This window comes from Heterocephalus glaber, unplaced genomic scaffold (genome assembly GCF_053883595.1).
Source record: "Heterocephalus glaber isolate CG9 unplaced genomic scaffold, H.glaber_assembly_v1.0 deba00001481, whole genome shotgun sequence".
In the NCBI taxonomy this organism is placed as follows: domain Eukaryota; kingdom Metazoa; phylum Chordata; class Mammalia; order Rodentia; family Bathyergidae; genus Heterocephalus; species Heterocephalus glaber.
Window position 1 is genome coordinate 8,087,355 of NW_028258317.1, and position 72,089 is coordinate 8,159,443.

General features: G+C 33.5%; 2 pseudogenes; one reads left to right on the top strand and one right to left on the bottom strand.

The window, feature by feature from the left end:
• The first annotated feature begins 21,594 nt into the window (after positions 1–21,594).
• Positions 21,595–23,603, top strand: LOC101709006 (stress-70 protein, mitochondrial pseudogene; annotated as a pseudogene).
• Positions 23,604–24,202: 599 nt separating this feature from the next.
• LOC147825804 (interferon-induced, double-stranded RNA-activated protein kinase pseudogene) lies at positions 24,203–25,333 on the bottom strand (annotated as a pseudogene).
• Positions 25,334–72,089: the final 46,756 nt, after the last annotated feature.

Here is a 72,089-nt window from a genome sequence, read left to right on the forward strand (position 1 = left end):
TCTTGCAATACCAGGAGCTGGAAACAAGACTACATTTCCCAGATTCCCTTGTCAGCTATTTTTGAATCCACTATTTAGAGATGCTCTTGTGAGATTTGGAAGGTAGAAGAGAAACAGGTCACTATTGGTCCTTTCACATTGGTGGGTAGGAGACAGGCAGGAGGTTTTGCAATACCTTCCCTCCATCTTCCTGTGAGTTATCCATCCAATTCATGTTTCTGGTAGTTGAGATTATTGGCGATGAGGATTTTTTTGGTAATTTCTATAACTTCTTAATTTCCTGAAACCATCCAGAGTTTTTATTGACTTTTTATCTTCTACTCCTTTCAAATATTTCATTTTTTTTATTAGTCTCTTTAGCAGTCATATTTACTTTGGCCCCAACTTTACACAAGATTCTTTATGGGTCAAAATTTGTTTTTTCAATTTTTTTTCTGTTGGGCTTTTGCCTCTGATTCTCATTATAAAACTGGCTAAGAGCAGCCAACACTATCAATCCCACAGCTTGAATCTTGGATTGTCTTGGTATTTCCTATGACTAATTAGTACATCACATTTAAGTCTGAGGACATGGGCAAAATGTAAACAAGTTTGCTCCCAGAGTGTAACATATGGCCTGTAGTCCATATGCCAATGCAGTCCTTGTTCCCATCTGAATCCTTTCCTGGCTTTTACTGTTCAACTACCTATCAGCATTCTGGCATTCTGAGTGTTGACCAAAACCACACATCAGCCTTTGCTTACTGTATGATAAGGCTTCTCTTGCTAGTATCTCCAAACTTTTCCAAAATCCTCCAAAAAAGTATTTCCAAAAGCTCCTAAATCATATAGTCAGGAATAGTAAAGGCAATGGTCCCACTTCCAGTTCCAACTTTCTGTAATCGTCAGCTTTCTTGTTGATGAACACAAAACCTGACAGCCCCAATTTAAAGAAAAGATTAACTTTGGCTCATATTTCAAGGAGATTTAGTCCATTGTCAGCTGGCTCAAAGGTAGAAGCATCATTGAGGAAAATGTCATGCAGCATAGCTGCTTAGTTCATGGTGACCAGAACGCAGAGCAGTGACAGCAAGGGATTGGACCATGTATTATATCAAAGGCCACACTTTAGTGACCCTCCTGGATACACCCAGGAACATGTTTTACTAGTTTGTTAGGTATTTCTTAATTCAGTGAAGCTGATTAATAGTCTCAATGTGGAATCTAAAAAGTTAAACTAATAGAAGTAGACAGCAAAATAATGGTTATTCGGGGCTGTGTTGTGACCTAGTATAGGGGTGAGTTTTGTTTTTGAAGCATAAAATGTTTTAGTGTAGATAGGAGGAATATATTTTGAGATCTATTGAACAACATAGTGACCATAGAAAGCAATAATGTGTTGTTTATTTCAAAATAACTCAGAGTGTAAATGTCAGGTGTCTCATAATAAAAATGTATTAGGGAGTGATCAATGTGTTAATTAGCATGGTTTAAATCATTCTACAATGGATACATATATAAATTATCATATTGTGGCCCCTTAAGTATATAAAATTATGAATTTCTCATTAAAATAATATTAAATGATTAAACATTATTGAAATAATAAAAAGATTAAAACGATGTTCTAAGACTCAGCTCAAAACAGCCTGATTTAACAATAGGATAAGATTGTGAGGATCAACTCTGAGTATTAACTTTAAAATACTTTTCCACACTTTGAATACACTTATCTTATCACTATTGCCACTTTCTGAAGCATTTCTGTAAGCTTCTCATGTGCTGTTCTTTGCTGCCTTGATATCTTGAATCCATTTGAAACATTTATACCAATTTCTGTCAGATGAAAACATTGTGGTTAGATGCAAGATATCTTATAGGGCCAAATTCCCTACATGAATATTATTTTTATGTATATCTAAAATGCACCAATAAATGTTTTGCTTACAAAATTTCAAGGTTCACAGAATACAGGGCTATTCAAAGATTCTAGAAGTAGAATTTGGATCTCTTATATATGACTCATATGACCATATGTTAAATCAATTAGAGTATATATTCTTGCTTCTATTTGTGTGAGATATAAAAATAATCAGCCAAAAATTTCATATGTTATACCATTTGAATTTCTTTAAAAATTCTACAAAGTGCTAACTTAAAAATAAAATAATTCTTCACAGGAATTTTTTAAAAAAGAAAACATTGTGGTTCCTCTTCATCCACCTGATTTATTGGATCTGGCACTATGTGACTACTGGCTTTTCCCAAAATCAAAACAACCGTGAAAGTTAGATGTTTTGAAAGGATCCAGGACATCAGGGTAGCCATGGTAGTACAACTACAGAAAGACATTCATGAAAGAGGACTTCTAGAACTGCTTCAGAAAGAGACAAGAGTGATGGAATAAGTGTGTTTTAAGTTTATTGGGAATACTTTGAAGGGGATTAATGACAATGGGTCTGTTATTGTATTTTTTTCAAACTTAAATATGCACCGTATTTTTGGATCACACCTTATATATGTGAGAGTAATAAATTTTGGGGTACCAGAAGATAGATTGTGGTGGGTAATCTTGGAAGATAGTCTATGGCTTATAATAACCAATTGAATACAGTAGAGCATTTTACCAGCTCCAATTTTTGCCTTTAAGAATACTGGCAGCTTCTGTTTTCTTATGACACATTTGCTTCTGGGGACTCAGACACTCCATGTATAAAGTCTAGTTAATGTCCTTTGATTATGATAATAGGAAGAGAGAAAATCATTCTAGCATCTTAGTTGAGCCTTAAAATGACTGCAAAATGAACTAGAGCCCTTTATTCTGCTGTATAAGACTGTAAATAAGACCACCAAAAGAACTTCCAAGCTGTCTCTATTAATTCAGAGAATCCTGGTAAATAATAAAGTGAGCAATATATTAATTCACTATGTTTAAGGGCAGTGTAGACAGCAACTGGTAATAAAATTATCTCATTTTACTTCTTAACTCTTTGTGTTTAAATTTTATTTTGAACGATCATCAATACTATTCCCTTGATAGTGGTCAAACTTCTAAGGATTAAGATGAAATCAAAACTTTTCTCCAGTAGATATTTTGATCCTCTGCAACTTCTGAGTCTGTATAAATCAAGTCAACTAGTCTGAGCTTTACTCTGAAATCATCACCTTTGGTTACTAATGGCTGTTATGAGTTGTGTTGCTATAAACATGTGTAAGCATGCATCATTGTAATGTGATGTCTTTGACTCTTTTGGAAAGATACCTGGAAAGGGAATATGTGGGTCAGATGTAATTTTTAGCTTTAGTTTTTTGAAGAATATTGATATTGGTTTCCATAGTAGTTGTACTTTTTACTTTCTTTACAACAATGCTGAAGAGTTTCTTTTACCCTGCAACTTTGTCAGCACTTGTTATTATTTGATTTCTTGTTGATAAGTATTTCTTTGCTAATGGCTAGAGATGTTGACCATTTTCAAAGTCTGCTGAGATCTCAACAACAACTTCTTTTTCTTTTGCAGATGCTTGACAACACCGTATATATATTCCTTATAGATGGAAAATGTAAAGATGAGAAGAGGCCACATATTACCCCAAGAATCCAACATACATTCTTCTCAAAGGGAAAGTAAATGCAGAGAACGAGTTCAGAAACCAGAATCTTAAATATTCAAAAATAGATTACTAAAATGTTTATTAATATAATCTATTATTGGGCATTCATCAAAAGCACATTCTTGAAAAATTTAAGAGCAAAGAAAAAAAGACCTTGTTGTATAAATATTAAGGACAAAAAGAGTATATACTATTTATGACTGATTTTTACTGTAAAAACTCTGATACAGTATTGAATTGGAAGCAGTCTTTTTTGAAATAATTTTTAAAATTTGAAATATAAGCTTTTAGTTTTGTACACACATACACACAGACACACGCACTTACTCTGAAGTCACACCTATTCATGTCTTTTCAAACACCAACCCTTCATTTGTGGGGAAAATGTAATGGTGATCATTTAATGGAAGGCTTAGTTTTTCTTTTTTATTTTACGAATTATTATCCCATATTACCTTTCCTATATAAATTGTAATACATAGTAGTATATAACCTATAACACACAATTTGGTGTTTCTTTACAATCTAACATTAAATTAAATGTATTCACAAAGCTTCCTGAACAAGAGAATCAGGTATATTTTTACAGAGGTGTTCTTAATCATTGAACAAATATAATGCTGTCATATTTTTAAACATAACTTTTCTAAAGCTAAACATTGAATTCCATTGAAGTCATTTGTTACTTTCACAGGCATATTTTACTTTTTACATAGTAGTTAATTGACTTATATCCTTATAGTAACAAGTATAATAAAACAATTACTTTGTAAATCAGCTTAACTTATTTTGATATGCACTGTAAGTCAGCTAGTGGAGTGGAAGTATCCAGGTTACTGGAAAGTAGCCTGGCAGCCATGACTGTTCAGAGTTTAATGACAAGAAAAGGTCCTCACCTGGAGTAACTGATAGTTAAGCTCTACACCAGCTATGTTTGGATGTGTTAGAACTACACACTTTGAAGCCCAAGCCATGTTATGTATGGTCCATCAAATAAATTCAGAGTCTTAAATATATGTAGCACTATGTAAATGAATAAAATAATTAAAGGAATTTGAAGAAATGGCTTCCTTAATAGTTCCTTCACAATTTTATCTAAGTACTTGTATATAAAAATACAAAACATAATTACACAGTTTCACATATATCAAAAAGTAAAATTCACTTAACTATCATTGGGATCAAGAAATTACTAGAACAATCATAGCAATCCAGGGCCTCCTTGCCACAAATGTAAGAACAATTCTGATTTTTTTATTCTTTTTCTCTTTTTGTTATGCATTTTCAGTTTATAATTTCTGCTTAGTTTATAATTTTAAACAATAAGAGTTTGCCTATTTTTCAACATTTACAAACATGGAATCAGTGTCTTTTCTTTTTTATTATTATGTACATAAGATATACCCCAAAGTGTATGCTGTGCAGTGGTGTTATACATTCTTAATATAGTCTTTAAAATAGTTATATAATTAATGACTACTATACTGTACTTTAATATAGGGCTATGATTTAAACATAAACCAACATAAGTTTCTTACAACCTTTGGTTTCATTTGTTTCTTTAAGTACGTTTTAAGACATAAAAATATATATATCTTGGTTAAATAAAATAAACTTTAAGAAGGCACTTTGAATGCACTTAATTTCTCATTTCATTTATTTGTTCATTAAACTTTTAAAATGTAGGCCTGGATATTTACCTCAGTGGTTCTGCCACCTGCCCTGCAAACACAAGGACCCCAGTTAGATCCCCAGTACCAAAAAACGAACAAACAAACAAACAAACATACAAACAAAATTTCAAAATGTAACAGAACTTCCTTAATGATTATAGAAATACTTCCTTTCAATAAGATAAAATTTAAAGAACACCATATGGTTAATGTACAACGATATGATAATTTACATAAGTAATAAAGGATCTGGAAAGAAAATATATATTTATTTATGTAACCATGGAATTACTATATCTTTGAATATGTATGTTCATATTTTTAACTATTTTCAATATTAAAAAAATCTTTAATTTTTGTTTTTAACCACAAAGTTAAAATTTTACAAATGTTAGACTCTAGATGAAATTTTAATCCTTAGTTAATATTAGTGATTTCTATAATATTTATAAATGTTTCTGATATACAATTGTTTTCCAATTAGATGCAACACACATCACTGTTATGATTTAATAAAGTTTATTTGACTAAGTGTATTATACGCCCAGCTCAAGTTTAACCATTATTTAACTAATATTTATATATTCTAACTTTACTGTTAGGACAAGCATTTATCATTTTGCAATTCAGATACATCATGTTTCTTTACAATTGCTGAACTTTCACTTAAGATGGGAAATTATTACTACAAATACAAACTACTGAAACATGTTGTGGTAATTTGTGCTTATCAATCAATAGTTTTTGAAACAGTCATGTTTTATTAATACGTTACCTCTCTTTCATATAAAACCAGATTCATATATCAAGTCAATTTGTCCAAATGAAAAACATGTAATATGCACTTTGGATTTTTTCATATCTTTTCATGGCTTGATGTCTTTTTGTTATCATTAAATAATAATTTATTATATGGATGTACCTCATTTGTTTATTTACCTTTTAAAGAACGTCTTTGTTGCTTCTATTTTTGGCAATTATGTATGTAAAGATTTTGTGTAAGTATAAATCTTCAAATCATTTTGGTAAATACCTGGGAGTGCAACTTTTGGATTTTAAAGTGTTACTATGTTTATTTTATAAGAAATTGCCTTCCAAAGTGGTCATATAAAACTACATTCTCACTAACAGGGGGTCCTGTTTCCTCCATGTACTTGCAGTCAGTTGATATTGTCAGTATTTAGAATTTTAGCTATTGCAAAATTATGTTTTCTGTTGTTGTTTTAATTTTCAATTCAATAATAACAATAACTGTCTTTTCAAATTCTTATGTGTTATTTAGTGTCTTTCTTAAGTGTTTGTTCAGATATTTGGTCATGTATATTCCATAATAGATGTTTATTTGTTGGTTTATTTTCTAAGACCCCGTTTTTGGTTTCATTGATTTTTTCTATTGGATTTTGTATATGTGCTGCTAAAGCAGGCACTTCTATTGCTGTTTGACTCTATTTAATTTCTTTTCCTCTTTATTTTATACTTGTACTTGCTTTGTGTTAATTTGTTCTTTCTTTTCAGTGTCTTAAAGTGGTTTTAGGCCATTGACTTAAGATTTCTTTTTAAATAAAGATATGTAAAGTTTTAAGTTTCTGTGTAAGCCCTTTCCAGCTAATTCCACCAAATTTTGGTCAAGTTGTGTCTTCATTTCCATTTATAACAAAGTATGTTCTAATTTCCTTTGGATTTATTTTTAATTTACTATTTATACATTTTTAATTTAACTGTTTTTCATTTCCCCAAACTTTACTTTGTTATTCATTTCTAATTTTATCTCAGTGTGGTCAGAGAAATTTATATTGTCTTTTCTGAAAAATGTTCCACTTGTATTTGAGAAGAATATACTTTGTGGCTGCTGTACTGATGCCTGTTGGGTCTAGTTGACTTCTGGCAGGAAGTCTTTTATTTTGTTCTTGATCTTGTGCATCACTGTTCTCTGTTCTATAAGTTATTAAAAATGGTTTCCTGAAATATCCATCTACTTCGTCAACATGTTTATTTCTTCATTTTTTCTGTTTTTGCTTCATATAATTTTGCAGCTTTTTTGAAGGTGCATCTGTGCTTATCATTTTTATGTTGTATCATTCCAAAGGATTTACTCTTTCATTACCATAAATTACCTCTTTTCTTAAAAGTCTATTTTGTCTTTTAAGTCTATAGTTTCTAAACAGTGTTATGGATGACATTGACAGGATTACCTTTTTCCAGTATTTTGAAATTTACTTTAGTTTTTATAATTTATATGTTTGAATCTTGTGTCTCCTAAACAAATGAAATAAGAGCAAGTTAGTTTATTTAGAAATTTTGCACTATCTTTGTGTTATTTCCTTATTGATTGCTCTAGGGTTTGCAACATATGCCCTACTTTATCTGAATCAACTTCCAGTTCATTAATTTAGCCTCTTGTACTTTGGTTTTTCAAGAAATTTCACTGATGTTATGTACTTTGTTTGCATAGAGTCATTCTTGTTTACATATTCCAATGTCTATAAGAATAATCCTTCTTGTCTTCTTGATTAGCAATTACTATGGATTCCTCAGTGGATGGCAAGGAATCAATTAATACTGTTTTTATAGACAAAAATTAGTGAAACAAGCTATAATTATTGAATAACATAAAGAAGATAAAGCAGAACACTGGTAAGAATCATCTTTCAAGACTGAGGGCCGAACAGTTCATTTTACAGGTAGAAAGAAAAAATAATTCTTTTAAATAAGCTGTTATTGAAAGAAATCATTATAAAATTAAGGATGTAAAAATTTGCTGTTAGTTTAAGGCAAACCTTGAGAGATCTTTGAGTCCTAGGCAATACATTTTTAAAACAGTGAAAGAAGCATTTTCTAACCTTTAAAATGGTTGTATTCATGACTTATGCTGTAACCACTGGAATTAGAATGAGCAGCATCAAAATTTCCAATACAGAGAAAAATGAATATAAAAATGCACTATTTTTCAAATTTTCTGAAAAAAGGTCATTTGTGAAACTGACTACAGAGCTCCCCTAAAATTGCTATATATATATATATATATATATATATATATATATATATATATATATATGCGGCACCTTGACTAATTGTGCTTGATGAAAGAGTTGATAAAAGTGGCTGTGATGTGTTATGTTATTTGTTACTTTGGTATGTTTAATTTAGGAATACTAGCAAACCCTATAGTTGGAATACTACACCAATATGGCAAGAAGGACAAAGTACTTAAAGATAGTGGCATACATGGAAAGCATACCATTTTAATTATGTAAAACAGAATTGCATCAAATTATCAGGATTCCCCTCAGTGAAAAGGAATAAGAAGCAGTTAAAGACACTAAGTTTAAACTGAAATTTAACTTATCAATTTAAAGTTAGTCCTATCAGTATGTGGTATATTAGTTTTAGAAGCATGGTATAACTAAGAAAGGATAAAAAAATCACATTATGAGTGAAAGTATGGAAGATTACACCTGAACTGAGGAATGCAGATGCCTTGTAGAATTTTTCAGAATTGTTTTATTTTTAAAACCTAGTAGATTAAAATAAAATTTATTATTGACTCATTAAAACAATTTGAATATAAAAATGGTGAAATAGACCTAAAATGTCATTGTACATTATTTTTGTTCTAAATCAAGTGCAATGTTTTCATACACAAAAATATTACTAAGAATTTGTGTTTCTATTGAATTTTTTTGTATTAAATTCTTTTATTGGTACATTGTAGGTATACAACACAATTACATTTCTCATTGGGAATTGTACCTTTACATAATGCATCTTGGTTCTTATTTTTTCCCCATTCCTAGCCCTCCCTTCACCCCCTCCACCCTTCCCTATTTACAAAGACTTTATTTCCATTTTTTCCATTTCTCATCATTTTTCCTTTCCCTTCTTTCTTTTCCCCTGCCCCTCCACCTATCCCTACCCCTTTGGACCTTTTCTTCCTATTTTACATTACTGATTATTCATTCTATTGAATATTATTGATACAACCTATCAAATATTATTTAAATTTTAATTTTTAGTTACTCTTAACACTAGGTTGACTCAAATTAATTAGTATCCTTATATTGTACTTCCATTTCAAAATTTAAGAGCATGAATACAACTTAGTGAAACCAGGTATGAAAAGATAAAAATTATGAGTGAGATGAGCAAATAAAATGATTTAATCTACTAGATTAAATTAGTAATGGCAAAAGTGTCAGCCAAAATCAAGATAAAATGATATAAGGAAAAAGCTTGATATCCAGAATCAATTTGATCTGCATTAAATAAACTTTAATTTCTATCTGTATGAAATAGTATTAATATACCTATCTTGTATTGAATTATTATAAGGAGTATTATAAGGATTGAAGTAGAAAATATTTAAGTGATTGGCATGTAATATTCAATACATGAGATACATTAATATCATCTCATAGTTCTTGATATTATTGCCTTTCTTCAAATACTAACAATACTAACAATAATGATATAATGCATATTAACATTTACTGACAAGTACTACACATGCTACACAACTCATAGTATATACAAGATATAGGGTGAAAGTGATTGTTTCCCTATACATTACCCTAATATTCTCACTTCATAAAAGAGGAAACTTAAAAACAAATAAATAAATCATCTAAGTTCATATAGTCGATAAGAAATGAAGCTGAAATATAAATCCCAGCAAGCTGACAACAAAGTAGCACTTTGACTTCCTTCGAGGGGCCAAAGGATGAGGAAGCACTTCACAACAACCACTGTCTCAGAAATATAAATTTAAAATATTATAATATAATTATGTGTTGATACGTTGTTATACCCCACATGTACCGGAATAAAGAAATCAAACTTTTAAATGAGTTAAAATTAATTCATTCAATTTTCTTGAGTGTCCAACTGCAACCTCTTTATGTACTCTATCAAATATCTAAACAGAGGTATCATACTGTCATTTTTCATTAGCAGAGCTGGTATTGCAACTCAGGCAACACAGTATCACTCCATGAATTTTATCTTGACTGAAAATGCATTTATCAATCAATTGCTGAAATGTAAGCCAGCTGATATGCTGTTTTATGACATAAGTAGCACATATAGAGTATCACATATACATATATGCTATGTCAGTCATATTGCTCTACCCTTGACAGACTATCTAATCTATGCCTTCCTTTGCCCCTTGATTATGCATATCACCTGGAGCTCAAAGACTACAAGATCTTTCTGAGCTCCGTTGCTGTCTCCTCCTCTCTTACAATTTAATCTCTCTTGTTTCTGGCTCTCAATTTACCTTTGATATTAATTCTTATTACCATATTTTCAATTTCATCAAGCCTAGGACATCCACTTCATTATCTGTTTTTTCAGTCTGAAATTTAATCTTAACTTCCAATCACTAATGCCATCTCTTCCCACAGTTTACTCAGTAAGCTATAATTACAGGAAATGGAAGTTTTCCATATGTAAATCTTCAAATACTATTACTACCATATCCCATTATCTCACATTATAATCTTTTAACTTTTTGTTATTCCTTCTACTTATTGTTTCATATGCATTGAGAAGCTCCTCTTTTGTCTGATATAGTCATATTTAATATTTTTTTGTTACAGAATCTTGACTAAAACATCTTTCAGATTTTTTGATAGCCAGTTTTACAAGTGACACAGGTTGTGTGCTGGTTTTTGTTTTAAAATTCAGACATAAACCCCAAGACTACACCTCCATGACCCATTCAGACAACAAATATTGTGCATTACCATCCCCTGGGGTGGATTCCAAAAGTAATCCAAATTGACACTCTTCCCTAACTAGCACAACATCTTTAAATAAGCAGATTTTCCTAAATTGGACATTTACTAACAAAGAAACAATGGAAATTTGATTCCTTGCCAACATTATAGTGCACCTGTTTACATTTAAATTCTACTCAATGTATATTAGATTAAATGGTTGGGTGATATAAATATACATCACTATCTCAGCATTATACCAAAGAAAGAGTTGGAAAAGAGCTGAAGCTGTAGGTGGTCTCAGCAGAAAATATTTGGCAAACATTTTCTGTTTAATAAGCTTTTATTTTGTGCATTACTTGGGAGCCAGTTTTGCACATCCTGGATTCTTTGGCCCAAGCACCACAATTACAAGTTGTATGTATGCCCAGCCTCTTTTCTATATTTACAGTAGTGTGGAACTGCCAAACCAAGGATAATGCATTTGCTGTGTCCTTAGATTACCTGCTGCCATGTTTCACTCAGCTTTCAAGGAAAATTTGATTTTGAATGCTGGCAAACTATATACAGATAAGTAACAGAGTGCTCCTTATTTGACCCATATTTACCTCCTCCTCCAATCTTATGCCTCAACATGTAAAGAATGTTAATGAATTTTTATGTATCTATCATTTTCTCTCCTTTGTTCAAGAGAAAGAACTATAAATCAGCATATTTTCTACTTTGTTCCTTTCTAGAAGTGGAAGATTCTGGTATGTGAATGATCATTTTTCCAAGTTTGAGCATTCTTTAAGGGCCACTTTTATTATTATATTTCAGTAATAATCAGGCAGTGGGGAAAAGTGAATTAGATCTTAACATGTAATATATATGAGTTTTTTTGAGATATTTTATAATTTTCTTCACGAATAAGTTTATAATTATCTCCACCTTGTTGTTGATGCAATCCTAGGAAAGAAAACTAATCCTGAAATAATGTAATACTTATTAAACTTAAGGAAGAGCCTTCATGTAAATAATATGCTTGTTGAAAACTAAATTAAATGCTTACCTACAACATTTGTATTTAACTTTTCATCTCTAAAATAATCATGATGAATTTAGTTAATACTAACTAAAAATTGACAGAACTGCAATCAGTTTTAGAATTAGATACACACCATACAAAAACACAGAAGTATAATTGCAATAGAATCGAATTTTATCAATATTAGAATAACATATTTTATCAAACTTCAAATTCTGTGATAGGAGAGTACAGATTTTACAGCTTGTCACCACAGAGAGAGATTAGATAAGAATAAATGGGATATCTCTGTGTCTGAATCTATAATTATCACACAATAAAATAGTTTAATCATTTAAAAAATTTTAGATAAAACCTGTTTTAACATGAAAAAATTAGTAATCTAAATTATATTTTCTCTTTATATAGACTCATTATATTTAATAATTTTGTAAAAATAGCTCATTCGTTTAATGTTGCTTTTGGCCCAAGAACTAACTTCCTAATATGATTTCCCATAAATTATTAAACAAATAATTTCTATATTCATAAATTCATCTATCAATACATTTACATTTTATATATATGGAGACATAGATAACATGAATTTATGCACCTTGAGTTTTTAGGAATCATATCCTAAGTATATCTGGTATGGTTTAAACAATTTATTCTTTCTATTGGGAAAATTTACAAATATCTATTCATGAAATTGAATGGCACTGCTCTCAAAGATATTTCTAGGTGTGTTTTCTATCTCAGAACCAAACATTATTAATTTTTCACACAGTCCATACTATTTAGATATATGTGTGTGTGTGTGTGTGTATGTGTTTTGAATGATTATCAGCTATAGAATAAGAAATTTTAATAAATGAATGAAATAAAAGATCCTAAAAGTAAAAAATGCACATAACTTTAATGGCTCTATTTGTGTATGTTTGTAAGCAAGTGGATTATAAATATAATGAATATTTTACTAACCTAATGTCAAATTATATGTATTTGATTAATGTTGTCATATGCATTCATCAATGTCTTTCGAAGAAATGAATGTCAAAATAAAATTGAATAATTTGAAAAGAGTGTAATAAAACATTTATGCAGGATGTAGGGAGATCACAAGGATATTGCAGCAAATTGGGGCTAGTAGCCATGAGCTTGTGCTATTAAACTCAGGCCTGAGAAGATGAGAAGGAAGCACAGATTGTGCTGAGGTGGCTGCCTGGAACTGATATAGCTAGCTGGATGATATGCAAGGGAAGTGCTAGAGAGGCACATATGCTATCCTTACCTGCCCCTTATTGACATTTCTTAATGATGCTTCCTCCTGTCTGAATCCAATAGGAAGACACTGGGCAAGAGAACAAACTGATTTAATCAGTAGAGGTCAGTTTCCTGGGCAGTGTCAGTTGAGAAAGACTGATTTTGAGAAGAAAATAAAAGATAGATTTATTTTATTTAAGAAAATAAAAATACCTCTACTCTGTAGAAATCTGAAGTTTTTTGGTAATGACAACTTTAAACTCATGTGGGATATTAAACTACTACTACTACACTAACCAGGACTAAACAAATGTGAGTTCATTAATCATATCACACCTATTCTTCCATTCCATCTCCAACATACATTAAAATAATGCAGTCATGCCAAGGTGATAAAGGCTTATTTAGTGTGCTATAAAATATTCCCAATTCATTCCTTTAATGAATCTTTATTGACTATATTCTGCAAGCCTGGAATTATGTTAACTATTGGGGCTAAAGGTGATTGTGCTTAGGTCTACAGGTCCTTATATTTTAAGTATAACAACATATCTTACTCTTTCATTTTATATTTTCTGTATCACAACTCACCAGACCCATAATAATGTGTGTCTATCTCATAAGGATACTAGTTGATTCTTGCATTTTTACTATATTTTCTTTCTAAAAGAAAATGTATTGAGTATTCTCTTCTTGAATGTTTCTGAAATACAGATAGTGGAACATATGGAATCACATTCATGTTTTGAAGAAATGAATTCTTGATAAAGTTGGGTGTACTATCTTTCAAGTCTAAAATCAGAAGAAAGACAAAATTCCAGAATTTTTCCCATTTGGCACAACAAGCTACTTTCAGTATAGGCTCTGATCTTTCTTTTAGATTGTCTTCATTGTTTGTGGTCACCTTTCTGTCATCTTTTCTGCTTGTATATTTTCATTACTTCTGTTATTTGATATCATTTTTCATATTTTTAATGAAACTTTTCACTCCGGGACGTGGTATTTTTGTATGTACCTCTAAGAAGTGATTCCTAGAAGAAAATTGTATAGACTGATGGATAACAAGACATTTCTGGAGAGTAGCAATCAGGTGGAGGCCCTAGCCCCTGGTAAAATGACTAAGATGGACCTGTTTCTGCGTGAAGTGCTTTACAAATAGTTAAGTTTCAATGCTAGTTTCAGGACTATTATATATGTCTATAATTTTTCTTCTTTTAAAATTTAAAATTGGAATTAGGAATATAAGTTTTAAATCTTAGTGTCTAAAATCATTTACTATTCTATTTATTATCTCTGCTGCCATTATCAACCACTGGTCAAAGTGATCTTATTAAAATTTCAAACTAAACATATTATATTTCTGCATTACAATCTCCTCATCTCCTTAATAAGATTCAGACTAACTGCAGACAGTCTCTCTTAACTCATTCCTTATTTGTCCTGAAATTTATACATCATGACATTCTAAATTAACTGTAAGGTCATAGGATTTCTATTCTTATCATACTCTTCTGGGTCTTCACTTGCCCCTTTCCTTATCTAGAGCATCTCATCCTCCAATCCCAACTCCCTTGTACCAACACATACTTCAAGAATGAGCCAGGGCTTTTTTCCTCTTGAATGCATTCCTCTATTTTCTAAACAATCTGAAAGAGGGTCTCCCTTCAGTGAAAGGGAGAAATAAAAGTAGTAAAAGCTGAGACAGCCTGTGAATTTAGTGTTCGCATGGTAATCTGTACTCATTTATTCCTGTGGTAATTCATTTTGTATGAGTATTTGTGTTTCTATTGTACTCCTCACCATATAAGAAATTATACAACCTTGATTTCTTTTGCTATGTATGTTTTTGTCCTAAGGATGAGAACTATCACTTCATCTTTATGCATCTCATGGGATTTTGGAATTATTACCCACTAATAAATATTAACAGAATGTTTATATTTGGAAGTTTCTGGAGCATCCAGAAAAAAGGTATTGTTAAAAATTATTAATAATTCTCTCTTCCTATTATTATTCCTAGAAAAATGATGTGCCTTGTTGATATATTCCAGTTATTTTATTGAAAAATTAGCTGAGATAGGAAAAGCATGAATAATTTAGTTTCAATCATTCTAGTACATTCTGGCTTCTCAAGATAGGAAATGCAAGGAAATACAACAGAAACAAAGCAAACCTCATTGGGAATTTTGTATTGATTCTTTCTTTTATGTAAGATTATTAACATGACTATGTTATGCAGTTTATCTACAAATAAATCTGCTCACTGGAACAATAATATTTTAAACACAAACTTTCAATTCTTTTGTTCTAATTGTAAAAGCATAATGAGAGTCATAAATTAGTAGTTTTCCAGATATAAGATACTCTTATTTCCCCTGTTAGCACTTTTCAAACACTTAATGCCTTTTGCTCAGATCAATAACACCAGGCTTTAAAGTTCATAAAACTTTCATTTCATATATATTTCCAGGTTACTTTTTAAGACATATAATGATTGTGAGAATGAATATGTAGCCATTGTTTTAGGGCCATACTTTTTGAAATAAACCAGAGTGTATTCCCACCCCCATGGCTCAAGCACAGTCTGTTTTGATTAATAATTTCCCTACATTTGATTCTGGGAGAAATCAGAATATTGTTGAGCTAAAAATAGATAAAAATGAAAAGAAATGATGACTAATTTTATGTATTATGCTATCCATATCATTGTTTAATATATGACATTTTAAAAATTCATATTATTTCCACAATAGTGAAAACTAATATATCAAATCAGTAAAAAGTGAGGATGTATAACACACATTAAAGAATAAAATAAACAAATTTGATTTTTCACCATGTAGGAAATGGAAATATGGAAGACAAGGTACAGAATATCAAACAAATATTTAAACTCTTTATCAGAATATACAAATACAACTATAAATCAATAAGAAAAGTTACTATGCATTGTAACAATTGGCTAAAAGTTTTTAACATATACTTAATAAAAGAGAACATTCTAATAGATAATTACCATACACAAAAATTTTAAAGATCCTTATGTGTCTGAGAAATCCAATTTAAAACCAGAGGTAAAACTCCTTGTGCAGATATAGTTTTATCCATATAATTTTAATGTTTATATAATCATTGATATATAATGCGTAAAACTAATCTAGATATACATTTAAATGTGGACATTTCTTTATTCAGTGTTATAGTTCAATGTGAAAAGAAAATAATGCTAATCAAGGGCACCAGATTATTTAAAAAATGACAGCTTCCTTTGTATGTGGGACTCTCATTCTGAGATTTTTTTCAATAATTTGCAGGAAATCAGTCATATATATTAAAATTTACTTTATTGATTTATTCTTTGGGGGTTGTATTATATGTTTTACTTTTCAAAGTAAACCTTTCCTTTCAAAGTCAAGGAAATCTGTGGGTACAGGCTTGACATAGGATTAAAGGAAATAGAATGACAACTTAGCATCAGATTTTCTTGAGCAAGGAAGGCAAGAAGGAAGGAAAGAAGAGATGGAGAGAAATAGGGAGGTAAGAAGGACAAAGCAAAGGAGGTACAAAAAAGAAAAGAGAATAGATTAATTTAATTCTTTACACTTTGAAAAGTGTGTTAGAGACTTCTTTGAGATTGGATTCAGCTGTCTGCAATAAAATATAGCTTGGACACAAAATCTAACTCATTTATTATATATTTGGTTGCAGTAATTTTATTGTCTAAATATTTTTTTTCTCATTTAGATACGATTTTCAGGATTCAAGATTTGTCTCTATTGTATTAAAAGAAAAATGAGTTAAACTATGTTAAACATTAAGCCTGTTTTTCAACTTCAGAAATAGTTAAATAACAAAAATAAAGTGGAGTGTATTTTAATAATTTTTACACAAATTTACACAAATAAAAACAAGCAGCTTTTAAAAGTTAAAATATTACCAAAATACCACATTCTTTGTTTTATATCCACATGTTCTTACATTATTATTGTTCTTATTCAGACATGAAGAAAATCACAGAAGATCCCTGTCTGAGAGACCACTGAGTTTATTTTCTGTAATAACTATAGCAAAAAGAAGAAGAATCAGAAATAAAAAGCCAAAGTACACACAGGAATATCAGCATTATGTCTTACAAATCCACATATATTTGAAACTGTTAAGAGTTCTTTGAAACTACAGATGGCTTTGAAATGTCATGTTACTTCAACTACTCTATCATTAAATTTTTAAAATCAGATTTAGATATGTAACTGTCTCATCTAATTATGTTTTCAAATTATTACAAATATTCTTACTTTTTCATTAATATTATACAATCTCTTCCAAGAGGCTATCTTTTCCTTTTCTTTATCTTCTTGCTTAAAAACTAATGAAAAATACATGTTCCTTAAGTTTCAGAATGCACTGCAACCCTTTGGAGTCAGCCTCATCCTTCCAGACACCATTCCTTGTAATTGATGATATCACATACTTTTTGTTACAGAAATTGTGCTGTTTAGAAATTTGAAAAACATCAAAAATTCTTATTTTGGGCCAAAGATTTAGCAGATTTAGGTTCTACTGCCTGCCTAGCAAGTGGAAGATCCCGAGTTCAGTACCTGGTAGCAAAAAAAAAAAAAAAATTCTTATTTGAAATACATTTGGATCATTTATAATTGTCTGAATTTCTTAGCTGAAAGCTTCTCAACCCTTAGTACTGTCATCTTTCAAGTTGTTATATGATGGATCTTTTTCTGGAACTATTTCATTCTTCCCATTTTAGGTGATTTATTTGATCTAGGATTTTCTATATCATCAGTTCAAAATTTATTTGTCAATTTCTCTGAGAGTTCCCGTAATTTCTGCTTAACCACCTTGATTTGAATTAGACAGCATGAACATCGCTATTACATTCCTCTGTTCTCACAGAAATATTTTTTAAACAAAATTTTCAACAAAATTTCTGAACTGTGAGCCAGAGGCTTGGCCTGATTCCATCTCTAACTGTGCACAGATCCGAGGGAAGCCTGCAATGACCAAAGTGGTGCGGTTGTCGGCAGGTCCTAGACAGGGCCCTGCCACAATCTTGGAACTTGGTGCCACACAGGTACCATTCATAAGTGCATGCAGACCCCAGCCAGAACCCCTTAAAGGCTCTGGAAACTAGGGTGCACTGCCCCCAGACAAAGCCCTTCCCAGACAACAGCTATGTAGGGGGGTAGGCACCAGCAAGAGGCCCACCCAAATACCATCACAAGTGTGCACAGGACTCAGTCACAACCATGCCTGGACAACAGGACAGGCCAGGTATCCAGAAGGTAACTATTCTGAACCCATAAATTGGTGCCAGAGTGAACAGCAGAGAAAAGGCCTTTTGGTGGCTTTCTGAGAATTGAAGAACACTGGGTGAGCAAAAAGTCACCTTAACAAAAGGTCAACAGGCTGCATTTATTGAAATGAGAAGACATGTAAACAAGTCTCAAAACCAGACTTTCAGATCACCTAAGGCAACCCCAAAGGGCAAAGAGATGGAACAGTCTAATACTCAACCACCTGGACTCCCTGAACTGGCAAAGAAAGAGAATATAGAAAAAATGAAATTAGAAATAATTTCTCAGATAACAAAAGAGATTGTGTCCATAGTGCAAGACATGATTAATAAATCTAGAGAGGACACAGATAACAAAAATAGAGGAGCTGAGGAACATGATGGAATCCCAACATAGGAAACAAATAGAATCCATAAAACAGATGCAAACAGATTTCCAGGAGATTAAAAACTCCATTGAAAGTTTATGCAGCAGGATGAGTCAATGTGAGGACAGACTTTCAGATGTAGAAGATGGGATTGCAATTAGTGACCAGGAAAAGAAAAATTTCTTAAAAATAGTAAGGGACCATGAGAAATCAATCCAGCAGCTGTTAGATGATGCAAAGAAGAATAACATAAGACTGATCAGAGTCAGTGAAGAAACAGGAGATTGTACAAATGACATTAAAAAATTGTTCACAGAAGTAATGGCAGAAATCTTCCCAAGCAGGGGGAAACAACTTGACATACAGACAAGTGAGGCATATAGTACTCCAACTAGCCATGATTAAAAAATCTACACATAGGCATATAATAGTTAAGGTTCCAGAAACCCAACAGAAGAACAAAATTCTACAAGTGGTTAGAGAAAAGAAACAAATCACATACAAAGGAAAGCCCATCAGAATCACAGCAAACTTCTCAACAAACACCCTCAAGACAAGAAGGGTCTGGAGTGAAATATTTCAAGCTCTAAAGTAAAACAATCTCCAACCCAGACTGATATACCCTGCAAAACCATCTTTCTAAATTTATGGAGAAATAAGATATTTTCATGGCAAAGAGTACCTGAGCACTATCATGAATATCAAACCAGCACTTCAAAACATTTTAAACAATATCCTAGGAAAAGACAATAAGGATCACAACCCCAGGAACCCCAGGAAAATGAATCCATCAGGCACAAGAAATTAAATGCAAAAGGGGAGAATTCAACAAAAAGAAAATGTCATGATAAGGATAAATCAATACATATTAGTTATAACTGTCAATGTTGATGGTCTCAATCCACCAATCAAAAGAAATAGACTGGCAGAATGGGTCAAGAAGCAAGATCCAACAATATGCTTCATATAAGAAGCTCACTTAATTAAACAACAAACTCATGGGCCAAAAGTTAAAGGATGGAGAACAACACTACATATGACAGGAACCCAAAAAAAGCAGAAGTCCCTATCCTCTTCCGAGATCAAATGGATTTCAAACCAACACTGATTAAGAGAGACAATGACATTATATCCTTGTGAAGATAACAATCCTAGAGGAAGAGATGACAATCATACATATATATACACCAATACTGGTGCAACTTACTATATAAAATAAATATAATGGATATGAAAAATCAAATAAGCACTAATATAATAGTAGTACGGGAGCTCAGCACTCCAATATCACAAATAGATAGATGAACTAGACAGAAAAGAAACAACAAAATACTAGAAATCAATCAAAATCTTGAATAAATGAACTTAACAGATGTTTACAGTGTTCCACCCCACAAAATCAGAATAGACATTCTTTAAATGTGCAAATGTGACGTTCTCCAAAATAAACCACATACTTGCAGATAGAACATGTTTAAATAAGTGCAAAGGAATTGAAGTTATCCCCTGTATATTATCAGACCACAGTACAAAGAAATTGGAAATAAAAAAAAAAAACTACAAAAATTTCATAAACACATGGAAATTGAACACACTTCTGAATAACCAATGTGTCATAGAGGAAATTAATGAAGAAAGTAGACAGTTTATACAATTAAATGGCAGTGTCAATACAACATATCAGAATCTATGCAACACAATGAAAGCATCTTAAGAGGAGTGTTCATAGCAGTGAAAGGTCATTTTAGGAAAACAGAGTGAACACAAATTAACAACCTGATGTTGAACCTCAAGTTTCTAGAAAAAGAAGAGCAGGACAAACCCAAAGCTCATAAAAGGAAGGAAATTATGAAGATCGGAGCAGAAATCAATGCAATGGAGACTGAACGAATGATACAAAAATCAATGAAGCAAAGAGTTGGTTCTTTGAAAAAAAAACAAAATTGACAAACCCTTAGTCACTCTTATCAAAAAAAGAAAGAAAAGGGGCAAATCCATGTAATTCGGAATGAAAAAGATGAAATTACAACCAGACCCAGCTGAAATCCAGAACATCATCAATACCTACTTCAAAAATCTAAATGCCAATAAGAGTGAAACAGAAAAAATGGACAGATTCCTAGAAACAAATGATTTAGCAAGGATGAACAAAGAAGACCTAAAGCTACTAAACAAACCAACATCAATCAATAAAATTGATAATGTAATTAAAAACTTACCAACTGAGAGAAGCCTGGGCCTTGATGGCATCACTGTCAAATTCTACAAGACGTTTAGAGAAAAACTATTTCTACTACTGTTTAAACTCTTTGATTAAATTTAAAGTGAAGCAGTACTCTCAAATTCATTCCTGGAAGCAAGCATCACCTTGATCCTAAAATCAGAGAAAGATCCAGCCCAAAAAGAGAATTACAGGCTGATCTCACTAATAAATATAGATGGAAAAAAACTTAATCAGATACTGGTAAACAAAATGCAAAAGATCAACAAGAAGATCATAACCCCTGGTCAAGTAGGATTCATCCCAGGGATTCAGGGATGCTTCAGCATACTAAAATCAATAGATATAATGCACTATATTAATAGATCCAATTCCATCGCGTAGCACAGTTTACTGCCACCTAAAGGGCTGTTACCTTCTTCATAGTCCCTCCGTGTAGCCTCCATGAGTGCTAGCCGAGCCGCAGTAGCCCCTCTCATAGGGGCCGCCACCTTCTGGGGCACTGTAGCCCACCACCAGGATGGCTGGAATGGCCTTAGTCATGAGGCATTTAGATTTGTTTCAAGGAGAGATTATGCATCAGAAGCAATCAAGGGTGCAGTTGTTGGTATTGATTTGGGTATTACCAACTCCTATGTGGCAGTAATGGAAGGTAAAGAAGCAAAGGTGCTGGAGAATGCTGAAGGTGCCAGAATCACCCCTTCTTTTGTTGCCTTTACAGTAGATGGGGAGCAACTTGTTGGCATGCCAGGAAAGCGACAGGCTATCACCAACCCAAACAATACTTTCTATGCCACCAAGCGTCTCATTGGCTGGCATTATGATGACCCTGAAGCACAGAAAGACATTAAAAATGTACCCTTTAAAATTGTCCTTGCCTCCAATGGTGATGGCTGGCTTGAGGCTCATGGAAAACTCTATTCTCCAAGTTAGATTGGAGCATTTGTGTTGATGAAATTACTTGGGGCACACTGCAAAAATGCTGTGATCACAGTCACTGCTTATTTCAATGACTCACAGAGACAGGCCACTAACAGTGTTGGCCAGATATCTGGACTGAATGTGGTTCGGGTGATTAATGAACCAACAGCCACTGCTCTGGCGTATGGTTCAGATAAATCTGAAGACAAAATCATTGCTGTATATGATTTAAGTGGTGGAACTTTTGATATTTCTATCCTGGAAATTCAGAAAGGAGTATTTGAAGTGAAATCTACCAATGGGGACGCTTTCTTAGGTGGTGAAGACTTTGACCAGGCCTTGTTACAGCACATTGTGAAGGAGTTCAAGAGAGAGACAGGAGTTGATTTGACCAAAGACAACATGGCACTTCAAAGGCTGTGGGAAGCTTCTGAGAAGGCTAAGTGTGAACTCTCTTCATCTGTGCAGACTGAAATTATCTTGCCATATCTTACAATGCTTCTGGACCCAAACATTTGAATACAAAGATGACCAGAGCTCAGTTTGAGGGAACTGTCACTGATGTAATCAAGAGGACTATTGCTCTATGCCAGAAAGCTATTCAGGATGCCGAAGTCAGCAAGACTAACATAGGAGAAGTGATTCTTGTTGGTGGAATGACTAGGATACCTAAGGTTCAGCAGACTGTACAGGATCTTTTTGGCCAAGCTCCAAGTAAAGCTGCCGATCCTGACAAGGCTGTGGCCATTGGAGCTGCGATTCGAGGAGGTGTGTTGACTGGTGATGTCACAGATGTGCTGCTCCTGGATGTCACTCCTCTGTCTCTGGATATTGAGACTCTGGGAGGTGTCTTTAGCAAACTTATTAACAGGAATACCACTATTCCAACTAATAAGAGCCAGGTGTGTTCTACTGCTGCTGATGGACAGGCTCAAGTGGAAATTAAAGTGTGTCAGGGTGAGAGAGAGATGGCTGGAGACAACAAGCTTCTTGGGCAGTTTATTTTGGTTGGCATTCCCCAAGCCCCTCATGGAGTCCCTCAGATTGAAGTTACATTTTACATTGATGCCAATGGGATTGTACATGTTTCTGCCAAAGATAAGGGTACAGGACATGAGCAGCAGATTGTAATCCAGTTTTCTGGTGGTTTAAGCAAAGATGATATAGAAAATATGGTTAAAAATGCAGAGAAGTATGCTGAGGAGGACCGCCAAAAGAAGGAATGAGTTGAAGCAGTTAATATGGCTGAAGGAATAATTTATGATACAGAAACAAAGATGGAAGAGTTCAAGGACCAACTGCCTGCTGATGAGTGCAACAAGCTAAAGGAAGAGATTTCCAAAATGAGGGAGCTCTTGGCTCAAAAAGACAATGAAACAGGAGAAAACATCAGGCAGGCATCACCTTCCCTCTAGCAGGCATCACTGAAGCTCTTCAAAATGGCCTACAGAAAGATGGCATCTGAAAGAGAAAGCTCTGGAAGTTTTGGCACTGGAGAACCAAAGGAAGATGAAAAGGAGGAGAAAGAGTAATAGTATCAGTATATTTTGGAGTCAAAAGGACAATGTATTATGAACCTTGGGAGTAGAGGGACTTCCTGAGAAGAAATGAGCAAACTTCAGTCTTTTTACTGTGTTTTTGCAGTATTCTATATATAATTTCCTTAATATGTAAATTTAGTGACCATTAGCTAATGATCTTTTAATGGATGATAATTCTATTTTTTTTTTTACAAACCAATCTCTTTAATGAACACAGACATTAAAATCCTCAACAAGATACTGGCAAAATAAAATGCAACAAATCATTGAAAAGATCATACACTGCTACGTTGGGAGCCTTGGATTCTGGGCAGGTTTTCAATTTTTACAGAACACTGAAATCTATGGACTCCAACATGGACTTCAGGTAAAGAAATCCATGAACCACTAATGGACAAAACCATGAATCAATTTGTATGGTGGCACTCAAATCCTAGCACTCTGGGAGAGCATCAAGTACCAAGATTTTGAATACCATGTCCCATCATCATTGTGCATTCAAGAGTTCAGTGTGAATAACCTCATCAAGACTTAGATCTTCTTCAAAGGCTTCACGTGTCATCTTCATTAAAGCCCTCCATTGAACCCTCTCACAAAAGCAAAAGCTGTTCTGGGCTCATGTACCTCACAGTTCCCTTATCTCTCCTTCACTTTTCATCATTTTTCAAGGATGTGGCAAGTCCAAAATCTCCAATCTTTACTCGCTTTTCATCTACTAAAAATATGTTAACTGGCTTATGATTTCTATGAATTATGTTTTTTTGAGTGTATATATTGTACTCTTGTTGTTATTTGCTCAAAGAATTCCAAAGCCAAAGCTCTGTCTGGATTGTTATTTTTTCCCTCTGGTAAATCCATTTCTCCAATGTCCCTTTATCACAGAATTCCACTGAGATGAAAAGGCAACAACTCCTTGATCATGGATTAGTCCTTGTGCTGCACTCAGGATCACAATAATAATACTGAACAATATTGATATGATTAGGAGCCGCCAACATGTGTACTTCATGCAGTACCTTCTCATCAGTACATCTAACAGGTTTAATAATGGAAATCTTTTCAGCTAGTGTGTGTTTTGCTGTGAAAACTTGGCCATATCCACCATCACCAATTGGTTCTATGTCTTCATATTCACTGGCAAACCTGTCATTCACAGTGTACTTGTTTTCTTCTACATTAGCATGGTAAAATTTAGGTGCCAAATTTACTTTTGCCTTTTGCTATTCTGAAGGTGATTCACAGGACAGCAACTGCTTTCATTGTCACTGCTATGATCAGTTTTCCATGCATTTGCTGAGAAATCATTTTCAGATGATGATTCAGAAGCTCTCTAACTTTTCTTGTGAAACCCAATCAAATGCAAGTTTGACAGCCAATCATTTTGCATCCCGTTTAGTAGAAGCTGTTCCACAGCCATATACTTTCTGCCCAATTTTTCATTTACATTGAAATCTTTGAGCCCCATTTTCCCTCAAATCATATTGTTCATAATTTACAGATAGTTTCTCATTCTGGGCAATCTGATTGACAAAGCCTACTTAATTCCCAAAGACTGATTCTTCTGAAGTGTCTTTTGTCATCGAGGATGAAGAACTACCTACAATAAACTGTGTGGCAGTCCTGTCACAGATAGGAACCTGATAAGAAACTTTTACTCCATTCTTCTGATGGTGTTTATTAAGTTATTTTATGTAGAAACCTGGTGCAAAACCATTGGTCATTTCTTCTGAGAACCTGGTCCCACGATCCTTCCTCAGCTCCCGGAAGGGCTCTGCACCCAGGGGGCCAAGGCTGGACAGTGCCCGGAGCCCTGGGCTTGCGACCCATGATCGCATGCTGCAGTGTAGACCTCCCCACCTGCGCCAGCTGCCTGCCACCCTTTTGCTCTAGGTTTCATTTCTAATGGATGATAATTCTAACAGTACAGAGTTCATGTTGTTCTGTCCCTACCCTGTCATTTTTCCGTTGCTTGTAAAGGGGGAAGAGAATGATTAATTACTGATCATTATAAAGACTTAGCACTGGTTTGTGTAGAAGTAGCCATATTTTTAAGGGGTGAAAACATCTCACATTCAGTGGAAGAGGTGGACCACGGACCTGGAAGGAGACCACATGGAGATAAATATCCTTCTTGTTGGGTCTTTACATTTGGGAGGTCTGATCTTTTTAAGTTCTTTATAGATTCGAGATAGTAGACCTTTGTTTGAGGAAAACCAAGTGAAGATAAGACCCAATCCAAAAATGGGTATCTGAAATGAACAGACATTTCTCAGACAAAGAAGTAGAAGTAGCAAATAAATACATGAAAAAATGCTCAGCATCACTGGCCATTCAAGAGATGCAAATGAAAACAACACTGAGATTCCACCTCACTCCAGAAAGAATAGCTGATATCATGAAATCAACCAATAACAAATGCTGGCAGTGCTGTGGGGAAAGAGGAACCCTGCTCCACTGCTGGTGGGAGTGTAGACTGGTGCAATCACTGTGGAAATCAGTATGGAGATACCTCAAAGAACCAGGACTGGAAGTCCCATTTGACTCTGCTATTCCCCTGCTGGGGATCTTCACCAAAAGAATTAAAAGAATCATACCACAGTAATATATGTGGACCCATGTTCATAGCAGCACAGTTTGTGATAGCTAAAACTTGGAAACAGCCCAAATGCCCATCAACTGGAGACTGGATAAAAAAAGTGTGTTTTTTAAAAATAAAATGGAGTACTACTCAGCCATAAAAAATGAGAAATTAGAGACATTTGTAGCTAAATGGATGCACATTGAAGCAATACTCTTAAGTGAAATGAATAGGACACACATGTATAAATACCAAATGGTTTCTCTGGTGTGAGAAACTGAAAGTGTAAATAACAACTAAAATGTATAATAGGTAATGTGAAATAGAAAGAAAAGGGGCAGAGGGGAAGGAAATGGGGGGGTAGGGGAAACGAAAGAAGAGATTGGAATTAATATGAGAAAAATGGAAAAATAGGAACAAAATCTTTGTAAATAGGGCGGACTGGAGGGGTTGAAGGGAGGGCTGGGCAAGGGTGAAAAATAAGAACCAAGAGAGACTATGTAAAGGTGCAAATTTCCAATGATGAATGCCATTATATTGTATCCCTAAAATGTACCAATTATTAGAATGAATAATCGATAATGCAAAATAGGAAGTAAAGGTCCAAAGGGGTAGGGGTATTGGGAGGGGCAGAGGAAAGGAAAGTAGGGAAATGAAAAATGATGAGAAATGGAAAAAATGGAAATGAAGTCTTTGTAAATAGGGAATGGTGGAGAGGGTGAAGGGAGGGCTAGGAATGAGGAAAAAATAAGAACCAAGATGCATCATGTAAAGGTACAAGTTCCCAATGAGAAATGTAAATGTGTTGTATATCTAAAATGTACCAATAAAAAAATTTAAGAAAAAAAATCCTTCTTGTTGACCCAAATTACTGGTACAAGGAATGACCTTGTGTGGAGATGGAGTCCACAAGCCAGCTAGCTGTGCCATGTACAAGGGGTAGAGGCAGTTAAGTGCATAGAAAACTAAGGTATTTGTTAAGTGTAATTTTTAAAACAAGGCACTGATAAAGTCACTGGTGTTCTTAAGGCATACTTTTTTAGCTGCCTGCTGGCCTGTGACTGGCACCTTGATTCTTTTTAATCCATTCTGGGTATATGTTTAATGAACATGAAAGGACCTCAAAATAAAAAATAGATCCAAGGACAAAAAACACATGATCACCTCAGTAGATGCAAAAAAGCATTCAACAAAATGCAAAACCTATTCATGATAAAAAAAAAATAAAAAATTGGAACACACAGTCTCTACCTCTAAGCCATTTATGAAAAGCCAACAGTCAATATCATACTAAAGGTCAAAACTGAAATCTTTCACACTAAAATGAAGAACAAATAAGAATGTCCACTATCACTACTCCTGATCAATATAGGTTTGGAAGCATTAGCTACAGCAATTAGACAAGAGAAAGAAATAAAAGGAATAAAGATAGGAGATGAAGTCAAATTGTCATTATTTGCAGATGACATGATAGTCTATATAGAAAAGCCCAAGAATGCCACCAAAAAAGTTCTAGACTTAATGACCAAATTCAGTAAAGTAGCTGGATACAAGGTCAACACACAAAAATCAATAGCTTTTCTATACATGAACAACACACTGAGTGAGAGAGAAATGGGGCAAACAATTCCTTTCACAATAGCATCCAAAAACTGAAATACCTAGGAATCAACCTAACAAAAGAAATCAAAGACCTCTACTCTGAAAACTATATCACTATGAAAAAAAGAGATTGAAGAGGATATCAGAAAATGGAAAGGCATCCCTTGCTCCTGGGTAGGAAGAATCAATATAGTGAAAATGGCCATACTTCCAAAACTGCTATATAGATGCAATGTAATCCCAATTGAAATTCCTCCAGCATACATCACAGACCTTGGGAAAATAATCCAAAAATTTATTTGGAGAAAGAAGAGACCTAGAACAGCAAAAGCAATTCTAGGCAATAAAGACAAGGTAGAGGGTATCACAATTCCCACCTTGAAACTACACTACAGAGCTACTGTAATAAAAACAGCATGGTACTGGCAAAGAAACAGGATCAGTGGAACAGATTAAAAGACTCAGAAACAGCTACAGACACACTCAGATACACCTCATCTTCAACAAAGGAGCCAAACACTCACTGGAGCAAAGATAGCCTCTTTAATAAATGGTGCTAGAAAAATTGGGTTTTAACTTGCCAAAAATTCAAAACTAGAACTATATCACTCAACATGTACTAAATTAAAATCAAAATGGATTAAAGGTGTAAATATTAAAACAGAAACACTAGACCATCTGGAAGAGAGATTAGGTAGAACTCTTGAAGACACTGGGATAGGAAAAGATTTCATGAACATAACCTCAGTAGCACAGGAACTAGCAAAGAGTAACAAGTGGGACCTCTTCTTATTAAAAAGCTTCTGCACAAGAGAAACCACCAACAGTGTGAAGGGACAACCCACAATGTGGGAAAAAAATTTTACCAGCTATTTCTCAGACAAAGGCCTACTATCTAGAAAGTATAAAGAACTTTTAAAAATCAGACCTCCCATATTTAAAGATCCAATTCAAAAGTGGGTATCTGAAATGAATAGACATTTCTCAGACAAAGAAGCAAAAACAGCAAATAGACATAAGAAAAAGTGTTCAACATCACCGGTCATTTGAGAGATGTAAATGAAAATAACACTGAGTTTTTACCTCAACCCAGGAAGAATGGCTGCTGTCATGATATCAAGCAATAACAAATGCTGGTAGGACTATGGGGAAAAAGGAACCTTTCTCCATTGTTTTTGGGAATGCAGATTGGTGTAACCACTGTTGATATCAGTACAGAGATACCTTGAAGAATTAGGAGTAGAGGTCCCATTTGACCCAACTCTTCCCCTGCTGGATATCTTCCCCAAAGAATTAAAAGAGTCATACCACAGTGATATATGTGCACTCATGTTCACAGCGGCACAGTTTGTAATAGCTAAAACTTGGAAACAGCCCAGTTGCCCATCGACTGGAGACTGGATAAAGAAAATGTGTTTTTTTTAAATAAAGTGGAGTGCTACTCAGCCATAAAGAATGAGAAACTAGAGGCCTTTATAACTAAATAGATGCACATTGAGGCTATACTCTTAAGTAAATAGGACACACATGTGCAAATACTAAATTGTTTTTCTGGTATGAGAAACTAAACAAATAAATAAGGACCAAAATGTATAATAGAAAATTTGAAAGAGGAAGAAAAGGTGCAAAGGGGAAGGGGGAGTGGGAGGAGTCAGAGGATGGAAAGCAGGTAATGGAATTAATATGAGAAAATGAAAAAAATGGAAACAAAGTCTTTTTAAATCGAGAGGGGTGGAGGGATTGAAGGGAGGGCAGGGGAATGGGGAAAAGCTAAGAATGAAGATATATTATGTAAAGGTACAAATCTCCAATTATGAATGTCATTATTTTGTATACCTAAAATGTAAGAATAAAATTAATTAAAAAATTTTCTGAGCTGTTTTTTTCTCATACTGTTTCTCCTCCTTTTCACTTTTCCTCCTCCCTCTCAGCCTTCTCCCTTTCTTACTCCACTTCCTCTTCCTTCTCTTTCTCTTCCTCCACTTCCTCCTCCTTCTCCTTCTCCTCATCCTTGTCTTTGTCCTCCTCATCCTTGTCTTTGTCCTCCTCCTCTGATTCCTCCTTTTCCTTTTCCTCCTCTTCTTTCTGCTTCTTCTCTCACACACATCTGGTAACATATTACCATAAAAGCATTTTTGCAATAGTTTTTACAATGCATTTTTTTCCTTTTATACTCATGTTTTACTTCCTTTCATTAGTTTTTCAAATGTAGATATCTATCTTTTTATCATTATTTTTACATGATGATAGAAACTGTATTATGTGCTTTTGACCCCAATGCTTAGCATAACATTTTCTGAAGCATTCTAAATGAAAACAATGACACTTTCCATAAAGCAATTGACACAGTTAGGGACAATCATGATGGGACACGATGGGACAGAAAGCTAGGATAACAAATTAAACTCCTGAACGCACTAAATTATTACACTTTTGTATTATGGCATGCTTCAACAGACCTGTCCTAAGAACCAAAGTAAACCACAAAACAGAATGGTTGTATAAAACGAGAAATTGTTACCATGAAAAATCCTAAATACACTCTCTAGATTTATTTGCTCTTATTTAACTTCAAAACATTGATTTTTGATATTACACAGCTAGGCAATACATTATTAATGTCGTATCAGCTTTTGCTGTTTATAGCATCTCTGATGATTGGATTTTGATAACAGCTACCTGCATAACTTCCTGCAGACCTAAAGACTGCTTTTCCTGAAAACATTGACTCTATTGGGTCTACAGATGTCTTACATGTGACTAAGTTGGAACCAAAAGACTTGCCAGTTCTATCTTCATATGTGTCTGTCCCCTTTGCTAACTTAACCCTTGAGTCATAGTCTATTCATCCCTGTATATAGGCATGTTGATTACTTAAACAAATGTTTTTTTCTGAGACTATGATATGGGATCAATTTAGACTACTACACATTGGAACTGGTATGTGTTTCTTCTACCCTAACATTGTGTTTTCTCACCAGTTCAAGTATTCAGGTACTTCATCCTTATCATAAGTCCTTGATGTTTTTGCAGAATTATAGTAACAGATACACATAAACTCAATTGATTCTAGGCCATGTTGACTCTAATCACCCAATGATCGAAGTCTATCAAAGAAGAAACATCTTTTGAAGCTGTGTACTTGGGCAGAAGAAATTATTGGATTTTAGTCCTCCTCAACAAATCAATATAAACATGATCTTCTCTTTGTTCTGTAAACAGTAGTGTTTTACTCTTTCCACAAATTGCTCACTACTTCACCCAAGTCCCCACTTTGGCTGAGCCTCTTCTGTACAGTAAAACTTTGTGAGTGTAGAAGTGTGTGTGCTTATAATAGTTGGTCCCATCTCAATTTTATCAGCTCTCTGAGTCAGATCATGCTATTCAGTTTCATAATTTCATCATACAAGATGAAGGGAAAGGCTACTTGTGTCTCTAAAATTATCTCTAAATAGCAAGTTACTTCAAATTATATAAAAAAGGCAAAAATTATCAGCAACCAAGCTCTGATTAGAAAAGAAATATAGGTATGTAGATAAATATATAGATATATATAAATATAGATAGACATCCTTAGATAAATATGTACTATATATAATATGGTATATAGTATATATTATATATATTGCATATATAGTATATAGTATATTATTATATATTATATTATCTATATATCTATGTATAGATAATATACATATATAGGAAAATTAATTTTTATATTTTCAGTGTTAGTATTATCAAGAATGATAAAGAATCTTATGAATTGATGCTGTGTGGATAAGTCTCTGAGCTAGTGTAAGGTAAAAGAGAATGTCATCAACAATTTGCATTCGGGGAACTTCCAATTTCCCATCTCACATGTGAGAACATGGAAGCTGTCACTTCCAGCCTCATAACAAGAAACAAACTCAAAATTTGGAAGTCAACAACCCTTCTTAGATTCATCAGAAAACAGTTCACTGGTTTTCCCCTGAAGTTGAGAGACAAAAAGTATACAGAATTATAGTTTACCAGGAGCAGTAACCCAGCAGTAGGACTTGTGGCTGGAGCCATTCCTGGAAGGAACACTTAAGTTATGATTGAAAAATTGAGGGAATCTCAGTGTGCATGAGTTAGAAAACTCCAGGCGGCTGTTCTGGAAAGAGAAAGGTTCACTCTTGTAAGATTTACCTTCTTCGGCCCCACCAGGTTTTCATGCTAATGATTAGAGAAAAGTATCTCCAGTGTTTTCAGTATAAGGAGGAAAATAGCCATTCTGAAATAAGCATATGGCAGTCTATTCTCCTTAACAAAGTCTGCTTTCCAGGGAAGTTACATTGGAAGAGCAAAGCTTGCAAGTTTGAGTGTTTAGCTGAAGATATGACTAAATGAATGCTTAAGGTATGTCCTATTTACTTTAAAATGCATGCAGTAAGAGATAGATGAAGGGAACATTGTTAAGCAAATAAAAAGCAGAATTTAATTATTAAGAAATCCTCAGTCTACTTATATAGCAAAAGATGATTTAAGATAGTCATTGTCAGAAGAACAAATTTTGGAGAGGAAATGATAGACAATTTTAGTTAATACATCAGAAAAATTAAAGAGTTAGAATATTCAGTAATATGAAGTTCTCTTTGAAGAAATTAAACATGACTCTTGAAAAGACTGAGCATATATCCTCAGTTGTCTCAGGACTAGAGATGGGATTATTCATGAAATGTCTGTAGAAAGCATCTTATCTTAACAGAATGAATCTTCTGGATATTCTCTGGTGGCCCATGGGATTCTTGAAAATATTATACAATATTATATTATATTATAAATATTGTAAATAAAATATTATACAAGCACAAACTGTCAGTGTGAATGAAGAGGACAACAGAAGAATTAAATTTTTAAAAAAGACCCTCTAAAATTCCACAGGTAATAAATTCACCAATAGAATTATTCAACTGCAAATGCGTGCTATTTTTCATGTGTGTGGATCTCTGATAACCCAAAGGATTAGTCTAAAGCCTTGAAACTAAACAGAGTTCTTCAGGTTGAATTTTCAATTTACTTGGGACTGATGGACTTCACTTTTTACTCCATTTTCTTTCATTTGGACCATTAATGTGTATAATTTTTACCTTTTGTTATGGCTTATATCAAAATGCTGCCACAAAGCCTCATGAGCACACAGGTGGGGGCTTTTTGGAGCTGGTTGGATTTAGGATGTGTGGTACTGGGATTAAGGATGTGTGGTACTAAATTAGTTTACTGATCTGAATTAGCATAGTTCTGAGTGTGGATAATGGGAAGGCCTACCCTGGGTGAGTGGCACCATCCAAAAGGGTTGTAGCCTGGATAGGATAAAAGGGAAAGGGGGGTTTACTGCTTTCCTTCTTGCTGCTTGCTACTGACTTTCTGCCTTCTACATGCCATGAAATATTCCTCCTCTGCAATGCCTCTGCCATGCTGCTCTGCCTTGGAGCCAGCCAACTATGGACTGAAACTTCTATAAATTGTGAGGCAAAATAAACTTTTCCTTTAAAAACTTGTGGTTGTTTGTCTCAGCAAGGGAGAAAAGTAACTAAGAAACCCTTAGTGTATTCTACCATTATATTTTGGAACAGATGAGGTACAATATTCTATTACTTCAAAAGACCCATAAGGATCTTACCATCATACCTAATTTAGAAGGTATGGATGATTACCTTTAGAACTGTTGAATTGATGAAATTTAAGTATGATTGTTTCAGAGGTGATCTGGAGCATTCAGGGTGATATAGTTGTGCGAGCACATCAAATTTAAAATGTTCTGCGCAACAACAAAAACAACTAACAGAGTGAGGACCAACCTACAGAATGAAAAAAAAAGGTTTGTCAGATATCCCTCTGCCAAAAGACTAATATCTAGAATATATGAAGAGCTCAAAAAATCAATCCCACAAAATAAAAGATGAAATTAAAAATGGGCAAATTAAATGAATAGACACCTTCTCAGAAGTAAAATATCATCAAGAAATACATGAAAAAATTCTTAAATCTCTAGCCATTACAGAAATGCAACAAAACAAAATAAAAACAAAATAACACTGAGATTCCATGTTACTCCTGAAAGAATATGTATCAAGCAATCAATTAATAACAAAATCTAGAGAAGTTGCAGCAAAGAAGAGGCACTTCTACATTGTGAGTGGAAATTTAAACTAGTACAACTGCAATGGAAATCAATGTGGAGATTCCTCAAAGACTAAAAGTAGAAATTTCATTCAACCCAGTTATCCCATTTCTAGATATCTTCTCAAAAGAGTTGAAGACCTTATATTACAGTGATACATACATGCCCATGTTTATAGCAGCACAATTCATAATAGCTAAATCTTGGAATTTGCCTTTTTGTCCAACAAGAGATGAATGAACAAAAAATGTGGCATTTATACACAATGGAGTACTACTCTGAAAGAAAAATAAATTGAGTCATTTGTAGGAAAATGGATGCATATTGAGACCACAATGTTAAGGAAACAAGTTAGACACCCAAGGTTAAATGTTGCATGACTGATGTCTTTTATATGACAAACCCAAAATATAAATGAATTATGGATAATATAAAAGCTAATAAGAAATAGGGAGATGGATCTTTTGGAATAAGGAAGGGGACCAAGAGATAGGGGTGAAGGAAAGGAATTAAAATGTGTTGTGTACATGTGAAACTCCCCATAATGAATATAATCATTAAGTACTTCAAATATGTGCTAATAAAAAAATAAACAAAAATTTAAAATAAATTCAAAAGATTGACTTTGAGAACATGAAATAATGAGTTGAGAACTTTTTCATGTGGAACAAATGAACCTTTGGGTCCCAGAGGGCAGACTGATTAGAGAGGTAATTTCATAGGTAGTCAGGTTCTAATCTCTTGAGCCTGTGAATATATTACCTTTAATGACAAAAGGAAGTTAAACTTGAAGATGGTAGAGATGGAGAGACTATTCCAAAATTGTCTGGCTCTGTCTGTATTATAACCACAAATGCACTGAAGTTGAAGGCAAAGGCAGAGGAGATTGGAGTTAGGAGATGTGACTGTGGAAGTGAGATCACACTTATGAGATGGGAAATGGGCTTAATTTTAAAAGCTTTGATGATTGAGAAAGTAACACATGAGCCACAAAAGGCAATCAGCCTCTAGGATTTACAAAAGCCTGAAAATGAATAACATACAGCCCTGTCAAGATCTTGGCCTTAGCCTAGTGTGACCTGTGTCATACTTTCAACCTACAGAGCTGTAAGATAAAACATTTGTGTCATTTAGTCTAATAAGTTTGACATAATTTAAGTTTGAATCAAGTTAAACTTGTTGTCTTGTAGAATGGATCCTTTTATTATTACACAATGACTATTTTTATCCTTGATAATTTCCCTTTCCTGAAGTTGTTTTTCTCTGAAATTGATTTATCTATTCTAGCTTTCCTTTTATTAGTATTAGTATTACTTGTATTTCTCAATTCCTTTTCTTTTAATTAGACTGATTATATTTAAAGAGGCTTTCTTGAGGACAATAGACAGATGAGCGTTTTTAATTCATCCATCATAAGCTTATCTGCCTTTCAATTGGTATATTAGATTATTCACATTTAGAGTGATTATGATAGAGTTCTACAAATATGTTTCATGTGTACAACTCTTTTCCAGTTTTTGCATTTGTGCATTTGTCTGTACTTCTTATCTCTTCTTTGATTCCTTTCTTTGGAAATTTCATTGGGTTCTCTTTTAATTCTCATTTTAGTGTGTAAAGGATACTTCTTATTAAAAGTTTTTAGTAGTTACTATAGTGGTTACATCATACAATTTTACTTACCTTCAAATGACACTGTATGACTCCACATACAGTACAGGTATGTTACTAATTCCTTGCTCTTCTCCATTATTTTCTAATTGCAATACTGTTCCTCTCACTATTTTAAACAAAACTAAAGATAAATCAATAGTGATTAAGAAAAATAAAATACTTATTTCATTTTATTGCTTCTCTGATATCCTTTCTTTTAAGATGTAGATGAAGGTTTCTCACCTATATAATTTTTCTTCTGCTTAAAGAAATTATTTCAACATTTAGAACAAAGGAACTGTGCTGGAAATAATTTCCCTCAGTTCTTTTTGTTGCTAGAGAATGTCTTTATTTCTCTTTCATGTTTGAAGGATAATTTCTCTGGCTATGCATCTTCAGTTTGATATTTTCCCCCTAGTATTTACATATTTCACTCCTCTCTGACTTCCATGGTTTCTTACAAGAAGTCTGCTGTGATCCATGTTCTTGGTTCTCAATAGGTAAAATGTTCTACCATACTTCCCTGAATGGTTTAGATGAGGTGCCCACTGCAGACTTGGTTCAGTTGATGTGGCCATCAGGCTTCAGTAACACCTATATTACGTTCGTTTTGCAGACAGGCAGAATGTTAGAGTTCTGGGATCATTACAACTTCCACGGAGATTTCAAAGGAACACCTGAGAGGCAAGGCAGAGTTGTGTTACAGAATTGGACACTGTGCAATTAGTTCCTTCTGGGGGAGTGAATAATGGGGGTGTTGAAGTGACTGCAATACAGATCAAAAAAAGAGGTGTCAGAAACATACAACTCCTGTCTATGATGTCTGCAAGAAGAGGCAGAGCCAGCCAGGGACAGTGGCTATATGTGTTGTATCTAGCAAAGCTACAAGGACAGTGCTACTTAAGCCCTTGGGAGCCCACAGGCAACTACAGATTTCCCTGGATGGTGGCCAAGGAGGATTAGGATTTAATGTGTGTCTTGCAGTTTTTTGATCTGGCTATGGGATTGATCTTTCTTTTTGCTCATTTTATGGGTCTATTTATAATTTTTGAAATAAGAATATTTACTCAATGGCTGTTCTATCACTGTGGCTTGGAAGTATTTAATGTATTTTTGGATTCACAGAGGAGATTTTTAACTTGGGCAGGTTACCAATGCTGGAAGAATTGACTATGGGACTCAAGAGTGGAATAAAAGATTTTTTGGGCTGTGAGATAAGAATGAATTTTTGGAGTCCAGGAGCAGAATGGTATCATTTAAATGTGTATTCCCTAAATGTGATATGTTAAAGTTGTTGTCCTCAAATTGGCAGTGTTGGGAAGTGCTGTGATTTTTTAAGAGCTGAGGCCTACTGAGAAATCTTAAAGCATTGCGGATGTGATGTTGGAGGGTTTGTGGGACCCCCATCTCTCTCTGCATCCTGGCTCATAATCTGAATATTTTTCTCTACCTTGCTCCTGGTCATTGACATCTAATACACTAACCAGAAACTCCAAAGAAATGGAGTTCCAAAGTAATGGAATTGCTTACTCTTGCATTAAATCTTCCAGAATTGTGAAAGAAATAACTCCTTTATCTGTATAAGTTAATTGCCTCCGATATTTCATTGTAGTAACACAAAGCTAACTGATAAAAACAGCAATTTTCTTCATCATGCAATTGTAGTTTGATTTTTAAAAAAGTTTCCACTTGAACATTTCACTTCTCTCTCTTGTGGCTTGCATGGTTTCTGACAAAAAGTCCATTGCAATCTTTATCTTTCTTCCCCTATACTTAAAGTGTTTCCCATCCTACCCATTATTGCTTCTTTCAAGGTTTTTCCTTTGCCTTTAATTTTATGCAGATTGAATATATATCTGAGATATAAGGATTTCAATATTTGTCTAGTATGGGGTTTTCTGAGCTTGCTAGGTTTGTGACTGATTAGCTTTAAATATTTCTTCTGTTTTATATTCTTTTTTGATCTTTGGGTTATGTGTGAGTTAACACATTTTGAAATCATCTTGCAGATGATTCTGGCTGATATTTTTAGTTGCATTCTTTTTTCTCCTTATATTTTAGTCTGTGAAGTTTCTATTTACTTATTTTCAAGCTTTCAAGCTTACTTATTCTTCTGTGCATACATCTCATCTCTCAATGGGCACATTCCTCAGAGACATTTCATTTTTGCTAAAGTGTATTTGATTCTTTCCTGTAATTCCTGTCTACTTCCAATACATATATGTTCTTGTGGGGTATTTAGTTTTTTGGTTAAGATCCTTAGCATAGTAACTACAAAATTTAAATTTCCCTGTCTGAGCATATGCGAATGTGGTTCTGATGTTTGTTTTGCTGTTCAGATTTTGTTTTATCTTGCAGTTTTTCATGATTTTAAATTTTCTTAAAAACTAGACATACAGTAAAAACCACACACATGAGTGACTGGTTTGGTGCCTTCCTAATCCCAGTAGGATGGGTGGGATAAAAGAGGCAGAAATATGCTGTTAAGTTTCCTTGCTGCTTTTGGTAATTTTGCTGCTATGAATTGTTACCACTCTGCCACCCTGCCTTGGAAACAGCCAATTATGGATTGAAATCTCTATGAACTGTAAGCCAAACAAACCTTTTCCTCTTATAACATCCAGGTGACCATCCACCCTAGAGATATTTGGGTGTGGAATTGTTGAGTCAGTATACCTGAGCTTCTCTTAACCAGACTTCTGAAGTTAACACAATCATGCAAACATCATATGGTATTTTTTCTAATATTAACTGTTAAAGTATCTTATATAGGTGTTTTAAATGATCTCTATTGATTGTGACCCTCAGTAAGCCTATCATCTTATTGAAGGAATGGGTTATGGCTTGCTCATCTATTTATTTTAAAGAACTAGAATGCTGTATTCTTATGAATAATGGATTATTTCATTATTTGTATTTGTTTTTACAAATCAATATTTTTGTCTAATGCATTCAGTATTCTAAATCTGTTCCTGTACCTAATAGTTGTCTTAAGAGCATACTAGAATTAATGAGATGCTGAGAGAAGAGCATGGTCTCTGGCCCTACATTTCAAGCTTCATTTCATGATATCTACACTATTTAATGGTAGATGAGGAAGTAATTTGACTGGGTATCAGAGTAATAGAATTTCAAACTGTTGTGCATTGTACATTCCTTTGAAAGGAAAAGACACATTATATTCCACTTAGGACAATCAGGATGATTTTCTCACTTTGAAGAAGTTATGAATGTTCTGCCATACATATAATTTGAATAGCTCAAAGAACAATTTCCTTTCAGCTTAAAAATGCAGTACTATGATGATCTGTAGAAAATCCAACTGATATTCCCGAACATTTTTTTAATTGTAAAAGCATAGATTTTATAAAGTGGTTAATTATATGCCTATGGTACATTTTTAGAGTAAAAAAACCAAATAAGCCTTTTAAAAGCTAAAGAAGTACATAAAATATCACTAAACTGACAATAAGCTGGTTCTAAATATAAATAATCTGAAGACACAAAAATGATTATGTTCTTGATGATCTCCAAAGTTATATTTTCTTGCTAAGTTCTCTTGTTGCTGTGCCACTTATTGCATTGCAGGCCCGTGATGTTACGCTATATCATGTCATTCATCTAGAGAATGGGAACTTTCAGGTTATTCCTATTTATCTTCCATTACCAACTTTACTCTTATCATTTGTAGGTCATGATAGATATCCACACCCATTTTGCCCTATCCTTATACAATGATGTGTTATGTTAGCATATGTAATGCTGTGACTCAATGATTATCCATGTATTCTATAATATCACAGTCTACTATGATACATACTAGTCATGTGTGCTTAATATACATCTGAAACGTGGCTAATCTCGGTGTCCTTAGACATTGCCCAAGATTTTCCAATTAATCCCACGTAGGAAAGGATGTTGTAATGTTCCTTCCAGAAATCTTTAAGGGTTAAATTTGTATCTGAGATAATCTGAAAGTACAAGTAGCTGGTATTTAGTTTGTAACAACACTTTGTTCATAAGTTAAAACTAAAACTCTGGTCATAAACCTAGTTGTTCATATGTTATGTTTGTCATGACTCATGAGTCCACTGTAATAGCAGAAAATTCCCCAAGCATGGAAAAAAAATTTGACATACAGATAAGTGAAGCATATAGAACTCCAATAAAATAATATCTACCCCAAGCCATATAATGTTCAGGATTCCAGAAACTGAACCTAAGAACAGAATATTAAATGCTTTTTGAGAAAATAAACAAATCACTTATAAAGGAAAGCCCAACATAATCACTGAAGACTTCTTTACACAATCCCTTAAGTCAAGGAGAGCTTGACCTCCAACTCAAACTGATGTACCCTGTAAAACTTTCTTTCAAAATTGATGGAGAAATAAGAGACTTCTATGAAAAATGAAGAAATTCATGTCCACAAAACGAGCACTCTAAAATGTTCCAAAAGACATTCTAGAAAGAGACAGTGAAGATTACAACTCCATAAATCCCAACTGAATTAATACACCAGGCAAATCAAGTAATTAAACAGAGGGGAAAGAATGAGAACCACCAACAGGAAAATAACATGACAAGAATAAATCCATATGTATCAATTATAACTATCAATGTAAATGGTCTCAATTAACCAATCAAAAGAAAAAGACTGACAGAGTGGATCAAGAAACAAGATCCAACAATATGCTACATACAAGAAACACATTTTCAAAAAAATTATAGACTGAAAGTCAAAGTATAGAAAACAATATTCTGGGCAAGAGGAATCCAGAAAAAAAGCAGAGGTAGCTATTCTATATGTAGACTATGTGAACTTCAAGCCAAGACTGATCAAAAAAGAAGATCACTATACTTGTTAAGGGAACACTTTAAGAAGAAGAGATAACAATTATAAATATATATGCACCAAATATTAGTGTAGCTAATTACATAAAACAAATATTAATAATGGACATGAAAAATAAAATAAGCACTAAGACAATTGTAATGGGTAACCTCAACACTCCACTGTCACAAATAGACAGATCAACTACACAAAATATTAAACAAGAAATATTAGAACTGAACCAAACTTTTGAACAAATGGACTTAGTAGATATCTATAGTGTTCCACTCCACAACAACAGAATACACATTCTTCTCAGCTGCACATAGGACATTATCTAAAGTAGCCCACATAAAAGCTCATATAACATAGTTAATTAAATGCAAAGGAACTGAAAATATCCCATGCATATTATCAGACCATAGTGCTATGAAGTTGGAAATCATTGGCAAAAGAAAGAATACAAAGTTCATGAACCAAGAAATTAAATAACACCCTACTGTACAACCAATGGGTCACAGATGAAATTAGTTAGACAGTTTCTATGATTAAACAGTAATGCCAATACAAATTCCAGAACTTATGGGATACAATGAAAGCAGTCCTATAGGAGAAATTTATAGAGAGGTAAATTCCAACATCAGAAAAACAGAATGAGCTCTAATAATTAACCAGTGTTGAACCTCAGCTTCTAGAAGAAGAAGAGCAAGCCAAGCTCAAAGATCATATGAGGGAGGAAATCATAAAGAGTAGAGCAGAAATTAATACCATTGAAACTAAGAAAACAATACAAAGAATCAATGAATCAAAGAGTTGGTTCTTTTAAAGATTAAATAAAATTGACAAACACTTGGCCAAATTTATCAAAAAAAAAAGGAAAGAAAATATGCAAATCCAGGCAATTATGTTTTAAAATGGTGAAATAACAATGAATCCTACAGAGATCCAGAACATTAATACCTACTTCAAGAGCCTGTATTCTGATAAGAGGAAAAACAGAGAAGAAATGGACTGATTCCTAGATACATATGAATTAATAAATTTAAATCAAGAAGATATAAAGATTCTAAATAACTGTGTATCAGTCAATGAAATTGAAAATTTAATTAAAAACCTACCAACAAGAAAAGCCCAGGTTCTGATAGTTTCACTGCTGAGTTCTATAGGAAATAAAGAGAAGATTTAATGCCACTACTCCTCAAACTCATTGAAATTTAAAGGGAAATAATACTACCAAGGTCATTCCTGGAAGCAAGCATGCCCTGATACCAAAATCAAAGAAGGATTTGACCAAAAAAGAGAGTCACAGGCCAATCTCCCCAATGAACATAAATGCAAAAATTCTCATTAAGAAACTGGGAAATAGAATGTAGCAAATCATCAAGAAGATTATACACCATGACAAAGTGAGATACATCCCAGGGATTCAGGGATGGTTAAACATATGGAAATCAATAAATGTAAAACAACATATTAACAGAGCCAAGGAAAAAACCCATGATCTTGTCAATAGTTGCAGAAAAGCATTTGACAAAGTCCAACACCCATTCATGATAAAAATCTTACAGAAAATCAGAATAGATGGTCTTTATCTCAATCTGATAAGAGCCATTTATGACAAGCCAACAGACAATATCATACTAAATGGTGAAAAATTGTAAGTTTTTACTCTAAAATCAAGAACAAGACAAGGATGTCCATTAACCCTACTCTTAGTGAATATAGTTCTGCAATCAATAGTCAGAGCAATTATGTAAGAGAAAGAAATAAAAGGAAAGGAAGAAGTTAAATTATAATTATTTGTCAATGACATGATACACTACATAGAAGACCCAGAAATACCACCAAAAGATTTCTAGATTTAACAACCAAATTCAGTAGCTTAGTTGGATACAAAGCAAACATCCAAAAATATATAGCATTTCTGTATACAAAAAGCAAATTCACTGTGAGAGAAATTAGGGAAACTACACCTTTCTCAATAGCATCCAAAAAAATGAGATACTTAGAAATTAAACTAATTGAAGAATGTAAAAGCTCTTTACATTGAAAACTACAGCCCTCTGAAAAAGGAAATCAAAGAAGAATCAGAAAATGGAAAGATATCCCCTGTTCTTGGTGAGAAAGAACCAAAATTGCCATGCTTCCAAAACTTTTACACAAATTTAAGACAATCTTGATCAAAACACCAATAGCATATCTCATAAAATTAGGAAAAACAATCCTAAAATTCATTTGAAACCAGAAGACACCTAGAATAACAAAAGCAATTCTGGCAACAAAGGCAAAGCAGTGGGCATCACAATCCCTGATGTGAAATTATACTACAAAGTTACCCTGAAAAAAAAAAATAGGATGGCACTGGCAAAAACAGGTCTATGTATTAATGGAACAGACTAGAATATACAGAAACAACTCTGAACACAGTCAACTACCTTATCTTTGCCAAAGGGGCCAAATACCTTCACTGGAAGAAAGATAGCCTCTTTAATGTATGATGCTGGAAAAATTGACTTTTCACATGCCAAAGTTTAAAATTAGACCTGTATTTCTTACCAGGAACTAAATTAAAACCAAAGTGTATCAAACATCTAAATATTCAAACAGAAACACTAAATGTGCTGGAGGATAAACTAGGTAGAACTCCTCAAGACATATGTGTAAGCAAAGACTTAATGTACATAACCTCAATTGCACAGGAAAAATTGCAAAGAATCAACAACTGGGATTTCATCTTATTAAAATCCTTTTGCACAGCCAAAGAAACCACCCACAGAGTGAAGAGACTATCCACAGAGTGGGAAAAAATTTTTGCCAGCTGTTCCTCAGACATAGGACTAATATCTAAAATATATAAAGAAATCAAAAGGAGTCAGACCCTTCATGTTTAAAGACCCAAACCAAAAATGGTCACATTAAATGAATAGACACTTCTCAGATGAAGAAATAGAAATAGCAAATAAATATATGGAAAAATGTTCAACATCACTGATCACTGAAGAGATGCAAATTAAAACAACACTGAGAGGGTCGGGGATTTAGCTCAGTGGTTTCACCTCAGGCACAAGGATCTGAGTTCAATCCCTGGTAGTAAAAAAATCAATAAATAAAAACCCTTAGATTCCATCTCACTACAGAATGAATTGTTATTATCAAGAAATCAATCAATAACAAATACTGGCATGGCTGTGGGGGGAAAGAAACCCTTTTCCATTGTTGGTAGGAACTTAGACTGGTGCAACCACTGTGGAAATCAGTGCAGAGATCCCTAAACAAGAATGAGAGGTTCCATTTGACCCAGCTATTCTGCTTCTTGGTATCTTTCTGAAATAATTAAAAGCATCGTACCACAGTGATATATGCACACCTGGGTTTGTAGCAGCACAATTTGTAAAATCTAAGTCTTGGAAACAGTCCAAATCTTCATCAACCAATGAATGGAATTATTTTTATTGCTTCTTATATCCCATGTTTCACTGCTTTCTTTTCTTTTTAATTTTGGATGATTTATCCTCAAGCAATTTCTTCGGAAAGATGTCTGCCATGGGTACACTTTCTAAGTCACTTCCTATTTTGAGAAGTTTTTATGTGCTTTTCCATAATTTATGTTTTCTGAATGAGTGTGGAGTTCACATTAGGAATTAATTTTTAGAAGAAATACTCATCTATAAGACTTTATTAGGCTTTTGTTATATTACTTGAAATGTCCTTCAAACTCAGTGAGATAGTTTGAAAATTATTTGGACTTCTCATCCAGTCTAAAGAAGACCTCTTTATATCATGTTTGAATTTCTTAAGAGTGAAGCTTCTCTAAAACTCTACTTCCAATAATGAAATGGTATTTAACTATGTTTGTGGGATTCAGTAAATAAATAATACTCCAATGAAAATTAAATTGTGCCTCAACCACATAAGCTTCAGCCTGATCCCATCCAGATATCATCAGTAAGTGAGCACAGGGCTCAGCCACAAGCCTGCCTGGACAACAGTGGCATGGGCCCCAGGCAGGGGCCTGTCAAGACACCAGAGGCTTGGGCAAACAGGCCCCAGCCAAAGGCCCACTCAGACAACAGCTGGTCAAGTACACAGTTCCAATCCAGAGGCCCACCCAGATACCAACAGTAAATTCATCCAGAAGCCAGGTAGAAACCCACTTGGACAACACCACAGTGTGGGGATCTAGAAAGCCATCATTCTGAGCACAGGGACTGGTGTAGTGGTGAGCAATAGAGAGAAGGCCTCTCTGAGACTTGTTTGGAATTGAAGCCCACTGAGAGAGCAAACAGTCACATCAATAAAGGCACAACAGACTGTAGGGGTTGAAATGAGAAGACACCTAAACAAGACTAAAAATGAGATTTCCAGATCATCAAAGGAAACCCCAAGGGGCAGTAAAATTGAACAATCTGAAACTCAACAAACTTGAACTCCCTGAATGGGCAACAAGAGAGGACCATACCTCACAAGTGCAAGGCCCTGAATTTGATCCCCAATACAAAAATAAATAATAAATAAATAAATAAAAAATAAGAAATGATTTATTAGATAATAGAGATGGTGTCTAGAGTGAAAGACAAGATTAACAACTCTAGAGCATACACAGATAAAAAATAAAGGTGATAAGGAACATGATGGTATCCCAACATAGGAAATAAATAGAATCCATAAAACAGATTCAAACAGATATCCAGGAGATTAATAAGTCCATTGAAAATTTATCCAGCAAAATGAACCAATGTGAGGACAAAATATAACATATAAAGACAGGATTGCAGTTAGTGACTAGGAAAAGAAAGATTTCTCAAAAGTAGCAAGGGACCATGAGAAATTAATCCAGCAGCTGCTAGATGATGCAAAAAAGAATGACATAAACCTAATCAAAGTCAATGAAGAAACAGGCGATAGTGCGAATGACATAAAAATATTGTTCACAGAAGTAATGGCAGAAAACTTCCCAAACAGGAGAAAAGTATTTGACATACAGATAAGTGAGGCATACAGGACTCCACGTAGCCATGATCAAAATAAAAACTACACCTATGAATATAATAGTCAAGATTCCAGCAACCCAACTGAAGAACAAAATCCTACAAGCAGTTAGAGAAAAGAAACAAATTACATAACAAAGGAAAACAGCAGACTTCTCAACACAAATTCTCAAGTCAAGAAGAGCCTGCAGAGATGTATTTCAAGTCTTAAAAAAAAAACTCCAATGCAGATTGATGTATTCTGCAAAACTACCTTTCAAAATTGACAGAGAAATAAGATACTTTCATGATAAAGAACACCTTAGGAACTTCATGGATACCTAACTAGCACTCCAAATAATTTAAAGAATATCCCAGGAAAAGACAGTGAAGATCACAACCCCAGCAAGCCTACCAGAATGAACCTATCAGGCAAGACAAGAAATTAAATGCAAAGGGAGAGAATCCAATAAAAAGAAAAAGTCATGACAAGGACAAATCAATACATATCAATTATAACCATCAATGTTAATGGTCTCAATTCAGCAATCAAAAGAAATAGACTGCCAGAATTGATCTAGAAGCAAGCTCCATCAATATGCTGCACACAAGAAACACAATTAATTAAAAAAACACCCCAATAGACTGAAATTTAAAGGGTAGAAAACAATATCCATGGGAATGGAACCTGAAAAAAAGCAGGAGTAGATATCCTATTTGCAGATAAAAATCAATTTCAAATCAAGACTAATTAAGAGATAAAGAAGGACACTGCATTCTTACAAAGGGAACAATCCAAGAGGAAGAGATGACAATCATAAATATATATATGCACCGAATAACAGTGCACCCAACTATTTAAAATAAATATTAAAGGACATGAAAAATCAAATCAGCACTAATAAAATAATAGTGGGGAAATTTAATACCTCACTGTCACAATTAGATAAATAAACTTGACAAAAATAAACAAGGAAATACTAGAAATCAATCAAACTCTTAAACAAATGCACTTACATATTTACAGAGTGTTCCACCCCACAAAATCAGAATACACATTCTTTATTTTTTTCTTTTTTTTCTTTATTAATTTCTTTTATTGGTACATTGTAGGCATACAACACATACTGCACAGAGACCACATACTTGCTCATAGAATATGTATAAGTAAATGCAAAGGAATTGAAGTTATTCCCTGCATATTATCAAATCATAGGGCAAGGAAATTGGAGATAAATAGCAAAATAAAAAGACCCAGCAGAAATTCAGAGGATCATAAATACCTAGATTGAGAACCTATACTCCAATGAGTTAGAAAACAAAGAAGAAATGGACAGATTTCTAGATACAAATAAATTTCCAAGGTAGAATGAAGAAGACCTAAAAATTCTAAACAACCTACTATCAATCAAAAGAATTGAAAACCTAATTAAAAATTTACCACAAAGGTAAGACCAGGTCCTGATGGATTCACTGCTGAATTATACAAGACATTTAGCAAAGAACTATTGCCACTAGTGCTTAAACTCTTCAATAAAATTGAAAGGGAAGCAATATTTCCAAATTCATTCCTGGAAGCAAGAATCACCTTGATCCTCAAAACAGAGAAAGACCCAACCAAAAAGGAGAACTAGAGGCCAATCTCTCTAAGGAACATAGAGCAAAAATCCTCAATAAGATACTGGCAAACATAATAAAGAAGATCAGCAAGAATATCATACACCTGACTGAGTGGGATTCATCCCAGGGATGCAGGGATGGTTCAACATATGCAAATCAATAAGTGTAACACCCTATATCAACAGAGTCAAGGAAAAAAAAACATGTGATCATCTCAATAGATGTGGAAAAAGCATTTGACCAAAATCCAATACCCATTCTTGATAAAAACCCTACAAATATTTGAAAGAGATAGTCTTTATTTCAACTTGAAAAAAAGACATCTATGAAAAATGAACAACTAACATCATTCTAAAGGGACTAAATGGTCAAAAACAGAAATTCTTCACACTAAAATCAGAAATAAGACAAGGATGTCCACTCTCACCACTCCAGTTCAATATAGTTTTGGAAACATTAGCAGTAGCAATTAAACAAGAGAAAGAAATAAAAGGAATAAAGATAGGAGACAGAGAAGTCAAATTGTCATTATTTGCAGATGACATGATACTCTATATAGAAGACCCCAAGAACTCCACCAAAATTCTCCTAGACTAAATAACCAAATTCAGTACATTAGCTAAACACAAGGTCAACATACAAAAATTAATAGCCTTCCTGTACAGGAACAACAGACTTTCTGAGAGGGGAACTGGAGAAACTATTTTAACAATAGCATCCAAAAAATTAAATACCTAGTAATCAGGCTAATGAAAGAAATCAAAGACCTATATGCTGAAAACTACAACACTCTGAAAAAAAGAGATTGAAGAGAATATCAGAAAATGGAAAGATATCCCTTGTTCCTACTTAGGAAGTACAAGTATAGTGAGAATGGCCATACTTCCAAAACTGCTATATAGATTCAATGCAATCCCTATTGAAATCACCACAGCATATTTCACAGAGCAGGAGAAAACAATCCAAAAATTGATTTGGCACAAGAAGAGCCCTAGAATATCAAAAGCAATTCTAGGTAACAGAGACATGGCAGGGGGTATCACAATCCCCAACTTGAAACTATACTACAAAGCTACTGTGATAAAAACAGCATGGTACTCACCAAATAAACAGACCTGAGGACCAGTGAAGCAGATTAGAATATGCAAAAACAACTTGAGACATACTCAGCCACCTCATCTTTGACAAAGGAGCCAAATACCCTGACTGGAGGAAAGATATCCTCTTTAATAAATGGTGCTGGCAAAATTGGGTTTCAACTTGCCAAAGATTAAAACTAGACCTATATCTCTCACCATGCACTAAACTAAAATTAAAATGCATCAAAGATTTAAATATTAAAACAGAAACACTCAGCAGGCTGGAAGAGAGGTTAAATCATACTGTTGAAGACATTGGCCTAGGCAAAGATGTAATGAACACCTCAGTTGCATGTGAACTAGCACAAAGAAACAAATGGAATCTCTTCTTATTAAAAAGCTTCTTCATAAGGCTATAAATGTCTTTAGTTTCTCATTCTTTATGGCTGAGTAGTACTCCATTTTATAAAAAACACATCTAGTGTGAGAAACTAAAAGTGTAAGGATTAAAATGATTAAAATGAATAATTCATAATTTGAAATTGGAAGAAAAGGTTAACCATATGGCTTTTTACCATTGTAGTAAATATCGACAATAATCAACTTATAAAAATAAAAGGTCAATTTTAGTTCATGGTTTCCTAGATCCTGTCCACAAATGTTTGGTTACGTTGCTTTTAGGCATGTGGTGCAACAGCACATAATGATGGAAGCTCATGGTGGAGCACAGCTGCTCATTTCACAGGTAAGAAGCCAAAGCAAGAAAAAGAGAAAGAGCAGGCCCTCACAATCTCTTCCAAGAGCGTATCTTCTGTCATCTGAAGTTCTCCCATTTGACCTCCCATCTAGAATGCTCCACTGTCTTTCAAAGCAGCACTATGGGGAGCAAGTCTTGACCACACTGGCCTGTGTGGGACATTTCAGATCAAAATTATAGCACATATTCAGTGCTAATTAAAATGTTTTCATATATTCAGTTAAAATTCCCACTAATTTATTCAAAATAGAATATTGGAAATAGCAGGAGTTTTACATTAGTTATCTTAGCTACTTAATTTTACCTGCTACTTTCCTACTTTCTATTCTTCAGCTCAGCAAGGTACTATCTCCTGTTCATACTAACTTCAAAAATGGAACTTCACCATGAATACTCAGCAGTGATTATACAAAAGGTGAGTATTGTGATCCAAATCATTTTTATTATGTCATGTTCTTTAGACATAGGGTGATTTTCTTGAACTAGGACTTAGGGCAGTCTATGATTAATAAATGGCTTTATACTTAGAATAGCTGGAGAAGAGTGCAATTATATCATGTAATATTTCACTAAAATAGGAAATTTACCCAAAGACTAGAATTTAAAGCTATTGAGTCCCAAATTTTATTTTTCCTGCCTCCAATAAAATATACTGCCACTAAAGAGTACTTATAAACTTTGCTCATATATTTAATGAAAAATTCCAAAGAGGTAAGAAAATGGATATATTTTTCATATATTAGAAAATTCAAGTCTCAACTTATAAAACACAAGGCCAAAAAAAGAGCAAACACATCATCATTTTCCCTAAGGTATTACATCATATTCTTGAAATGTTGAGTTTAAATTTCTTCAAATAATTTCAAACTTTTAAGGTGATGTTTTCTTTCATCTATGGTAATTTATTCCAGTTATTTCTATCTCATCTCATCATATGTCTCTTTTGATTTTAATGTCTATCAACAGACTTTTCATAAGACAAATTTCTGTTGAGAAGGGAAATATACATGATAACAGTCTGCTAATCTAGATAAATTTGATGTTGCTCAAAACAGAATAAAAATGACAACTTATTTTTAATTGCACCTGAAAGATTCCATTTATTTTCCCTTTGAGTACAGCTCATAATTGGATCAATATATTGAATGTGCTCTGAATTCACTTTATCTTTTTACCTTGAAATTCCTCATATCAGCTGTAAAATTCATTCCTTATCTGAAAGGTTGTATTTTTCTTAAATATTTAGTTTCAAATTTCCTTTGAAATTATAAATTTTTAAAAATGAGAAGCATATCTGGCACTTTAGAATGAGCCTTAAATTTTTAAAATGTTTAGCCGACTACGTTCCTTCCTATTCATTCATATGAATGAATCATCATAGTTCTATTTCTTACATTGATTATATTGCTTTTCAGACTTCATTTTGGTTGTAACTAGGACCTGAATTTTTATCTTACCATTATGCTGCCTAGATTTTTTTCTCAATTATGTATTCTCTTGTGATTAATTAATTCTGTATTATATTTGAATCTCTTTCCTCATGTACCTGACTGATGGATTTTTTTATAGGAAGGTTTTGTTGGAAAACAAGAACTAAGTTTATTATATGCTTCATGGTTAATTAAGATGTATGGTTTGTTTCAAGGGCAATAGCAGCAAGGCATAGCCAAGTAGATGTCCCTGTTGTATTCCTATTTTTCTTTCACTAGACTGTTGGTGGTCAAAATGATTAAGAAAGATACAAATAATTCTGCCAAATTTCAAAGTGCTCAAAAATATTGTTCTCATTGTAAAAATTAAAATACAGAATTTGGCACGTTTGCCCAGTTGTTTTAGAAGATACGATTTTGTTATTCATTTAATGATTCTCATCTTTGTTTCTAAAAATTAGAAGAACAACTTGATAATAATTATCTAATGACAAATAATATCTTCAGTTCACCAAATAAAAATAAATATTTGTATGGTATCCTTTGAAAGCTAAGCCATTGCTTTCTATGCATATGCAAGTTTGTTAATCTAAGTGTATTTTTCCAGTATGTTGCTAAAGCTTAACCACATATCCTTCCTCACCACTTACTACCACCTTATCTATTTATAAATACTATCCTGCTGACTAGCATGGTCCAATTGTTATTGTAGAAAATCATAGAAGTAAATCATGTCACCAGAGAAATAATCTTCAAGTGGATGAAAAGCTTTTAGGTGTGGATAAACATCAAGATAGTAAAGAACAGTCATCGAATGTCTTTTAGGCATCAACACCTTGATTAAAGGACTATGAAATCCTCAAGTTATAGGCCAGCTCCAGAACCACTAAACCAATAGAATCTGAGACATCTGTTAAGACAAGAACAAAGTGTTAATGGGGATTTTTTTCTAGTACTACTGAAATTTTATCTACTGAATGTAGTGCCATTGAAAACTACATTAAGGAACCACAGGTGCAAAATACAATTCTAATAGATATCTAGTTTTGGAATAAATATGAATGATCTTCTATCTCTCTGTTTTCTATTGACCAAGGGAATCTCTGGATGTTTAGCTCTAATATCCTCAAGGATATAATCAAATTAGTCCTTCAATTATAAATAATGAAAATATTGTGGGTTTATTTTTTATTTCATTTTAAAATTTTTATTAGTACATCTTTGCAGTACATAATAATTGCATTCACTGTAAGGGATCGGTACATGTACATAACTCACTTCAATCCATTCATTTTTCCCATTTCTTCCATCTCTTATTTTCTGGCATCAGATTCATTTATATATCTTACAAGACTTTATAAAGTTGTCATATATACAGATTGAAAACCAGACTAATAGGCCAAAGAACATATAAAACCTACACGACAATTGTACTAAGTCAAGGCACACTTTGAAATACACTGTTGAGAATGAATTACAGTATCTTTTGTCTTTCTCTTTTTTCCTATATCTGTCTTTTATTTCTTCTTTTGTGTTATATATATATATATATTTCATATAAGAGAACTGTGTGATATTTAAGCTTGTGTGTCTGAGTTGCTTCACTTAACATTATGCTCTCAAGTTGCATCCATTTTCCTAAAAATGACTCAAATTTATCCTTTTTCATGACAAAGCAGCACTCCACTGTGTATAAATACTACATTTTAAAACTATTCATCTGATGATGAACATGTAGGCTATTTCTAAAATTTAACTATAATGAATTGTGTTGTTATAAACATAGGTATGCATATATCACTGTGGTATGATGCCTTTAATTCTCTTGGGGAAGATCTCTAGAAGAGGAATAACTGGGTCAAATGGCATTTCTACTTTTAGTATTTTGAGAAATATCCATATTGATTTCCATAGTGGTTGTATTAGTGTATAGTCAGTCCCACCAATAATGAAGTCTTCCTTTTTCCACACAATCTCACCAACATTTATTATTGGTTGATTTCTTGATGGTAGCTATGTTTTTCTGGAGTGAGATGGAATCTGTATTATTTTAATTTGTTTTTCTGAAGCTTATAGAGTGTTCCATCACAAAGCATTAGAATACACATTCTTCTCAGTAGCACATGCAGTGTTCTCCAAAATAGACCATATACTAACCCATAGAACATGCTTAAGCAAATGCAAAATAATTGAAATTATCCTATGCATATTGTCTGACTATAGTGCAAGGAAAATTGAAATTAACTGTAGAGGAAACCACAAACACTCCATAAACACAGGGAAATTAAATAACACTCTCCTGAACAACAAATGGGTCACAGATGAAATTAAAGAAGAAATTAAACAGTATCTATAATTAAATGACAATGATGACACAACATGCTGCAACTTATGGGACGTAATGAAAGCAGCTCTAAGAGCAAAATTTATAGTGGTGAGCTCTCATGTCAGGAAAACAGAGAGAGCTCAAATAAACCACCTAATGTTGAACCTCAAACTTCTAGATAAAGAATTCAACCCCAAAGCTCACACAAGAGAGGACATTATAAAGATCATATCAGAAATTAATGCAACTGAGACTAAGAAAACAATAAAAAGAATCAATGAAATAAAAAGTTGGTTGTTTGAAAGATTAAATAAAATTGAGAAACCCTTAGCCAACCTTATTAAAAAATGAAAGAAAAAACTGAAATTCATGAAATTAGATATGAATAGGGTGAAATCACAACAGATCCTAGAGAAATCCATATGATGATCAATACCTATATCACAAACCTGTGTGCTAACAAGATGGAAAACAAGAACGCCTGTAGTGGATTAACTAATGGTCAACTTGTAATTCCCAGCTGAACTGAATCAGTGTGGTCTGGGAATGGAGGATCCACCTTAGGATTGTTACTAATAGACATGGAAAAAGAACTGAAGGGGAAGATCTTGGCCTGTTGATTTTCTAGGAGAAGCTTGGTGCAGATGGTTTTCCTGATGTGAATGATGCTATTCTCATTGGAGGAAGAGTTTAGGGCCAGGCTGTCACTGGGAATGGCTGCTGTTTTCATCAGGGGAGCTCTGATATTCACTGTAAGCATTAGTTCCTGGCTCCAATGCAGATCCCTCAGTTTGGTGGCACAAGTCCTTGATCTCACTGGCATAGGTTTTCTGGCTTCCACCATTGGCCTTTGGGTCTTCCAGGTGCAGATCCTCAATAGGACAAGCATGAGACATTGCTGTGGGGTCTGGGCCACTGGCTGGACTTGTGGAAGACATTTTTTTGGACTCTAAGGCTTTAGTTGGACTTGTGTAGGACACTGCTGGTATCCAGGCTCTCAGCAGTATTCTTTGGCCCTCTAGAGTGCAGTTAATCTCTCTTCCATTCCTTTGCTTTGACTTTTTAGATAATTATCATAAAATAATCCTATAAATTTTGTGTCCTGTATTTAATGTATTCCCCTGCAAAATCCCTGACTACAACAACACCCAACACAGAAAAGAAATGGAATATGTGAAACAGATTAAAAGAGATAGTCAGGAGATTCAAAACTCCATTGAAAGTATAGGCAATCATTTAAACCTGGGTGAAGGCAGAATTTCAGATCTGGAAGATACAATTGCAGTTACTGACCACCAAAGAAAGATATATTAAAAACAACAAGAAGCTATGAGAAATCATTCCAACAATTGTAAGATGATGTACAGGAAAACAATATGAAACATTGAAGTCAAAGAAAGAGCAGGAGAAAGTGCAATTCCCATAAAAAACTTGTTCACAGATGTAATGGCAGCAAACTTCCCAAATATGAAATAAGAATTGATCATATAAATAAGTGAGACATACAGTACTCCAAATACCCATAACTGAAATAAATCTACACCAAGGTATACAATAATCAAAATCTCAGAAATTCAGCATAAGAAGAGAATTTTAAAAGCTGTTAAAGAAATGAAACAAATCAGCTATAAAGGAAAGCCCCATTAGAATCACAGAAGACTTCTTAACCATAACATTAAGGCAAGGAAATGATGGAGTGAAGCATTCCTTGACCTAAAAGAAAAGAACTTCCAACCTAGATTGATATACCATGCAAGATTATCTTTCAAAATAAATGGAAAAATAAGATACTTCAATGACAAAGAACAACTGAAGAAATTCATAAACAACAAACCAGCTCTTCAAAATGTTTTGAAAGGCATTTTAGAAAGATACAATGAAAACCATAATTCCAAGAACATAAATAGAAAGAAGCCACTAGACAGGGCAAGCAATTAAATAGAGGGGAAAGACCAAGAACCAACAGCAGGAAAATAATATGACAGGAATAAACAGATACCTATCAGTTATAACCATCAATGTAAATGGTCTCAATTCACCAATCAAAAGAAACAGATTCACAGACTGGATCAACATCCAACAATATGGTGCATACAAGAAACACTTTTAACTCTAAAAGAAATTCATACACTGAAAGTCTAGGATGAAAAACAATTTCTCATGTAACAGGAACCCAGAAAAAAGTAGGGGTAGCTATTCTATTTGCAGACAATGTGAACTTCAAGCCAAGACTGAACAAAAGAGATAAGAGAAGTTCATTAAATCTTTTAAAAAGAAAAATACATGAGGAAGTAATAACAATTATTTGCTGGTATCTTTTTGAAGATTTCTGTATCTATGTTCATTTTAGAAATTGACCCGTACTTTTTTTGTGGGGGGCTTTTCTGGTTCTGGAATCAGGGTAATTCTTGTTTCTTGTTTCCAAGTATGACTTTGGGAGTACTGCTTCTCTTTCTATTTCATTAAAGAGTTTGAAGAGTACTGACATTAGATCTTTTCTATAGTTCTCATAGAATTTGGAGGAGCTGGCCTTTTATTAGTTGTTTTTTTCTTTGTTTTTTTTTTACTTCTTCAACTTTACTGACTGGTACTGGCTTGTTCACAATTTTTTTATCTTTTTGATTCAGCCTTCGTAGTTCATATGTATTTAGGAATTTATGGATTTCCTCTGAATTTTCCATTTCATTAAAGTACAGGTTTGCAAAGTACCTAGCAATAAGCTTTTGGATTTCAGCAGAATCTCTTGGGAGTTCATCTTTTTCACTCTAATTGCGTGAATTTAGGTCTTTTCTTTCCTTATTTTGGCAAGATTAGCTAAGAATCTGTCAATTTTGCTTAATTTTTCAAAGAATTAACTCTGATTCTCTGTGGGCCTTTTGTCTCAATTTCATTAATTTTTATTCTGATCTTCATAATTTCCTTCCTCATAATTGCTTTGAGTTTGGAATATTCTTGTTTTTCTAGGACTTTGAAGTACATCATTTGGTTATTTATCTGAGCTCATTCTGTTATTCTGCTATGTAAATTCACTGTGATGAATTTCCCTCTTAGAATAGTTTATACTGAAACCCATATGTTGTGGTATGTCATACCTGCATTATTATTTGGTTTTAGCAACTTTCTAATTTCTTCTGTGACCAATTGTTTATCCAAGTGTGTACTGCTTAATTTTCTCATGTTTGCATAGTGTATGTAGTTTCTTTTGCCATTGATTTCTAATTTCATTGCATTATAATCTGATAATATGCACAGAATAATTTTAATTCTTTTGCATTCACTTAAGCATGCTTTATTGGCTAATATATGTTCTATGTAGAAGAAAGTCCCATAGAGTGCTGAGAAAACTGTATATTCTGTTGTTGAATGGAAGACTCTGTGGATATCTACTAATCTTATTTGTTCAAAGGTTTGGTTCAACTCCAACATTTCTTTGTTGATTTTTTGTCTAGTTGATCTGTCCACTTATAAAACTGGGGTATTGAGGTCCCCCCTTACTATTGTATTGTTGTTCATATCTGTTAGTGTTTGTTTTATGAAGTGGAATGTGCTAGCATTTGGTATGTGTGTTTATAATTGTTAACTCTTCCTATTGAATTTTCTTTTAACAAATATGTAGTGAACTTCTCTATCTCTTCTGATCAGTCTTATCTTAAAATCCACTTTGTCTGAAATTAGCATAATAACTCCTGCTTTTTTTTAACTCTTGCTTTTTTTCTGGGTTCCTGTTACATGGAATATAATTTTACAGCAAATTATTTTTAATCTATGAATATCTTTTTCAATTAATGTGTTTCTGGTATTCTGTATATTGTTCAGTTTTCCTTCTTGATCCATTCTGCCAATCTGTGTCTTCTGATTGAAGAATGGAGACCATTCACATTGAGAGTTAGTACTGAGAAGTACTGAATTATTCTTGCCATTGTATTGTTTTCCTGTTGCTAATTTCCTCATTTTTTCCCAATTTTGAACAGATACTCATTCTGATTCACTCTTTTTTACTTGTTGATATTGTTGGCTTCATTGTCTCTTTGTAGCATATATTTGATAATTTTTTGTAATACTGGCTTGATGATTATGAATTTCTTGAGGTACTTGTTGTCATGGTGATAACGTATTTCTCCATAAAATTTAATGGAAAGTTTGATGGGATACCTAAGTTGGAATTGGAAGTTATTTTCCTTTAGGCCTTGAAACACTTCACTGCAAGCCCTCCTTCTCTTTAAGGTTTGTATAGAGAAGCCTGTTGTGATTCTAGTGGGTATACTTTTATATTTACATTGTTGCCTCTCTATAACAGATTTGAAGATCTTGTTCCTTTGATTGACTTCTGTAATTTTAAGTATAATGTGGCATGAAGAGGTTCTGTTTTGGACATGGATATTTGCTGTTCTATATGCCTCATTTATCTCTATATTTATTTATCTCTATTTGGTATGTTTTCTGCCAACCTGTGAATAGATTTTTTAATGTCATCAGTGTACTCCTATGATTTTTCACTTATTCCAATTATTCTTATATCATTCTTTTCACCATCTACCTATTGTTTAATGAATTTTTCATTTTTTTCTTGCTGTATTTAAGGTGTCCTTGAGTAGTTGGTCATTGAAAGCATCATTGCCTTCTAGTTCTGAAATTCTCTTTTCACAGGATGGATACTTTCAATATAATTTACTTTCAATATAATTTATACTTTCAATATAATTTTTAATTTCCTAAATTCTGATTGAAACCATTCATACCCTGTAATTTTTTGGTAAATTTATCATTCACGTTCTGTATCATTTTGTTTACCTTATCTAGTTTTCTATTAGTGTCTTCTAAAAGCTCCTACATCTTTTAATTATTGCTTCCATCACATGTTTAGTTATATCTTCTCTAATTTTGCTGAGTAACTCTTTGAGCTGTTTTCTAAATTTCTCTGTTATGCTTTTGAGTAATTCAGGTGTGTAGCTTATACTATTTTGTTCCTTGTTGTCCCCTGGATTGGCTTCAGGGGATTGGGGTGTTTTTGGAGGTGTTTTGTTGACTTTTCTTCCCATGTTTCATTTGTTTCTGTTTGTTTGTTTTGTTTTTTGTTGATGTTTGTGGATACTTCTTGTCTAAAGACGTTGTTTCTAATATAAAGATCTCTTTAGTTGCTTTTCAGTGTTGTATTTTGTACATGGCTAACTAAAATCTTTTGTTAAAATCCCAAGATTTAACCACCTTGGTTATTTTGGGGAAGGCTAATACAGTAGAGTTAGCCCAACAATCAAGTGCTCTGGGAATGTGCTCTAGTACTTTTAATGTCACAAAGGCAATCTGAGTGTTGGCTCACAAAGAAATAGTGACAATTAGGCATTCCTGTTAATATCAAGTGAAACAGTTAAAGAAGTATTGCCTGAGACAAATTAGATATTAATATACTATAGGAACAGTTCTGGACCACCTTTAGTTTTAGGGAAGAAATCATCAATTATTATGTAAACATTAAGGATACCCAGGTATTGATTTATAGCTTATGCAATGGCTATATTCATGCTGATGGTAGAAAATAATTCAACAGTAATTTTACAGAGTTAACTATCAAAAAATTAACATGGATTTATGTTTATATTAAAGACAGGTTTTGGGAGTGTGGGGAGGAAAACGGAAAATTGTGAAAACTTATATTCTATGATATGAGGAGTGAGAAGTGATATGAAGGATCTTACTGGGGAGGAGAAGGATGTCTATAGAATTGGATAAAGGTAGGACTGAATTCTGGCAAAAAATACAAGATAAAAGAGGGAGAAAAAAAGAAAAAATACACAGAAAGTAAAAATTTAAAAAGTAATTAAGGGGACAAAATTGAAAAGGAGAAGAGGAAAAAATGGATAAATAAAAGAAGAAAATGAGATTAGAAGCAACCCTGAAGGACAAAGAGAGACTATCCAAGCTTCAAGAAACTGGTTAAGAAGAGAGGGAGGAAGGAAATAAGGAAAAAAAGACCAAAACAAAACAAGTTAAAATGATATTAATGAAAAAAGACAATTAAAAATGCCAATAAACAAGAAAAGAAAAAGACAATAAAGAAAATGAATTTTCTCTGTGATTTCTAGCCTGCCATTATCTTCTGGTGTCTAGAGTTTTGTGGCAGTGCCCAATTCAAGGTGTAACTTTGCTCTCATTGGTAGACAAAGGAGGCAGTCAGAGCCCATATCTATGCTGTATAATCACCAGCAATACTACTAGGGCAGGTTGCCAGTTCTGGGACTTTAATATCCATGGAAATTCAGGCTAAATCTGGCCTCTCATTGTGGGGATGGGACCTGAGTCCCTTAGCTTATAACACTCCGGGTTTGTCTCTTGCCAACCTAACCACAGCTTCCTGACTATGAATATCTCCCATGGTTGTTCCTTGCCCTGTCACTGTGGGAGCTTAACAATAGGAGCTGGCCTCTCCCTAAAATAGTGTCAGATCAAGCACCCTCTCCAGAGGATATGACAGATGCTTGGACTGCAGTCACTCACCAGCTGTTGTAGCACACAGCATCCACTTCTCTGTTCCACTGGTACATTTTTCCCTGAGGGCCTCTGGAGTTGACCACTTTCACTGTGTCTCTGTAGATTCCATCTTCCTGTCTCACAAGTCATGAAGTAGAAGCTGAAGAGAAAATGTAGATTGTTCCTTCCTTTTTTTTTTTTTTTTTGCATTGTGGTCTGAGTCTTTAATTTCTCTGTGGCTCCAATTTTCCCATCAGATCCTTCCTGAGTCCCAGGGATCCAACACCCTCCTTCTTTTCTTACCCAAGTTGTTATTTTCCAGTGTCTGAATTTCAAATCTTGGAGAGGCTGATTTATTTCTGCTTATAATTCTTCCATATTCCTGGAAGTATATTTGTTTTTCTTTTCTAGACTCACCAATGGAAAATGTCCCTGGACATTAACACATGTTTTAAAAAATATACTCCCCACTTTAGTGCTGGATAACAGAGCCTACAATGCTAAAATCAGTTACAGCCATGAAAATGTCTTGGTTATTCCTAATTTTCAGTTCAGGTCAAAAACAACACATCTTAAAACATTTACTGCTAAGCAGATAGATGAAATAAAAGACCCCTCAAGACTCTTTTACTTCCTTCCTTTTCAAAAGGGCTACTTGGTGAATTGGGATGTCCAATGACAAGTTTGGTATTATCTTTTTGGAAAGGAAATGTATCAGGTTGAGTTTTTAGATACTAATATTATTATCACAGAACCATATTTTAACTTCATTTCAATTGAAGAATCAGTGAATGAAATTCTATTTGAAGAATACTAGTTTCAAGCAGTATTAAGGGTAAATGTGGGGACCCTCAGTGGACATAGGTATTTCTGAAAAAAACCTTCTGAGTTGTGCTGTATTATTGTAGACAGTGGATATTCTTTTACACATATAGTTCTGGATTTTTTTATTAAATTCTTTTATTGGTACATTGTAGGTATACAACACAATTACATTTCTCATTGGTAATTGTACCTTTACATAATGCATCTTGGTTCTTATTTTTTCCCCATTCCTAGCCCTCCCTTCACGCACTCCACCCTTCCCTATTTACAAAGACTTTATTTCCATTTTTTCCATTTCTCAGCATTTTTCCTTTCCCTTCTTTCCTTTCCCCTGCCCCTCCCAATACCCCTACCAGTTTGGAACTTTTCTACCTATTTTACATTATCGATTATTCATTCTAATCATTGGTACATTTTAGGGATACAATATACTGACATTCATCATTGGAAATTTGCACCTTTACATAGTCTCTCTTGGTTCTTATTTTTCACCCTTGCCCAGCCCTCCCTGCAACCCCTCCAGTCCTCCCTATTTACAAAGATTTTGTTCCTATTTTTCCATTTTCTCATATTAATCCCATTCCCTTCTATCCTTTCCCCTAGCCCTTCCACTTCCTTCCCCTTTGCCCCTTTTCTTCCTATTTCACATTACCTATTATACATTTAATCCTTATTTACACTTTTAGTTTCTCACACCAGAGAAACTATTCAGTATTTATACATGTGTGTCCTATTTATTTCACTTAAGAGTATTGCCTCAATGTGCGTCCACTTAGCTATAAATGTCTCTAATTTCTCATTTTTTATGACTGAGTAGTACCCCATTAAAAAAAAAAACACATTTTCTTTATCCAGTCTCCAGTTGATGGGCATTTGGGCTGTTTCCAAGTTTTAGCTATCACAAACTGTGCTGCTATGAACATGGGTGCACATATATTACTGTGGTATGATTCTTTTAATTCTTTGGTGAAAATCCCCAGCAGTGGAATAGCAGGGTCAAATGGGATTTCTAGTCCTAGTTCTTTGAGGTATCTCCATACTGATTTCCACAGTGGTTGCACGAGTCTACACTCCCACCATTAGTGGAGCAGTGTTCCTCTTTCCCCACAGCCTGGCCAGCATTTGTTATTAGTTGATTTCATGATAGCAGCCATTGTTTCTGGAGTGAAGTGGAATCTCAGTGTTGTTTTCATTTGCATCTCTCCAATGACCAGTGATGTCGAACATTTTTTCCTGTATTTATTTTCTATTTCTACTTCTTTGTCTGAGAAATATCTGTTCATTTCAGATGCCCATTTTTGGATTGGGTCTTTAAATTTGGGAGGTCTGATCTTTTTAAGTTCTTTATAGATTTGAGATAGTAGATCTTTGTCTGAGGAAGAGCAGGTGAAGATTTTTTCCCACATTGTGGGTTGTCTCTTCACACTGCTGGTGGTTTCTCTTGACATGCAGAAGCCTTTTAATAAGAAGAGATCCCACTTGTTGATTGTTTGTGCTAGTTCATGGGAAACTGAGGTTTTGTTCATAAAATATTTTCCTCCACTGAATTCTTCAAGGGTTCTACCTAACCTCTGTTCCAACTGGTTCAGAGTTTCTATTTGAATATTTAGATCTTTAATCCATTTTGATTTTAGTTTAGTGCATGGTGAGAGATTTAGGTCTAGTTTTAATCTTTGGCAAGTTAAAGCCCAATTTTTCCAGCACCATTTATTAAAGAGGCTATCCTTCCTCCAGTGAGGGTGTTTGGCTCCTTTATCAAAGATGAGCTGGCTGAGTGTGTCTGGCATTGTTTCTGCATCTTCTAATCTGTTCCACTGGTCCTCAAGTCTGTTTCTTTGCCAGTATCATGCTGTTTTTATCACAGTAGCTTTGTAGTAGAGTTGCAGGTTGGGGATTGTGATACCCCCTGCCATGTCTCTGTTACCTAGAATTGCTTTTGCTATTCTGGGTCTCTTCTTGTTCCAAATGAATTTTTGGATTGTTTTCTCAAGGTCTATGAAGTATGCTGCTGGGATCTCAATTGGAATTGCATTAAATCTTTATAGCAGTTTTGGAAATATGGTCATTTTCACTATATTAATCCTTCCTACCCAGGAGCAGGGGATATCTGTCCATTTTCTGATATCATCTTCAATCTCTCTTTTCAGAGTGCCATAGTTTTCAGAGAAGAGGCCTTTGATTTCTTTCATTAGGTTGATTCCTAGGTATTTCAGTTTTTTGGATACTATTGTGAAAGGAATTATTTGCCCTATTTCTCTCTCAGTGAGTCTGTCATTCATGTAGAGGAAAGCTATTGATTTTTGAATGTTGACCTTGTAACCAGCTACTTGACTGAATTTGGTTATTAAGTCTAGAAGACTTTTGGTGGAGTTCTTCGGGTCTTCTATATAGAGTATCATGTCATCTGCAAATAATGACAATTTGACTTCTTCATTTCCTATCTTTATTATGAAGAAAACTGACACAGTATCTGTGAAGAGAAATTTTATATTTAAGGGACCTTTCTGAATGCAAGTCTTGATTGGTTGTAACTGAAGTTTAATTTCAGCATTTCTTTAAAGAATGCTAAGGGCCTGTGTAACTTTTCAGTCTAAGATTAAGTCATGTAAATACTTTGATCCATGGCTGATGTTTCAAAGGCTTCTTAGTGTTATTCCAGTAAACCATAAGTCAGCCCATATTTTCATTTAGGAGCTGCACTCCCTTAACATTGCCTGTGCTGTTTTTTGAGAGTAGGTTATTTTTCACCAGAAGGTGAAAGTGAATGTAGTTTAATTCTTTGTAGCTGAAGGCTATGAATTTAATTGTCTCACTGGTCAGTTTTCTGTAGAAGGTAGTTTTGAGACTTCGACTAATAATTGGTCAAAGTGTCTATAGGCTTATATGATTTTTCTGTCTCTTAAAACAGTATTGTATTTAAAAGATGTCATTCTTAATGTACAATAAAGTTGGAAAAACTAAAAAAAAAAAAATATATATATATATATATATACTCTCTTCATTTAAACATATCAACACCAAGCTGTATATACCTAAAACACACACACACACACACACACACAGTACACATGTATACCTGTGATAACATGAAAATTAATTGAATTTGCTTCATTTCATCTGATATAAAAAACCCATGAGCTATCAAGTGAAGTATTACAATGTATTTGATGGGGTATTGTGTATACGAGGATATTTTCATCTATTAAGATCCCTCTATTTTGATCATGTGAATTTGAGATATTTAATAACCATATGCTGGTGATTTGTCAGCATTGGTAGTTGTACCTTATATACTAGATAAAAGTCAGTGCAACTTCATTGGGCCTCAATAAAGCAACAATTTTTAAAAAGTAAACTTAAAAGTAAATTTAAAACTATATAGAAATACACACAATGAAATATTATGCCAAGGAAAATGTTCACATTGAGATATTGTGATAATTTTATGTAGCAATGTTTTTGATAGTAATTATTTGACTTCTCTTTGTTTCATTTTTTTATAATATCTTGTGTTAAAGCATAAATATATTATTAAAATAACATTCCTGTTTGCTTACACTAGGAAACATTTGTGACTATGGGAGCACATCAAAGGAAGTGAGACCTCAGAGGAAAATATTTCATGTCACCAATTCTTGAAGTGTGGAGTTCTTTTTATAATAGGTTTCATTCATTTACTTGTCAAAAGTCAGTTGGAGTTAAGTTCTGAAAGGAATATGATACTGCATGGAGCCATTCTCTTAGAGATAGCTATTAAATATTTAACAGGATATGAAACCTGCCATTGCAGTAGGAGTCTCACAGCAAGATTAATTTGAGGTGAGAGTACAATATCCCGGAACATAGTTCTTTGGTAATGAAAAATTTTACTGTATTCTAATAGAAAATCATCCTGCTTGGTTAGGTTTGTAAACCAAGAGCTAATAGGCTGTTTTGTTGTTTAATTAAATTGAATGTACTTTCATTTTCAAAGCTAACTTCTCTGAGTTTTTGAAAGTCACTATTTGAATATGCTCAGTTCTATTTCTTTGACCAACTTTGAGGTTAGTCAGTGGTATATTTATTCAAAACAGACTTTTATGTAGCATGACCCTTGAGGACCTAAGATCACACACATAAAAAATATTGATGGAAAACAGAATTAAAATGATTTTATTGACTTTATTTTTTCTAAATAATTACTGATATCCAGAATTTTCAAATTTTCTTTTTGTTTGTTTACTAGAATCAAACCCAGAGCTTCATACATACTAGACAAGTGCTTTACAATATCACTAGCCCTTGACTAAGTTATTTATGGATAATAATTTAGCAATCCATTCTCCCTTCTCCAGAATTCTCATTCTAAACTCACCAAATAAAAATACATGATTTGGGTGTTGGCATGGTAGACAGAGAGGTTGTCATCAGCAGAGAAAAAGTAAATCAACCTCTGAGTCTTTATCTTTTGATATCTTTATCTCTTTATCTTTTATCTTTCAGAGAGCAATACCCTAAATGTCTTCTTAAAAACTCTAGGCATTTTATCATTATTGTTATGTATTCTTTAATTCTACAAAGTCTAGATTTTATTATATGTCTTGAGCTTTGAAACTTCTCTTTGCCCAGCATCATCCCTTTAGAAGATGTGACAGTTAATTGTGCTTGTCAAATAAACTGAATTAAAAGGCACCTAGCAGATTAATAAACCACACTTCTGGGTGTGTCTATGCAGGCATTTCCAGGGGTGATTCTCATGTAGCCCAGCAAACTGAGGGAAGAAAATCCACCTTGCTGTGAGTAGCAGTATTCAGTAGGCTTGTACCCCAGATGGAATGAAAAGTGAAAAGGAGGAAGTTGACCTGCATTTGAAAAGCTTCTTGTCTTTTGTTACTGCCATCACTTATGGATATCAGACTCCAGTTTCTTCAGCCATTCAATGTAGACTCATCCCAGTGACTCACTAGGAGCGTCTAGATCTTCAGCATCAGCCTTGTGCTTTGTCCTTAATATACTTTGTTCTACAACCTCCAGCTTCTTGGAATGAACAGCAAATGGATCCCCTTGCTCAACAGCATGCAGAAAGGTCTAGTAGTTCCACTTCCTAATAACAAGTTAGCTACAGCACCCTCACGGTCCAATCCTCTTCCAAAAGGCCCTCCTATGAGTGTATGAATGCTTTGGGGGACATTTTAAAAATATAAACATAACAAAATGGGAAGGAGATCTGAAGATGGGGGAGGAGGAAAAGGCTAGAGAGGGATGTAAAAATAGGATGTAATTTGCATATATACCATTTCCTCCAAGATGAATATAACCATAATAGAACACAAATATACCACTTGATAAAAAGAATTTAGAAAAAGAACAAAGGAGAAGTGTAGGAAATAGAAATTGAGTTAACTTGTAAATAATTCAGAGGAGCATGAGAAAATTTTGTAGGAATATTAGAATGTGTATTATCCTGTCTGTAATGATGGTTTCATGAGATATATTATGACAAAGGTATAATTATATATTTGAAACACATGAAACTTATTATATGCCTATAACATTCCCAAAAAGCTGTTACTAAACAAGACTTTCTCAGTTATAAATTTGTGTTAGGTTAGCTTTACTTCACATACCTCAACAAAATAAAATGTAACAAATTAATTGTAGATGCATATATAAAAACACATGTTTTCTACTGAGCTAGAAAATTTGTCTAGATTTAAAAAGAAAGATAAAGTACCACTCCTATCTCTAAGTCTTATGCTTTGGAAAATATGGCTTTTTGTATAAAATATACTATGCTAAAATAATGTCCTATACTTTTAATATTATTGTTAAGAAATAAATATTTGAACATTTTAAATTACTAATATACTACTATAGTATTTTAATAGGCCTTCCCTCTAAATGAAATTTCCCACTGACTGTACAAAGACTGATATCCCTGATTATTGTTAATTCTTAGATTCATTTGTTAAAGTATAATTGTAATATGGGTATATATTTGGAATCTATTAAATTGTTGATAGCTCAGATATTTACTTTTCAAAATTCTTCATTACAGATTGTAGGGTTGGAAGGTACTGGAAATGAACAGTTGCCTTTATTTCAAAAGCTTACACATGATTTGTTTTATCAGTATGAAAACAGGCTTCTCCACTGGATAGAGAAAAAGAACAGCATGTGACTTATGAAATACTAATGAAATTAAAGTTTGTGGATTTGTATACGATTGATTACAATATTTGGGGGGCTGTAAATGACATTTGAGAAAGAGAAAAAATTTCAGTAAAAGTAGAATGTTTTGATAATAAAACTGTTATGTCAATGTATGACAATTGCCAAGAGGAAAACAGCTGAAAGGAGATTCAGAAGCCAAGCTCAAGTCCTCAATATCTACACATGTGTGCTCAGAATAGTGTATGAACCTACACATTTAACAAGTTGCTATGGATATTAGCACATCAGATGGAAGTCATGATTTTGGCAAGGATGTGCCTTATCCATCAGAATTTTAGAAAAAATAAAGGATTTCAACAGTAAAGCAAGAATTAATTAAGCTGAATGAATATTCACAGTACTGGAAAAAGAAAATAAAAAATTATTTGAGTATGATAATAATGTAGAGCATAAATATGACATTTTGGTGAAAAATATAGATATTTAGTAATTCTTAAAATTATAAATAATATAGAAATGCAAGATGATCAGCTTAATCATGACAGTGTTGATGAAGTAAGTTTGAAATAAAGTAAAAGTGTGTAAATAAAAATGAAAAGTATCTATAAAATCTCCAACTGAAAACAACTACAAGTATTTTGCTGGTATAATCCCTTTATTATTTCTTCTGTTGTCAATAGAAAGAGGCTTTTAGGTTAGTTGGCTCAGTCTCTTTAACAGTCCTTTGTTATAGAAAATACATTGCAAGTATACAACAAATCAAGTATAATAACAACTTATTATGATATATATTGGGTAAGATACTAGATTTGAGTTTATTAACACACAACCCATTAATTCATCTTGATTATTTCTCTGATGCCAATTAATATAGTGTGGAAACTGAAGACAAAAGGAGAAAGGACTACTCATTCTACCCTCTATTAAGTAATAAATGACAATAATTTGATGTATTTTTAGCTTTCTCTGTTTTAATTTTCTATTATTTCTAATAGTATTACAAAAGTATTAACTTTTGTAAGTTGAGACTTAAAGTTTCACAGTGCAGAGAATTTTCTTGTAAACAATGTAAATTCTTCTAATACTAATATCTTATATTATCATGTTACAAAAATAAAAACTAAGAAATGTTGGGCTGATGCTTTACCACAACTAAAAATAACATTCACATTCAGATGTCATCACATTTTCCATTTATGATTACTTTGTTTTTCTCCAGGATTTTATATAGCATAAACTCTACTTAGTTTTCATTTTCCTGAATCTACTGCAATCTGCAGTATTTCCTAGTTTTTCCTTGTCTAATATAACCTTGACACTTTTGAAGAGTATTGATTTAGTACTTTGATGAATGCCCCTCAATTTATTCTTATCTAATGTTTTGTCATAATTAGATTGGATCTATAAATTATTGTAATTACTATTATAGATGTGCTTTAATATAATTAAAAGTATTCTCATCAAAAATTAAAATTTTATTTTTTCAACATATGTCATACATTTTCTCTAATAACAGTACCCTTCATGGGCATTGAATTGTTATCTATGGAAATCATAGGGTGATAATAAATTGATTTTACACATATATATATGTTCATAAGAAATCAGTATAATAATGTGATGGTGTAATTCATATAAAAACATAAATGATCACGTTATCTAAAGTTATCAGGAAAAAATTGTTGAGAGGTTAGAATTTGAGACAGACTTTTCAAGGTAGAGATCATATTGCTAATTTAGGAGGTTGAAACTTTATAGATTAGGCAAAGAGAGTGAGTTAGAAATGTACTCGGAATATAGATACTTAGGATAGCTTGAATATGCTATGGGACAGTACTCAGAAAATTTTCATATTTTTTCCACTAATATGATAGTCTAAAAATGTAACTATGAAATACCTATCATCTTATTTGCACTAGTGAAATTAAATGAGGCACAGAGAAATTGAATGAGTTTTATTAGAGAATCTTTTGTAAAAATATGTATACAGTCAAGACCAGATGATTTGAATTTCTAATTTAATTCTATTTCGCATATATTGGGGGGGCACTCCACAATTAACTTGGTATGAATTAATGATATAACAAAAATAATTCCATTTAAATGTCTTATGCATTTTTAAATTCCTGTTTTGCTTAAAGCTTATTTTGCTTTGCTTATAGTGGGGTTTTTTTTTTGAGAAATTATGTTTTTAAACCATTAAATACCTATCAATATTTCCTTTCTATTTTTTTCACATATAAGAATCAGGAAACAATTTTGGATTAACTATTGTTCACCATAAACCTGAAGAAGGTGAGATTCCACCATGGCTGCATAGAGGCAGAAGTGTGAGAGTGAAACTCAGAGGAAATTCAATGGATAGTCTGAGTACTCAGTAACAGAGGAGGCAAAGAAATCCAGATGAAGCGAATCAACATGAAAGAGAAATCCAGTAGATTGAAATCAATATCAGAGGCCATTAGAGAGGGAAGCAGAGATGCCTTTGGAAACACTGAACCTCTTACACCCCCAAGTCTGGTGAACACACCATCTTGGGATTGGGTTAAATATCCTGAAGGAAGGATCCAATGCTTCAGGGGCCATAATCCTGGTATAAGCTTTTAACCTACTCTCCCTTCCACCCAGTAGAGTGATCTCAGTGAGTGAGACATGGACACTTGGAGGATGTGGAGACTGAACTACTGCAGACAACCCCTTGAAGAAATATAGAACAAAGGCATGGCATTGATTGAGACTCCAGAGCTGACAGCTTGGAAAAGTAGACCTCAGGGGGCTGCAGAATGTGGATTTCCTCACAGTTAGTGGTGAGGTGAGGAGTAGGCAATCCTCCACTGTTCTCCTAAATACCATTCTGTGTCCCTGTATTATCCTGTACACTGCCCACCGTTTGGAGCTGGCATGGGAACTCCTCTTCTTCAGACAAGGGTTGCTGACCACCTTGAGACCTAGGTACTACAAAACTCTTGGGGCAGGGAAGTGACAGCTTTGTGGCTGGCAGAGGAAGAGATGTTTAAAGAGCTACAGATTCATGGCTTATCAAGAGAACTAGACGCCATGTTCAACCTGAATCCTGCAGAAAGTGAGCACAAAATCTTGGGGATTGTCAAGGAGGGGAGACAGCTGAGAAAGTCATTTTGAAAAATCTATGAAACATCGGGTACTGGCCCAAAACACTGCATTCCCTCCCCAATTCAAGGGAAAGTGTCCCACAATAAGACAAAGACAAAAATTTCTGGCTAACCACACCCACAAGAGTGAAACTGAAACTAGGCCAAACTTGGTCTGCAGAAGGGAGGTGAGCTCAGAGGTCCACCCAGACCTTTAGGCCCTTCACTCACTGGAAAGCCTCAGAACAATTTTCGGAGGGAAATAGAACAAATTCTCATAAACAAAAATAATGATAAAAGTCACAGATTCAGTAAAAGCCTCTGACACAATCCAACATCCATTCATGAAAACCTTAATGGAAATTAAAAAGGAAGGACCTTAGCATAAAATGGTAAAGCCACTTATGAGAAACTACTGTCAACATCTTACTAAAGTGGGAAAACTTGAAAGCATTCCACAGTCCCACTAAAACCTGGAACAAGACAAGAATATCCATTCTCACAACTCTTGTTCAATATAATACTTCAAACCTTACAACAATTAGATAAGACAAAAAATAAAAAAATAAAATGTACTTGAATAAGAGAGAAGTTAAAATATACTTACTTCAGATGACATGATCCTTTACAAACAGTATCAAAAAAAGAGTTCAACCAGAAGACTCTTAGAACTAATAAATTCCACAAAGAGACAAGATACGATATAAATGAACAAAAATCAATAGCAAGAAAAAGTTCTAGAAAAAAATCTTATTTTCTGTGGTTTGAAAATGTTAAACATTTGAGATTAACCAAGTAAATTAAAGGTCTCTACAAAATGAAAATTATTTTGCTCTTCATGAAGAGATTGAAGAAGACATTAGAAAAGGGAAAGACATCCCTGTTCTTCAATAGGTAGAACTAATATTGACATAATGGCCATATTACAAATAAAGATACACAGATTTAACACAATCCTCATCAAAGTACCTTAAGCTATTTTTTTCAGAGAACTAAAAAAAAAATACTTATAATTTTTTTATGGAACCAGAATGAATGCAAAAATAACCACAACAATCCTGGGCAACAAGAACAAGGCAGGAAGCACCATAATCCTAGATTTCAACTTTTATGACAAAGCCATGGTAGAAAAAAATCTAGCGTGATACTGGCACAAAACAGACAGATTAACCACTAGAATAGAATAAGGATGTAGAAACAACTCAAGCACTTTTAGTTATCTGATCTTTGACAAAGGTCCAACCATATATTCTGGATTAAGTATAATACTGAATAAGTGGCACATAAATTTCCCTTATTTCTACAACTACATAATGGTCTAATACATTGTTTAAGGAATTTAGTATCTATTAAACAATGAAAAATATATTTTATTTATAAATATTAGGATAAAGGCTCAGGTATTTATAAGTATTTTTGTTTTTCAAAATGAAGGTCTAGTGACATAATAATTTTACCACTAGATTTTGTGGGGAATTGATCAATTATTCTATGTTCAGGAATATTCTGTCTCATGCACTGATTTTTGTGGGTTCACTGATCAATTATTCTATATTCAGAAATATTCTGTCTTATGCATCTTTCTGAAATCTTCAGCCCTTGACCACAAAATTTTATTAATATACAGCAATCATCGTGGCAAATAACACTCCCTTCAATATTTCCAAAATAATTCAAGAGGTAGCTATTGCCTCACTTAAAAACTACTCTATTATAGAATAATACCAAAACTTCCTTCTCATGATATTTGGACATTTAATAAATAAATAAAGTGAATTGAGACTAGAATAGTTACCTTATAAAAGGAGCCTTTTATATACAGGAATAATCATGTAGAAATGATGTTTTTCCTTGAGTGTTTAATAGAAACAATGAATAAAACCATTTCAGGGAAATGAAAATTTGTACTTTTTTTTCAGGGAAATTTACTATGCATTTATTTTATATTTCTTGTAGACAGAAGGTTTTTCAGACTATTTGTTTTTGAGAAAGTGATAGTGGTTTGTGTATATCAAATAATTTGTCCATTTTATCTGAGTTATGTAGTAATATAATAAAAAATATTCTCTCTCTCTTTTTTTTTTTGGTACTAGTAATCAAACTTGGGACCTTGTGCTTGCGAAGCAGGCAGCAGAACCACTGAGTTAATCCCTGGCCCCAACAATATTCTTTTATTTTCTAATTATATATGTAGTGGTATATTATAGGTAGTGGTATAGCAGTTTTCATTTTTGTGATTGGTAACTTGAATCATAATCTCATTATAACTCACTAGTTTATTTGAATGTCTATCAATCTTTGAAAATTAACAGCCTTAACAATAATCTTAGAAAATTATCAATATAAATTTTTTTCTCTACCTTCTAATTTTCTACTCCACTTTCTTCACATTTTATTATTAATTTCACTCTATTTCTTTTATTTTGCTTTTTCTTACCAAGATTCTCAAAGACTAGACATTTCTTCTTCATTAACATAAATACTCAACACAATAAATATCTCTTTGGCACTATTTTAACATACATATCTCAATATCTTTTTTCATTTCATAGAATGAAATATATTTCTTACTTTCCTATTCATTTTTTTGACAAGTGTCATTTAAAAGGATTATTATTGGTTTGTTTGTTTTTTTGCAGCACCGAGGGGTGAAATGAGAGCCTTTGTACTGAATTATATTTGCAGCCTTTATCCCCCCATAAGTTAGTATTATTAATTTTCTTTTTAAAAAATTTATTAATTTATGATATATAATAACAACTTTTATTGTGGGTATTTGGTACATGTAATGACACATTTCGATTCCTTTTGACATCCTTGTCCACTCCTAACCTTTCCCCTCCATCAATCTCTTGGTTCCCTTTCCATTTACAGTGTATCTATCTCCCTGTTTTTTTCTGTCTATTTTTTATTTTACTCCTTATTTATACTTTGCA